At 45.7% G+C, this 71,926-nt stretch overlaps 3 long non-coding RNA genes across 4 annotated transcripts; all 3 read right to left on the minus strand.

The window, feature by feature from the left end:
• Nucleotides 1-1,534: 1,534 nt before the first annotated feature.
• LOC131835385 (uncharacterized) lies at nt 1,535-30,541 on the minus strand. The gene is made up of 3 exons (XR_009355170.1): nt 30,281-30,541; nt 2,382-2,526; nt 1,535-1,664 (listed from the first exon to the last, which is right to left on the minus strand). It is a non-coding gene; the product is annotated as an uncharacterized LOC131835385 (long non-coding RNA).
• Nucleotides 30,542-52,610: 22,069 nt separating this feature from the next.
• On the minus strand, nt 52,611-58,173 carry LOC131835386 (uncharacterized). Its single transcript, XR_009355171.1, has 2 exons — nt 57,822-58,173; nt 52,611-53,695 (listed from the first exon to the last, which is right to left on the minus strand). It is a non-coding gene; the product is annotated as an uncharacterized LOC131835386 (long non-coding RNA).
• Nucleotides 58,174-60,125: 1,952 nt separating this feature from the next.
• LOC131836914 (uncharacterized) lies at nt 60,126-67,076 on the minus strand. 2 transcript variants are annotated; one of them, XR_009355849.1, is made up of 5 exons: nt 66,938-67,076; nt 65,898-66,121; nt 65,502-65,649; nt 64,775-64,881; nt 60,126-61,125 (listed from the first exon to the last, which is right to left on the minus strand). It is a non-coding gene; the product is annotated as an uncharacterized LOC131836914 (long non-coding RNA). The 2 variants fall into 2 exon arrangements; XR_009355848.1 differs by lacking the exon at nt 60,126-61,125 and adding an exon at nt 62,207-64,658.
• Between the last annotated feature and the right edge of the window lie 4,850 nt (nt 67,077-71,926).

Consider the following 71,926-nt stretch of genomic DNA (forward strand, 5'->3'; position numbering starts at 1 on the left):
TCCCAGAATCAGGTTATGTGCCCATGTCAGACTTCATCGCTGGCAAAGGGAATGAGAACCCTCAATGGTGCAGACCAGTCAGGATCTACACTTGGTTCTATGAATGCGGTCACCATCCCCAGCTCTCATGGGAAAAGGTTGGATAGGATGAGCTCAGGGAAGAGAACTGAGTTCTATTAGTAAAGGGGCGAAGGTCCTGGGTCTTTGGTAGGTAGCAGTGCCCACTCCCCAGGACTGGGGAGATGTTGGATCAGAGGTGTTTGCACAGTGCATGGTGGCAGTTTGAGGGAGGGACAAATTTCTTTTCTGGGCGAGGAAGGGGAGGGAACAGTAGGGAGGTTTCAAAAAGGAAATGGTTTGGGACCTGGATCAGAAAGACTGAGGCTGAGTGCCCTGCCAGACCCAGATGGGGAGGGTCTTGTAAACCCTTCTCAGGGGATTTGGCTTAATCCTACAGAAAGCGTGGAATCACTCTGCATATTTTTAATATTTTAAAATCCTATATTGTGTTGAACAACAGGAAAGGGGAAGAAAAACTACCACCTGCTGAAGGTCTGCTATGTTTTCAAGTCTGTACAGATTCTCTATATGGAGTCCCTCCTCTAATCCCCACAGCACACTGTGAGAAGCCTTGGAGAGGCCCACATCCGCCAATGAATGAGTGGCTCGGGAATTAGGGGTCACAGCCTCACTGGCTGTCATCTGCTTCAGGACACGACTGCAGACGTGGCATCTCCCAGGCCCCTGACGGCAGGGGTAGAACGAGGAAGAGTGAGACGTGGCGGTTGCAGTGTCACAGAAGGGAGGTAACGAGCCTCTAGCAGGGATGGAGAAGACACAGATGTGGGCAGGAGCAGAATTCATGGGAATTCATGACCAAGTGCTTGTGAGTGTAACAAGATAGAGTTTTCCAAGATACAGTCAGTTCAACTACAATCTGTGCTTTGAACATTCAAAGGCGTCCCCATCCTATTGATATATTAGGAAAAATTTAAAGCACGATACACATTTCAGGATCAGTTTTGCACGTACGTGTTTCTTGAGAAATACCAGGTGAATGCAGAAAGCTGCATCCAATTTAGGAATACCCAAAACACATGTGCACGTATGTGTCCATACACACACACGCACACACACACTGCTCAAACATCTGCCGGCTGTCTCGGTTCACCACGTGCGTGACGAGCCACGCTTACCCACATCTCGTGCTTCCATTTTGTGCCCAATTCTTCCTCTCGCCACTTTGCAATAACCCCCAAAGCACAGCCCTTCCAGCGCCACCCCCGCCCGCAAATTGTCCATCTCTCGAAGTGCCACACTTACTGTATTCTTTATGGACTTCCTGACCACTGAACATAGGTAAGACCATCCTACCATTTTAGGCTCCTTTTTTTTTTTTTTTTTCATGCCACTGATGGAGTTTTTGAGTGTTGTGCCCATTTTCCCCACAGTTTTCACTGGTCAATTCTGTATACCACACTGATTCTTAGGAACGCGGATTTGGTAAGAGTAGAACTGATCATACCTTCAAGTCTTCCTGTTCAGATTCCTGGACCCACGGTTGTGCCCTCTATTGGACGGTGACGTGCTGCCGCATGGGTGGGGGCCGGGGATACACGGTGGGTGTGGCTTCAGATACACTGCGACTGAAGATCCAGGAGAAGCTAGAAAAATAGGAATTTGAAGTTCAGGAAACAAAAAACCAGACAAGTAGGGGATATGAAAGTAGTCTTGAAGACAGTTAGCAAATGTCAAGAATTGAGACCACGTGGGTGAGAGAGGCTTCCGGGACAGTTTGGGAGGAAACCCGAGGGCCAGCAGCATCCAAGGACAAGGAGGGTAGGTAGAGAGGGGTCAGAGAAGGAACCTGAGCAGCAGACAGGATCAGCGAGGTGGGGGAGAGTGATGCCAGGAAAGCAAGAGAGGTCAGGGTTCACAATGTCAAAGGTGGACCCACAAGGTCAAACTAGTTACAAATCTGGGCGGAGTGAGTGGCCAGCTATGTTCTTCAGATTTGGGTATATCCAAGTCTGTCTTAGCTGCATTGAGGGCAGGCTTTCGAGTCTCTCCTCCCAAGGTTTTTTTGGGCATGAAGTGGAACAAAAGAATGGTATTTTGTAGGGAAATCCAAACTGAAGGCAAATGTTAAAGATACCTTCGGAGCAAGGAGGGACTAGAAGAGAGAAGGGACTTCAGAAGGAGGTGCAGGGAGACAGTGAGATGGGAGATGGTTACATCTGGAGAGAAGGATGATGCCCTCCTCCCCTGAGACAGGAATGAAGAAGACAAGGTGAATTTAGGTATGGCAGCCTCTCTACGCCTTGGGAAGTGAAGAGGGCATGAAAATAGGATTGCAGAAGCTTAACCAAGAGAGGGCTTACGTTTCTGACATGGCAGGAAGCAACAAGAGGTGGCCTGTCCAAGGTTGACGCAAGGGTCCCGCAGGGTCACGGATGCCCAGACTCCTTCTACAGTCCTACTCTGCCGGTCTCCAGTGTGTGGCCGCTGACAGTCTAGGGGGCGTGTCTTCATTTCAGGTGGAAACACAGAGAAGGGTAACGACATTACGTGTCAGCCCTATCCTTCTCTTTTTTAATCAGAAAAACAATAGCTTTCCTGAGAGCCTATTCCATTTACATCTCCCTGGAGAACTAGGTCTGGCTGCAAGGGAGTCTGGGTAGTTAGCATTTTTAACTCTCAGGAATGGGGAAGAAGGGAGTGGGTGCTGGGTGGGTGTTGGTGAACAACTAGGTGTGCCTGCTGCTTCGAGAATAGTAAGAATGAATTCTCCGACACAGCTGGGCTTCAAAAACACAAACTGACCAGAGCACCAGCTTGCCCTGGGGTTTTGTCAAAGCCAGGCGGGTAAATCGGGGGAGTGATCTCACCTCAGGGGGCCTAAAATATTCTCGTCTATAAGAGAAGATGGTTAAGCCATATTATAGCTAAGATTTTTAACAATTCTGTAATGTGTAATTCGAAGGGTCTATGCCGTATTCATCTCTTAAATAACAGGAAACTATGGCTGACTTTCCTGGAAGTGTGAGAAACCCATTGATGAGTCTTTCATTAAGCTAGCCCCCTCTTAGTACAGAATGACGTGGGGCAGTACCTAAGGAAAAGGCTGTCTACAGTATGTTTTTCTCATTTCTTTGTGTTTTTTCAGAGAGGGAGAGGAGGGGCGAGGACAGAGGGAGAGGGAAAGAGAGAATCTCAAGCAAGCTCCATGCCCCCAGCGTGGCTTGATCTCACAACCCTGAGATCATGACCTGAGCCGTAGTCAAGAGTCAGACGCCTAGCCAACTGAGTCCTCCAGGCACCCCTGTCTATAGATATGTTTGATAAGGCTTATTAGTACACCAAATTCAAGTTTTTTTGCCGAGTTTAAATGCACTTATGATGAGTTCTCTAATTCAGACACCTGCAAGTGCAATTATGAGTGGGAAGCCCATGAGATTTAAAAAATTTAACAGCGATCACCTTCCCGAAAGGCTGTGCTAATTTATATTCCCACAGAAATATACCAGAGTGTCCGTTTCCCCAGCAGAAAATATGTGTAAGCATGAAGAAATAAATAGTATCACAAGTTCTTTTATTCTTAGTCAGACACTCTCATAGGCCCTTTCCCATTGATACTTCTCCTAATTCTCCTGGCCACCCTATGAGGTAGGTAGTAGTATTAGACCCATCCTAGAGATGATGAAACTGAGGCTCAGAAAGATTCCATGGCTGGCCCAAGCCCATACACTTAATCATTGGCGAAACTGAGACTAGAACCTATCTTTATGTGACACTAAGTCTGTCCTCTTAAACTGTGCGTGCACTGTCTCACAATTTATTCCTACGGGGTCTTTAGTCCGCACAAAGTAACACGGGAAGCCTTCCTTATCTCACCTCAAGATTCTACCCATAAGCTCTAATGCAGAAAGGCTAGAATTCGGTAGAGCGCAGTATTGTCCAGAATAAGTTTGAGATATCACAAAACCACAGAGTGGCATTAGTCACTCATAAGACCTTTAAGATGCACGAAGAGGCCTCCTTTTTATGGTTTTCTGCAGAGTAAATAACATAGGAATAAAAGAAACTGATTCGTAACTTTGCTTCCCTTTCCTCAGGGGGAACTGGTTAGATTTGCATTTGTCTTCTGTTGCCTTTAAAGAAAAGCTCAGGTTTTTCCTGTTCTCTGTCATAGACCAAGGTGAGGCTCCCATGGGTCCCAGTCTATACCCATTTATTTGATCCTCCCTGGACAGGTGCCCACTCACACAATCAGGTACCGAACTTCATTTTGCTGTTAGCACGCAATCACCCCGGGAGGGAAAAGAAACCACTGAAGGAGATGACCTATGCTCAGAGTATAGATTTTGTTGTAACAAGGTCAACAAATGAGAGTAGCCATTGACTAGCTCTTAGGATCCTGCTAAGACAGAAATGGCCAGCACAAGTCAATCTTCAGAGTTTCACCTGGGCCTTTTTTTAAGGGAGTGAGGAAAAGAGTAGTGCCAGGGTTGAAATGGTCTTTACAAATTTTGGGAGTACCTCGATGAGAGGGAATAATATGGCCTTTGAAAGATGTCCTCTCAAACATCATGAAGACGTACATGGAGCATGGTTGGAAAGATCCTGAGATCAGCCTGGGAAAAAAAACAAACGATTTCTAGAATCTTCTATCTTGAAGTCTGGAGGATTGACAGCAACTGATACAGTCATGTGGTTTTACTTTATTACTTTATTTTTATATAATAATAATTTATTATTATTTTACTTTATTATTTTATTATTTATTTATTTTATTAATAGAGTAAAATGTAATCAATGGGTTACATTGATTCTTTTACAGCTTTGTAGAGTGGGAACTTGTTTATATTCAAATTCAGTCATTTAGCATGTAGTTTAATGAGTTATGCTACATATGTGTACTCATATGTATACCAGCTCAATGTCTGTAGGACTTGTCCTCCTCTCTTTCATTTTATATGTTAAAAATGTAAATTGGAAATGAAAATATAAAAGAGAAATAATATAAATAAATTTTTATATTCTTTCTCTTTTTCTTTTATCAGTCTTGCTAGGTATTTACCACTTTCATTGGCCATTATAAAGAACCAACTTTTGGCTTCATATTCTCTATCATTCATTTGTTTTCAATTATCATTATTATTATTATCATTATTATTTCTTCATTTTTACTTACTTTGGGCTTTATTTGCTCATTCTCTGACTTCTTATGTTGTAAATTTAGATTTTTTTGGTGACAGCTTTATTGAGATGTAATTCACGTGCTACACAATTCACCCAAAGTATACAACTGAGTGGTTTTAAGAATATTCACAGAGTTGTGCAACCAACATTAAATAAATTTTAGAATATTTCATCACCCACCGAAAGAAATCCTATGCTCTTTATGAGTCACCCCACCCCTTGCTAACCCCTCTTCCCAGCTCTAAACAACCACTAATCTAATTTCTGTCTCTACAGATTTGCCTATTCTGGACATTTCCTATAAATGGAGTCACACAATGAAAGTACTTTTTTTTCACGTAGCATAAATGTCCTCAAGTGTCCTCTATATTGTAGCATGTGTCAACACTTCATTCCTTTTTATTCCCAAATAATATTCCATTGTATGAATTTGCCACTTTTTATGTATTCTTTCTTCAAGAGATGAATAGATAATTTAAGTTTTTCTTCATTTCTTTTCTTTCTTTCTTTTTCTTTCTTTTTTAGATTCTATTTATTTATTTGAGACAGAGACAGAGAGCACTAGCCAGGGCGGGGGGACAAGTGGTGTAGAGGCAGAAGCGGACTCCCTGCTGAGCAGGGAGCCTGATGCAGGGCTCGATCCCAAGACCCTGGGATCATGACCTCAATTGAAGGCAGATATTTAACGGACTGAGCCACCCAGGTGCCCCAGTTTTTCATTTCTAATATGTGAATCTAAATCTGTAAACTTCCCTCTGAGCATTCCCTTCGCTGAATCACATGAATTTTGATATCTTATATTTTCATTATAATCCCATTCAAAATATTTTCAAATTTCCTTTATGATATAAATCATGGATTTTTATAAATGTATTGATTAATTTTCAAATGTTTGGGACTTTTTTCTATATTCTGCAGATTTAAGATTCTCTACTGATTTATCTTGGAGTTCACTGTTTCTTCAGCTGACTCCAAAATGTTGTCTATAGGCATTCCAAAATCTGTTGTGATTCTATACACCAATAACAAACCAACAGAGAAATAATAACAAGTAATCCTAAAACTTGTATGGAACACAACAACTCCCAGATAGCCAAAACAATCTTGAGAAAGAAGAACAAAGCTGGAGGCATCATGTTCCTTGATTTCAAACTATATTACAAAGCTATAGTAATTAAAAAAGGGTGGGGTGCCTGGGTGGCCCAGTGGGGTAAGCCTCTGCCTTCGGCTCAGGTCATGATCTCAGGGTCCTGGAATCGAGCCCCACATCAGGCACTCTGCTTGGCAGGGAGCCTGCTTTCCCCTCTCTCTCTCTCTGCCTAGTTGTGATCTCTCTCTCTTTAAAAAAAAAAAAAATGAAATAAAATAAAACAGGGTGGTACTGGCATAAAAACAGACACATAGATCACTAAAAAATAACAGAGAACTCAGAAATAAACCTACACATGTGTGTTAATTTACAAAACAGGAGCCAAGAATACACAACAGAAAAGAGACAGTCTCCTCAATAAATGGTGTTGGGAAAACTAGACAGCCACATGCAAAAGACTGAAACTGAACCACTATCTAATGCCATACACAAAAACGATCTCGAAATGTTTTAAAAACTTGAATGTTAAGACCTGAAACCTGAAACTTGAATCCCGGCAAACTTGCAAATCTCACAAGATGTACTTTCTGCTTTTTTTAAGACCAGACTTCTCTCCACTTTGCTGACTTTTGGGGGACTCTCATGTATGCAGTTCATTTATCTTAAACATCATTTTAAACAGTTTTATTATTATTTATAATTATTGTTCATGAGAGGGTTAGTCCAATCAAGCTGCTCTGCAAATACCAGAAGTCAAAATTTGTTTCCAAATGATTTTTTAAAAAACACACCACCTGCAAAGATCTCACAGGGAAGTGTCCTAGGTATGACATATTTTAAGAATATGGTTTTGGACAGAATCAAGATTTATTAAGAATATTACAAAAATTAAGAAAATAGAGATTTTTTTAAAAAACAGGGTGTTTTTTTTTTGTTGTTGTTTTAAAGATTTTATTTATTTATTTATTTGACAGAGAGAAATCACAAGTAGATGGAGAGGTAGGCAGAGAGAGAGAGAGAGAGAGGGAAGCAGGCTCCCTGCTGAGCAGAAAGCCTGATGTGGGACTCGATCCCAGGACTCTGAGATTATGACCTGAGCTGAAGGCAGCGGCCCAACCCACTGAGCCACCCAGGCGTCCCAAGAAAATAGAGATTTTTATGGGAAAATCACATTCATCTTTCTGAGGTGCATATATTAATTTATAAAAGGGAAAGATAAATGAAAAAGGGGTAAGTCATCTAACTTGATATCAAATTTTAAAAATCAGTATTTTTTACAAAAGACTTGAACATCGAAGAGACTAATGCATTGCATTACTAATGTAATTCGAGGTCTTGAATTTTAAAACACTGCCAAATTGGAGTCAGTTGCTGTGTTAGATGACTTCTGGTTGATCCAACCTCACTCAAGTGATCTGTAGCTGTAAATGACCACCAACGAGCATTCCTGGGGCCGTGGCTAACACAGCTGCCCCAGAACTAATGAGTCAGTGGGGCACCCAATGACCTCATGAGGTCAAGGTCCTAGCTGCTGGAAGCAGCAGCCCATCAGGGATCAGCCTGTCTGATGAGCAGAGGTCATGATAGATTTTTGTCCCCACAGAAAAACTAAGGTTCACTCTCTGGCAAGAAAATTTTATAGTAAGTAAACATCTCATGAAGATAAAAAATTTTTAAATCCCATAATTGAAGGTAGCCTCACAGCCAGGTAACTGGTTAGTAGAGGAGCAAGATGAGCCAGTTAAAATGTCACTGTTATCATTGCCTGCTTTTGGGTCATGCATATTCTCTGAGATTCCTCTTTTAAAAATGCAGCTCTTCCTACAAAGGTTAAGACCTTAGCACTTAGAAACACACCATTTTAAAGAATCTTTCCTTCCCTAGAACTGTGTTAGAGCAATGTGGGACTCCTGGGGCTTCAAAGTATTATAATTATTTTTTTCCCTGAAATAACCGAGCTAAGGATCCTAATTTAGATTTTTCTTAAAGCGATTTTACGCGATCCAGTGAACCTTCAGGATTTAGAGGGAACCAACAAGAGAAAAACCTGGTTCTCAAAGATAACCTGAGAGCCTGGCTAAAAGACAGATGGATGGGAATCAACTCTGACAACATTCCCAGAGGAGAGCAAGGACGAGTTAGAAAGAGGCAAAGCAAAAATCCAGTGTCATTTTGAAGACCCGCCAATGTTTAAAGTTCAAAGCATCACGCCGTATTGTTCTAACTGGACAGTGTAATGCTGCCGTCTTTTTGAAATGACTTCTTAAGTTTGAATTGTGGTGAGGTACATACAACACGAAACTATTTACTTTCAGTGGCATTAAGGATGTCCACATTATTGGACAACCATTGGCATATTTTTGTGAAGATTTTATTTATTTGACAGACAAAGATCACAAGTAGGCAGAGAGGCAGGCAGAGAGAGAGGGGGAAGCAGGCTCCACGCTGAGCAGAGAGCCCGATGTGGGGCTCGATCCCAGGATCCTGGGATCATGACCTGAGCCGAAGGCAGAGGCTTAATCCACTGAGCCACCCAGGCGCCCCACTGACATATTTTAAACATGATAACTTTCATGATGGCCCTGTGATGGCACATCCTAATGCTTACTCTCTCTAAGGCTAATGGTTTTTCCTTGAGAAAAGACAACTCAGGGAAAGGACATTGCAGATGGATGGCTGAAGTTACAGGGAGGAAGAACTTGGCTCCACATGAGAGAGAATTTTCTATGTTTAGATCTGACCAGCCGAGGAACAGGAGGCCCGGGAGCTCCCTTTGAAGGTGAAGAGTGTCCACACAAGGGGCCCGTAGGCCATCTGTTGGGTGTGTTCTGGAAGAGATTCCCGTAATGGGTGGGAGAGGGGCCTCTGGGCTTCCCTCCAAGTATGAGATCCTATGGTTGAACTGACAGAAATTGCTGTACACTCGGGTTTCAGAAGACCTTGTCAGACTTGAAGGACCTCAGATGTGGGCTTTAAAAGAGTCGCACTTAAAACTACTTACTAGCAAGTTTTATCCTTCCTTGGCACATTGTCTGCTCTTTTTGTCTAAACGATAGAGGAATAATTAAAAGCAGGTTTCAGGCCCTATCCAAGCACTTATTAACCAAGGGATGTGGGACAGGTGACCTGCACGAAAAGCCAGCTTTCACTTACATGGGACTGGCTGGGTTCAGATCTGCCCATTCCAAACCATTTTCCACATTGTTGTCAGGATAATCTTTCTAAGATGGGAATCTGAGCATATTACCTTCTCCTACTTTAAAAAAAGTCTTCAGCTTTACTCCTTCATTTTCAAAATATAGGTTTAAATTTCCAAGCCTTCGGGTGCCCTGCTCAGCAGGCAGCCTGCTTCCCCCCTTCCCCGTGCTCCTCCCCCCTGCTCACGCCCTCACTCTCTGTCAGATAAATAAATAAAATTTTGATTTTTTTAAATTTTAAAAAATTTTTTATTTATTTACTTGGTAGAGAGAGAGAGCACAAGTAGGAGGAGAGGTAGGCCGAGCGAGAGGAAGAAGAGGGCCCCCCTCGGGGCAGGGAGCCTGATGGCAGGGCTGGATCTGAAGACACTGGGATCATGATCTGAGCCAAAGGCAGATGATTAACCAACTGAACCACCCAGGTGCCCCAAATAAATTCTTTAAAAACATTAAATAAAATTCTAATCTTTAGCTGGAATAAAGGATTTCAATACTCTCTTCCTTATTTGCCTGGCTAATTCCTACATACCCTTTAAGACTCAGCTCAGGTATGGTCTTTCATAGGAAAAATATTCCTGTTTTCCCTTAAGGCTTAGCCTAGGCTCTTTATAACATACATGTTATCTGTGGCCGTGACCATGAACATGACCACATGAAAAGAAAGTTTTCTTTCTTTTTCTACTCTCTGAAAAAAATTTTAAATATAGGAATTATCTGTCCTTTGAAAGTCTAAAATTTTCATGTAACACATTTGGCACTTTTAGAGTGGTAGGTATGCTTACGCTTTAAATTATTGATTCAGTTTCTCTAATGGGTTAGTTGATACAGATTTTCTACTTTTTCTTAGGTTAATTTTGGTAATTGCTTCTTAATTTCAGCAGTTCATTTTTTTAGAAAAAATACATATATCATCTAAGTTTTTAAGCTTAATAAAAACATTTATTGTATTATTCTTCATGTATCTACTATGATTGTTAATAGATCTACTATGATTGTTACTATATCTACTCTGCTTGTTATTATGGGTTTTGAGGGTTTTTCGGTTAATTTTGCTTATTTGAATTTTTTTGGTTTTCTTTCAGACTTTCTAGGTATTGTATTCTTTAATTTTCCACAGTACAAGTCCTTGGTTTATTGAATCTCTCTATTGTTTGTTTTCAATTTCTATCAACATTTGCTCACATCTTAATTATTTTCCTCACTTTATTTTGGGGGAATTACTCAGTTATTTAGCTTTTTAGCTATTTGAGCATAACAATTTATTTTAAATCTTTCTTGTTTTATTAATTTACTTAAGGCTATGAATTTCCCTTTATATACTGCCTTTGTTGTTTTCCACAGGTTTTAATATGTAACGCTTTTGCTTTTCATTTTAAATATTTTAGTTTCTTCTGATTTTCTCTTTAGCTCATGAATTATTCAAGTAAATTTCTCCCAACTTTTTACTTTGTAAAATTGTATTTTATTTTGAAAAATTTCAAAACTATAGAAAAACAGAAACAGTTATGAAATGAGTAGAATAATAAAATGAACACACACATCTATTCCACTCACTTAGATTTATAAGTTTTTAACATTTGCCATTTATCCCCATTAAAATTTTTTTTAAGTAATTGCTACACCCATTGTGGTACTCAAACTCATGACCCTAAGATCAATAGTCATACACTGACTGAGCCAGCCAGGTGCCACTCTATTTTGTGTATGTGTGTGTGAACCATTTGAATTTAAGTTCCGATATCATGACATTTTGCTCTTAATTATTAATTATTACTATTGGTAGACTTTTCTTTCCTTACATAGTATTGTTCTTATAGCTTATAAACACTTTCCCTTAAATTCTATTTTGTCTCTATTACTGTAGGTATATGGTCTTTCTTTCGGTTAGTATTTGCATGGTAATCTTTTTTCACTTTGTTATTTCAAAAAATTTTGGTAGGTTGAGGTTGTTTATTTAGGCATGTTTCTTACAAGTGATGTTTACTTGGATTTTACACTAATAATAAACTGAGAAGGAAATTAGGAAAACAATCTTGTTTACAATAGCACCAGAAGGAATCAACCACTGAGGAGTAAACTTAACTAAGGGGGTGAAAGACTTGTACACAGAAAATGAGAAAACATTGCTGGAAGAAATATAAGAAGGCACAAACATATGGGAGAGACATCTCATGCGTATGAATTGGGAGACAATACTGTTAGAATGTCCGTACTATCCAAACCAATCTCAGACTCAGTGCAACCCCTATCAAAATTCCAAGGGCACTTTTTACAGAAATAGAAGAGAGTTCTAAAATTCATATGGAACCACAAAGGACTCTGCATAGCCCCATCAGCCTTGAGAAAGAAGAACAGAACTAAAAGCATCACATTCCCTGATTTCAGCACAGTTTACAAAGCTACACTGGTCAGAACAGTACGATACCACCATAAAGGCAGACATAAAAACCAATAGGACAGAATAGAAAGCAAGAAATAAATCCACACATGCATGGTCGGCTGACCTTTGACAAGGATGCCCAGAATACATGCTAAGAAAATGATAGTTTCTTCAACAAACTGTTGGGAAAACTAGACATCCATATACAAAAGAAAGAAATTAGACCCTGGTCTTACACCGTACACAAAAAATCAGATAAAAATGCACCATGTATATTCAGATGTTACCATTCAATGCCTCCAAATAATTGGTTTCTAACTCCAAGCAAGAGAAAACATAGAGGTTCTGCTGTGTGGTAGATTTTGTTCCTTGTGAAGTCACTATGTGTTCTTTTGTTTTTTATTACTTTCTCAAAAAAAAAAGCTCTTGTTTTGAGGACAGACATCATTTTTTACATATCTTTACAACTGTATCTGTTTATGATTTCTTTTTTCCCCTTGATAAACAATCTATGAGTTTTAACAAACATATGTGTCCATATAATCTCAATTTCTACCAAGATAATGAATATTTCTACCACTCTAGGTAGAACTCTAGGAGGAATATTTCTACCACCCTAGATAGAACTCTAGGAGGTTCACTTGTTTTTTCAGCATAGGTAAGTCCTACCTGTTCTAAAACGCCATATAGAAGGACTCACACAGTATGTGCTCCCTGATCTCTGGTTTCTTTGTTTAGCATAATGTGAAATTTATCCGTGTTGTTGCGTATATCAGCAGTTTTTTTAATTTTTTATTTTTTGTTGAATAGTATTCCACTGTATCCATGTATACAATTTTCTCTTCTCCAGTTGATGAATATATGATTTGTTCCCAAATTTAAGCTATTGTGAATAAAATTACTATATACATTCTTGTACAAGTCTTTTTTGTAGACCTATGTTTTCATTGTCATGGTTAATGACCTATAAATTGCTGGCCCATAGGTAAGTATATGTTTAATTTTCTGAGAATTATTTACAATGGTTATGTCTTCCTCATGAATTGAAAATTATTATTATTATTATTATTATTATTACATGTATCTTTTTATTTCTGGTAGTACTCCTTGTCTTGAAATCTATTTGTCTGATAGTAATTTAGCCACTCCAATTTTCTTATGCTTATCATCTGCAAGATATATCTTTATCCATCTTGTTACTTTCAGTCCAAGTCTTTACATTTATAGTGTGTCTCTTATAGACAGAATATGTGGGGGGTCTTCATTTTTTTTTATTCAGTCTGACCATCCCTGTCTTTTAGTTGGAATGTTTAGTCTCTTCACTCTGAATGTAATTATAAATATGATTAGATTTAGGTGTGTCAATTGCTATTTGTTATTTTTTACTTATCCATCTATTTTTTTTAAGATTTTATTTATTTATTTTATATATAGGGAGAGCACATGTGGGAATGGACAGAGGGGGAGGGACAAGTAGACTGCACTGAGCACAAAGCCCTACGTGGGGCTCGATCTGAGGACCCTGAGATCATAACCTGAGCTGAAACCAAGAGTCAGATGCTTAAGCAACTGAGCCACCCAGGCACCCCTTGTCCATCTCTTCCTCATGTTTTTTTTTGTTCCTCATGACTTCCTTCTTGCCTTTGGCTTAATTGTGTGTGTGTGTGTGTGTGTGTGTGTGTGTGTGTGTGTGTGTGCTGCTTCAGTTTAATTCCTTTACTGGCTTTGTAGCTGTACTACGTCTTATTTTTTGTGGTTGCTCTACTACAAATATACATCTTAGACTCACCACAACTATTTAGAGTTATATCGTACTACTTCATATATAAAGTAGAATTCTTCTGCGACAGTATAGTTCCACTTACCTCCTCCTCCTTTGTGTGATCATTGTCATTTACATTTCATCGACTTACATGATAAACCCCACATTATAGTGTTTTCATTCCTACTTTAAAGAGTCATATGACTTTTTAAAAAGAGAAAAAAAATAAATACATAAAGGTGTGCTGCCTGGATCTCCCTTCAAGAAACCCGCTGGGAGCAGAGGAACTGATGGACAGCTTCCCAGGGCTGCCCATGAAGGTCTGCCGCAGCTTTCATGCTGAGACTGCGGGCCCCAGACTGCTTTCAGCCCGTGACTGAGCACAGCAGAGGTACTAGAGCTAGGCCATTCTTGCCTGACCTGGGACTCCTCTCATGGGCAGTCTCTGCTCTGGAGATTCTAATTGGCCTGGTCAAGGTTTTTTCAGAGCTGCACATTAGTGAAAACTTCTCGGGCCTTGGTGGTGCAGTCAGTTAAGGCAAGGACTTCTGGTTTTGGCTCAGGTCATGATCTCATGGTTGCCTGTATGAGTTCTACGTCTGGCTCTATGCTCAGTGCTGAGTCTGCTTGGGATTCTCTCTCCCTCTACCCCTCCCCCGCTCACACTTGCTCATGCTTTTCCTCTCTCTCTCTTAAATAAAATAAATAAAATCTTAAAAGAAAGTCTTCTCCCACACTGCCCCCAACTTTCGCCCTCTCCTCTTGCCCAGGTGTCAGACCTACATTGTTCTCTGAAGCGCTCCCAACTCCTCCCTTGGCTTTGCCTCCCCTTCGCAAGCATTTCCCCAAGAAATCTTAGGTATGTCTAATTCCATCTTGGCATCTGTCACTGAGCTGACATTGGCCTTTCATATGTACCATGTATTGATTATTTCTGGTGTTCATTCCTTCCTACAGATTTGAGTTTCCAGCTTATGTTATTCTCTTCCAATCTAAAGAAATACTTTTAGATATTCCTTTATCTATGGTTAATGATCTTCTTATTAAAAAAAAATCTAAATGTCATTGGGGAGGGTATGTGCTATGGTGAGTGCTGTGAAGTGTGTAAACCTAGCAATTCACAGACCTGTACCTTGGGGATAAAAATACATTATATGTTAAAAAAATTAAAAAAAAAAATCTAAATGTCTTTTGAATTCACCTCAGTGTTTGAATATTTTGCTAGATAAAAAATTGGGGGTTGACAGTTTTTTGCTTTCAGTCCTTGAAAAGTTCCTCCATTGTCTTCTGATTATGTTTTTTTTTTTTTTAATTAGAAGACTGACATCATTAGTACCATTGTTTCCTTGCATATAATGTGCCTTCTTTTCTATACTTGCCTTCACAATTCTTTTTTAATCTTTGGTTTTCATTAGTTTGACTTAATGGACCTATATGTGTTTCTTTTGCTGTTATCCTGCTTAGGATTTGCTGAGCATCTTGGATTTTTAAATTTACATTTATCATGTAAATGAAAAACTTTGGCCATGATTTCTTCAGATAGGCTCCCCCCCCCCCCCATTCTCTTTCTCCTTTCTGTCTGGGATCCAATTACATTTATGATAAACCATTGAATATTATTCTACATGCTATCAAGATTGTGGTATTTTTTAACAATCTCTTTTTCTCAGATTGGATAATTACTGTTTATGAGTTTTCAAATTTCCTGAGCTGTTCTTCTGCAAACTCATTTGTTGGTAAGTCCTGCCAATAAATTTTCTTAAGATCAGATATTGTACTTTGCATTTCTTTAAGTTCCATTCAGTTCATTTTTATGGTTTCCATTTTGCTGCAACTCCCCATTGTTGATTCTTTATGATATTATCTTTCAAGGCCTTGAACATATTTATAATAGCTGCTTTAAAGTCTTATTTACTAATTGCAACATCTGGTTCATTGATGATATTTGTCACTTGACTTTTCTCTTGACTATGGGTGACATTTTCCTATTTCTTCAAATGTATCATAAGTTTTCTTATATCCTAAATACTATGGATGATATGTGTGAGGAATCTGATAATGAAGTCTTCCCTTAGATGCGGTTGAATTGTTCTAACAAGTAGTACATTTTTAACTCTTTTTAACCTTCATATTTAAATATAACTTTTCCAACAAGTCAAATACTTGTCAGTATTTATATCCTTCCAAATTCAATCAGAACCTTAACTTACTTCATTCTTTGCATATATCTTCTCCATCTTCTTATTGTTGCTTAGATTTTTAGTTTTAACCTTTTTTTAAAGCCATAAAAATTGTTCATTATTTTTACAGTCAGAAATTGCCAACTGATTTTTATAATTTTTTTAAGGTTTACCATTGTTTCTGTTTTTCCAAGCCTCTTCATGGTTTCATTTTTCTTTTTCCTTTCCTTTCCTTTTCTTTCTTTCTTTTCTTATTTAAATTCAATTAGCAAAGATATACTAATCGTTAGTTTTTGATAAAATGTTAATGTTTCTTTTTTCTGAAATAACTCTTTTTATTTGAGAGAGTTCACATTAAAAAAAAAACTCATTGGTGGCTTTGCTCCAATGTCCCTGGGAACTTCTCTAGATTTTTGCTTCTCCAGATGTGGTCCAGAACCAATAGAATAGGCATCATTGGGGTGCCGCATGTTAGGAATGCAGACTAACCCAACCCCAGACCTACTGAATGAAAATGTACTTTTAGCAAGATCCTTGGGTGATTTGTTATACATAATAAATTTGGAAAGCACAGTTCTGTATTACTTATTACATTGCTATATTTTCTTTTTTTTTTTTCCCTTCAGGATGTGAGCTATGTAGAAACACTGTCTTTTTAACCTACACAGTAATTGCTACAGAGTAGATGCTCAATGAATGCTTGCAGAATAAATAAAGTAGGGATAATGACTTGCCTACTAAAACCTTGTTTGCTTTTGGTGAGGGCTGTACCTGAGGCTGCCTGGCTATGTTTTATTTTTAGAGTTGCATTTACTATCACCCTCCAGCAAATTATGAGAACCCCTCTACTTTGGGGCACACCAACGTTATCTGTCATCTCATAACCACAGAGCAAAAGCCTTTTCATCTCTTGATGGAGATGTTAACCTGGTGACTTGAGAAACAGAAAAAAAACAAAAAAACAAAACAAAAAAAAAAAAAACAAACAAACGTCAGAGAGCTATTTATTTAGTGGCTTATGTTAGGTCATGCAGTCCAGAAAAAAATCCTTACAAATAGGATTTTTAATGGAATGAAATTAATTTAGGCCACAGATATTGCTCCCTGCTAAAGGGAGGGGAGTAGGCAGGAAGATCTGAAATTCCTCAGGAACAGAGTGAGGAAGGAGAGGAGGAAGATGGCATAGGGGAGAACAAGAGAAGAAATGTAGATATATATGGGAAGAAAGCAAATTTTCCATCAACATCAGGCCCAAGGACAGAGAAAAGGACAATTTTAGAATTCTGTCCAGCGCTTAATGCTTGATAAATGCCTACTGAATTAAGTGCAAATGCTTTAGTCTGACATTCAGGATTCTCCACATAATGTTCAAATCTTGCCCTTCAGCCACACTTTCCATTATCACTCTGTTTATGCCCCAACTCCAGCCAAATTGCATCACTTAACATTTGTCCTTCTTGACCTGGTTGATTGCTCACAACGCTCTCTTGACTTGGACTGTCACCTGGTCTGATCGCCTGTAAAAATTCTACGAATTCTTCAAGACCCTTCCAAAATGTCCCTCTCCCAAAAGCTTCCATTTATTTCCTCCCCAGTCTCCCTCTTTTTAGAGAATCCTCTTCTGTACCTGTTATCAAATCTAGTTATTGGTGTACTTGTCTTCTCTTACTCGCCTGCAAATGTCATTGGCCATTTTGTCTCCTTCAATCTCTAGAGCACAGTCCAAAGGACATCCATGCAGGAGGCATCTACTGGACATAGAAAGTGAGATGATTTTAGTTTATTTGCAGTGAACTGATCTAGATTTTACTTGGAGATAGAGTGGTCGACATCTTAAAAATTGCCCCTCATTCTATTTTAAAACTTTGTAACTTTTGTTTGTTTCTGCCAGGCAAATCTATCTTCTTTTTCTGACCGACTCACAGCTTCGTCCCATAGAGAGTTCCTCTTCCCTGTCCCACTGCTAGCACATCTTCAAACATGCATTTAATTTGGAGTACTAACATAGCAGGCTATGCTCATCCATATTTTTGATCACTTGTGGTTTTTGAAGCCACTTTGGATTTTAGCCATTCTAATCGGTATGTAGTGGTATTTCATGGTTGTTCCAACATAAAGTTCTCTAACGACATGTAATGTGGAGGATCTTTTCATTTACATATTTCATATGTATATGTTTCATATTCATATTCCTACTAAACAAATACTAAATATTTGTTATCCAAACATCTTTGGTGAAGTGTTTTTTGGATCTTTTGTCCATTTTTAACTGAGTTGTTTGTTTTCTTACTGAGTTTGAAGAGTTCTTTGTGTATTTTAGATATAAGTTCCACAAACACATGTTTGGCAAAGATTTTTCCAAGTCTGTGGACTGTCTTTTCATTCTCCTAATGGGGTCTTTCATAGAGCAGAAGTTTTAAACTGTATGAAATCTGTGATCAATTTTTTCTTTTCCCATGGGTCATGTTTTTTCAATGTTCTGTCAAAAAAGTCATCACCAAACTCAAGCACACTTGAATTTTCTCCTATGGTATCTTCCAGAAGTACTGTTTTTTACATTTAGGTCCATGATCCATTTTGAGTTACTTTTGTGAAAGGTCTGGATCCACATTGAATTTTTGCATGCGATGTGTATCATTTATTGAAAAGAATATCCTATCTCTACTGAATTGCCTTAATTCCTTTGTTAAAGATCAGTTGACTGAATTTGTGTGGGTATATTTCTAGGCCATTTTGTCCTATTGATCTATCGATTTGTTCTTTTGGCAATAGCAAACTGTCTTGATTAGCGTCTCTCCATAGTAAGTCTCGAAGTTGTGTTGTTTCACTCCTCTGAGCTTGCTCTTCTTCTTTAGTATTGTGTTGGTTATTCTTTTTTTTTTTTTTTTTGTCTTTTCATGTAAACTTTAAATTCGGTTTATTGACATCCACAAAATAATTTACTGGAATTATGACTGGGATTATGTTGAATCTACAGATAAAGTTGAGAAGTACATCTTAATAATGTCAGGTCCTCCTATCCATGAACATAGAATACCTCTCCCTTCAGATCTTCTTTGATTTCTTTCATCAAGGTTTTCCAGTTTTCCTCATATAGATATTTTACATATTTTGTTCAATTTGTACATAAATATTTAAAATTTATTGCCACTAGTAGAAATGGTGGTATTTTTCTAATTTCAAATCCCAATTTTTCATTTTTTTTAAAAGATTTTTTATTTATTTATCAGAGAGAGAGAGGGGGAGAGAGCGAGCATAGGCAGACAGAATGGCAGGCAGAGGTAGAGGGAGGAGCAGGCTCCCTGCTGAGCAAGGAGCCCGATGTGGGACTCGATCCCAGGACGCTGGGATCATGACCTGAGCTGAAGGCAGCTGCTTAACCAACTGAGCCACCCAGTTGTTCCTCATTTTTTTATATAAGAAAGCTACTGACTTTTGTATATTAACCTTGTACTCTGCAATCTTGCCATAATTGTTTATTAGTTCCAATCCTTTGTGGTTTTCTGCATAGATAATTACATCTTCTGTGAACAAAGATAATTTTATTTCTTCCTTCTTAAATCTATATACCTTACATTTCCTTTTCTTGTCTTATTACATTAACTACTACTTCCAGGATAAAGTCAGGATAGTCTATGTAAATACCTTATTTCTTGAACAAAAATAGAGAACTGGCAAGCAGCACATCCTGGAAGTCTTTGGTTGGAGGTGAGATGGAGCATCTGCTTTTAGTTCATTGCAGTCTCCACCACTTCCTGGTAACACTTTATTTCTTTGTGAAAAAATGGCAAGAGAGAATTCAATTTCTATTAAATTGAAAACATGACCAAAGGTACCAAGATATTCATAAAAATCAGAGAAAATTCCTATGGGCATGTAATTTGGAAGAAACCCACAGCCTCCATAAAGAGTTCCCTGTTTACATAGTCAGGAATTTTTAAGATTGTGAATGTCAATGACCTACTAAATAGGCAAACCCCCGTTATACCACCTCACTTACATCTACCTCAGCCTACCCCTTAGATCTTAAAACTCAGTGCTCATGTTCATTCTTTTCTTGGTCTCCAAAGCCTGCTCTCACCCTTGAGTTTGACTCATTTCTCTCTTCTTTTTTTGTATCATTGCTGTTCTATGTTACTCTTCCTGCCTGTGCCCTTATTCTTTCAAGGAACACGTTGGTGTATTAGTAATCCAGCAGGGTGGACACATGTTGTTAGTGCTTTAAATCCATAGTGATTGCCCTAGAATTTTTTGTGTGCTGGTTTAGATGTATTATGGGTTAACAGGCTATACTGAGGTGACTTTGGAAATTTATCACCATATTCACACTGTTTCTATGGGAACCTGTGTTGGAATTGCAAACAAACAACTTGAGATGGAAAACAATTTGACCCTAAGAAGGCCATCTGCACCCCAGTAAGGGCAGGAAGACCATTTTGACAAATAGAAATTAACTGCTTCAGTGCTTTGTGCCAGGTGGGCCAAAAGTGGTGTGCATTTGTAGAACCACGGTATGTCATTGTATGTGTATGTATGTATGTATGTAGGCACACACAAGCAAGCATATATATGGTGGTGGGGTGGGGAAGGAGGGAAGGAAGCATCCTCACAGTTTGACCAGTATTCCAATACTCAGATTCAAATATTTGACTTTTCAGAACTCTGGCCCTCGTAGGCTTCAGGCGTTACACCCCTTTCTCCTTTAGGGTTGGACATCACTGGACTGTAGATAGGCAAACAATTTCAAGCATCTCCTTTTGAATTTCAGAAGAAAGCTACCTAGTCAATAAGGTAACAAAGCCAGTCATGGGCAGACTTCTGAAAGCTCTAAGGCAGTAATTCTCAACCTGGGTGCACATTAGAACCACTAAGGAACTTTTAAAACCTATGGATATCTGGTCGTCAGACAATTAAATCAGATTCTCCAGGGTGAGGCCCAGGTAATCAGTGTGTATAGATACACCACCCCTTTCCACACTCCCCCAGGTGATCTTAATGTGCAAATTGGGTTGAGAAACACTGCTCTAAGGGTGTGACTGACACTCGAGCTTAATCTTATCCCAGCGAGGATCCTACACCCACTCCAGCAAAGGAGGCTCTTTATAGACACTTTTCTTCTGTGACAGGATAGGCACCTGATACAGGAGAAGGGAACTGGATCGCCTTTTTAATAAACAATGGTCTCCTCTCAAGGGAAGAGGAGGAGGTAAATTGAAATCCACTGAGATAATTGAAGCAAACAGCTCTAGGCACGGATGACAAAAAGTTCTTGTGCATGTCCATTACATAAAGACAACTGCTGCTTTTAGAAGAAACATGCTTCCTACAAAAACTTTCCCTCTTTGGAATTACCCATATATTTCTAAATTAAGTTATAGTTGCTGAGACATTTCTTATTGTTGAGAGAACACCTCCTTCCCCTGTCTTGTTCCTCTCAATGTATGTGGTATTTTTTTCATTCCTTTTGCTACAAGTTGGAAAAGCAGGAGGAGAGGAAGTCCTTTATGTGTTTATTTTAAAGGCAACAGGTAAAATCTTATCAAAACAGGAATCCAATTAGAAATACTTTCTCTCTGGCTCATTCAGCAGTTGAGTAAGGGGTGGGCATGGGAAGGATTCAAATATCAGTTCCTGAGGGAACAGAATTGGTCAGTATCTGGCATAACTGTGATGAGCAGAGCCACCAGAAGAAGGTAATTTGTGGACTAAGTAACCAAGAGCCTACATCCAAGGTCTTAGGTCATCAAAACTGGAGGCTATATCAGTTACTGTCTCAAGGAGAAACACTGATCTGCTCTAGAATCTAGCCTGGTTCTCTTCTGGTCTCAGGAAATGTGCTCCACCCCTCAAAGGTTGGGCTCTTTGCTTGGATGTGCTGATTCAATCTACCTGGATCCACGGGTGGGGATCACAAAATAATGACTCTATGGAAAGAAAATGGGTGAGGAAGGCAAAAATCTGAGGCAGTGGGGAGAAATGGAGAACAGAGAAAGAGTGAGAACAGGAGGCAGGAGAGGGCTGTGCATGCAAATGTCTACACTCATCGGATCCCATGTGTAATTCACTTACGCTTATTGCACAGTGACTCATCTCTGAGCTAGGAGAAATCTGCATTGACTACACAAGTCTGGCTCTCGAGTTTAGAATGGAATAGTGACCTGTCATCACATGCTGGTCTTTGATGAGTACAGGGCAGAGAGTGTGGCTGTATCAAATGGTCCACTGGTATCATCACTTCAGGAAAAACTACTCAAGGTGCACGCACTGGTGATGCAGTCATCATAGCAGAAGATAGATGGCTTTCCATGTTGTCATTACCACAGCTTCTGTCAGACTTGTTTACCCAGCGTCTGGCTACACTGACAGGTCGGTTTAGTTGAAGTGGAGGAACTTGTTTGACACACAGAGACAGTCTGGGGTGGGGGGCATATTGTATTTACACGAGCAGGAAGATAACAAAACTATTCCAACTACGCTTCTCACAAACTTTCCTCAAATAGTTGAATTTCAGTATGTAACTAATTCTCCTTTAGCATGCTCTCCTCTGTGGATGAGAGAAGAGAGCAACAGGAAGACCAGGGACTGTGGTCTCTAACACGTGGTCTGGTTTTCTTATATATGGGAAGTCTGACCTTTCCTTTTTTGAAAAAATGGACTTTAGGATTCTGAAACTTAAAAAATAACAAAAATAATATCCATTTCTATCCATCCATAGGGCACCTACGACACCTGTATTAGATATTTGTATAGACTGCCCCTCTCCCCAACCTTTCTTTTTCCTTCCTTGTCCCTCGGCTTCTTGTTGGGTTTGGCCAAGGCAGTGAGTAGTAATGGGGATGGAAGGGTGAGAGAAGAGAAAAATGAGGACGTTTGTTTCCCCCGCCCCCTTGTTCTCAGCCCCTCAGCCGGCCCTGTGTTTGTGCACCTGTAGAATGCCACACTCATTGCCATGGTAGCCCTCATGAAAGCCCTCGTCGTAGCGTCCCATGAAAGAAGCCACATGCCGAAGAAATTGTGGTGCTGGAGGTAGGTCTAAGGACATCAAGTAACTGCTCAGTGCCTCGCAAGTAGAAAATAGAGTCAAGAATAAAACCAAGTCGCTCTGTCTCCGATCTCAGCTGTTCCCTCAAAATGGCCACATCTCATTATTGCCACATTAGATATGTCACCCAATTTCATGGCCAAACAAGTTTCCCCTGACCTGAATAACAATATAGACTAAATAGAACTGACAGACATAAACAGGACATTCTATCCAGCAGATGTTGGATATACATCTTTCTCAAGTGCACTTGGATAGACTGTATTTTGGGTCACCAGGCAAGTCTTAACAAATTTAAGAGGACTGGAATCATATCTTTTTTAAATCACAATGGTATGAAACCAGAAATCAATAACAGGAGGAAAACTGAAAAACTCACAAAAGTGGGGGAATTAAGCAACACATTCCTGAACAACCAGTGGGTCAATAAATATAAAGGGAAATCAGAAAGTATCTTGAGGGGCGCTTGGGTGGCTCAGTGGGTTAAGGCCTCTGCCTTCATCTCAGGTCATGATATCAGGGTCCTGGGATTGAGCCCCACATCAGGGTCTCTCCTCAGTAGGGAGCCTGCTTCCTCCTCTCTCTGTCTGCCTCTCTGACTACTTGTGATTTCTGTCTGTCAAATAAATAAATAAATAAAATCTTAAAAAAAAAAAAGTATCTTGAGACAAATGAAAATAAAAATATAACATATAAAAACTTATGCCATGAAGCAAAAGCAGTTCTAAGAGGTTATAGCAATAAATGCATATGTTAAAAAAAAAAGGACGATCTCAAATAAACAACCTAACTTTATATCTCAAGTCATTAGAAAAAAGAACAAACTAAGCTCAAAGTTAGCAGTAAGAAGGAAAACAAAAAACAGAGAAGAAATTTTTTAAAAATCAGTAAAACTGAGAGTTGGGTTTTTTAAAGATAAAGTTGACAGCTAGATTAACCAAGGAGAGAAGAAAGGGGACTCAAATAGCAAAGTTATAAATGAAAAAAAAAAAGACATTATAATGAATACCACAAAATAGGAAGGACCACAGAGGCTACTAAGAAAAATTATACACCAAGAAATCAGATAACCTAGAATAAATAAATTCCTAGGAATAGACAACTTACCAAGACTGTAAGAAGAGATAGAAAACCTGAACAGACCAATAATGACCATGGACAGTAGAAGAATCAAAACCCTCCCACAAAGTAGCCCAAGACCAAATGGTTTCATTGATGAATTCTACCAAATATTTAAAGAAGTAATGCCAATTCTTCTCGACCTCTTCCAAAAGACATTGGAGAGGAGGGAACACTCCCAAACTCATTTTACAAGGCCAGCATTACCCTGATGTCAAAGCCAGACAAGGACACTATGTGAAAAGAAAACCAAAGGTCAATATCCTTGATGAATATACATGCGAAAATTCTCAACAAAATTCTAGCAAATTGAATTCAACATATGAACAGGATCATACATCATGAACAAGTGGGATTTCTGTCTGGGATGCAGGCTTAATATCCAGAAATCAATAAACACTATAGACTACATTAACACAATGAAGAATAAAAATCATACCATCTTTAAAAAAATTACACAATCCCTCCAAGGCAGAAAAGCATTTAACAAAATTCAACACCCTTCACGATAAAAGCTTTCAACAAATAAAGTATACAAGTAGCATCTCTCAACATCTGAAGGCCATATATGAAAAAAGCTGTGAAAAACTAAGAGCTCTTTCTTAAAATAAGAAAAAAGTAGGTCATAAAATAAAATTAGGAACAAGATAAGGATGACCATTCTTACTACTACTGTTCAACATAGCACTAGAAATCCCAGCCCCAGCAGTGAGATGAGAGAGACAGATCATCCAAATTGGAAAGGAAGGAGTAAAATTATCTTTTTTTGCAGATGACATGATCTTATATATAGAAAACCTTAAAGAAACCACCAAAACACTGTTAGAACTAAAACATAAATTTCATAATCTTGCAGGACACAAAATCAACCTACAAAAATCAGGTGCATTTCTATGCATTAACATTAAGTATCTGAAGGACAAGTAAAGAAAACAATCCTATTCACAATAACTTCAAAAACAATAAAAAAATACTTAAAAATAAATGTAACCAAAGAAGTGAACAATCTATACACTGAAAACTATGAGACACAGCTAAAAGAAACTGAAAAAGACACAAATTAATGGAAAACTATCTTGTGTGTGTAGGCTGGAAGAATGAATATTGCAAAAATGTCCATACTTCCCAAAGTCATCTATAGAGTCAATGCAATTCCTATCAAAATTTTAATGGCATTTTTTTCATGGAAATAGGAAAAAATGATTGTAAAATTGGTATGAAACCGTAAGATACCTTGAATAGCCAAAGTAATCTTGAGAAAACAGAAAACCAATGTCAAAGCCAGACATTCCCTGATTTTTAACTGTCACTTCAGAGCTGTAGTAATCAAAACTGGATGGCAAAACATGCTGATAAATGGAATAGAATCAAGAACCCAGAAACAAACTCATGTATATACAGCCAGCTTATATTTGACAAGGGAGGCAGGAAGACTCGAAGGAAGAAAAGATAATCTTCTCAAGAAGTGGTTCTGGGGAAACTGAGTATCCACACACAAAAGCTTAAAACTGGATCCTTGTCTTACACTACTTGCAGAATGGACTTAAAATCGGGGCACCTCGGTGGCTCAGTGGGTTAAGCCTCTGCCTTCAGCTCAGGTCATGATCTCAGGGTCCTGGGATTGAGCCCCACATCGGGCTCTCTGCTCAGTGGGGAGCCTGCTTCCCCCTCTCTCTCTGCCTGACTCTCTGCCTACTTGTGATCTCTGTCTGTCAAATAAATACATAAAATCTTTTTAAAAATGAACTTTAAATCGATGAAAGACTTAAATATAAGACATGAAACCATAAAACTCCTAGAAGAAAACATCAGGGAAAACTCCTTGACACTTGGTTTGAGAACCAGTTTTCTTTTGTGGGGGAGGGTTGGAGACTGAAGACACAAGCAACGGAAGCAAAAATACATAAGTAGGGCTATCTAACTGAAAACTTTCTACACAGCAAAGGAAACAGCAAAATGATGACACAACTTATGAAATGGCAGAAAATATTTAGAAACCATATTTCAGGTAAGGGGGTAAGAGGTGGATATCCCAAGTATGTGATATCATACAACTCAACAGCAAAAAACCCAAATAATCTGATTTAAAAATTGGCAGAGGAATGGAATAAATATTTTTTTCAAAATAAAAAAAAAAAAAGACAGGTGGCCAACAGATTCATGAAAAGATGTTTCGTATCACAAATCATCAAGAAAATGCAAATTAGAACCACAATGAGATACCACTTCACACCTGTTTGAGTGGCTATTATCAAAAAGATGAGGAGTAAGAAGTGTTGGCGAGGATGTGGAAAAAAGAGGACCCTCATGCCCTGTCGGTGGGAATATATTTAGTGCAGCCACTGTGGAAAACGGTATGGAGGGTCCTCAGAAGATGAAGAACGGAGCTGGCCTATGATCCAAGAATGCCAGTCCTGGGTATGTGCCTGAAGGAGACACCTGCACTCCCGTGTTCACAAGAGCCAAGACATGGAAACCACTTCTGAATCTATTGATGAATGGATAAAGAAAATGTTATATATATATAAATAACATATAGTATATATATACATGTTCTATACATAAAATAGGTATTATAGATATAACTATATAACAAGTATATGTAATTATATATAGCTGTATATAAACTTCAGCCTTCAAAAAGAAAGAAATCCTGCCATGTGTGACAACTTGGGTGGACCTTGAGGACACTGTGCTCACTGAAGTCAAAGACACAGAGATACTATATAAATGTATTGATATGTGAAATCTAACGCAAGACCAACTTCTAAAAACAGGGTCTGGGAGGAGGGAAAATGTAGGAGGTGCTGATCAAAGGGTCCAGACTTCCGGTTTTAAGACCAACAAGTCCTGGGGCCGCGACGTGCGCGTGGTGACCCCAGTTAACATCGCTGGGTTGTACACTCGCAAGTATTCACGATCGACTCCCAGTAGATCTAAAATGTTCTTGGGATACACACAAAAGATGATGACGCGAGGTGACAGATGTGCTAACTGACCTACGGTGGTGATCATTTCGCAAAGTACAGGTGTATTGAATCATCACGTTTTACACCGTAAAGTTACACAATGTTATATGTCAATTATGTCTCAATAAAGTTGGAGACAAATACGTTTTCCCTGCAATAAGCCTTAACGAAGGTGGTTTAAAATGTCCCAGGGAAAGAGCTGTCGTGGTGGTAAAAAGGGCTGAGTTGGGGGGTGCGGCAGGGGGAGGGGTAGTTCGAGAGCTGTCCCCTCCCTACCTGAGAAACGCTGCTCTATCATTTCACTTCTCCTTGACCTCAATCACTCCTCTGTCACAGTTGTCCCCGAAGTGCAGAGGGTCAGTGGAGGGGCTTAGCAGGCCTGGGTTGGGGACGCCCTCTCCAGTCCCCTCACCATGACCCAGAACAACTAATCGCATGTGCACGTTGGATCCTCAATCCTTCCCACGCGGACTCCCAGTTCTGTCCACCTCTGCCCGGACAGCCACCTGCTTCCGGGGAAGCCTCCCACCCCCCCCAGGATGAACCTTCAACAGCCTCAGCCAGTCTGTTGGTCTAGCATGCTCTGCGGAAAGATGGCCATGGACAAGGCCTGGGGCCGTAATGAGGTCACCCCGTGACTGAGAAGATGGGAGGGGATGTTGTAAGAGGCCCTTCTGGAAAGGGATTCTTTGCTCTTAAGAAATGACATACACGGCGCCTGGGTGGCTCAGTGTGTTAAGCCGCTGCCTTCGGCTCAGGTCATGATCTCAGGGTCCTGGGATCGAGTCCCGCAGCGGGATCTCTGCTCAGCAGGGAGCCTGCTTCCTCCTCTCTCTCTCTGCCTGCCTCTCTGCCTACTTGTAATCTCTCTCTGTCAAATAAATAAATAAAAATCTTAAAAAAAAAAAAAAAAGAAATGACATACACACATGTGTGCACGCGTGCATACACACACACAAAGATGTGACACAAGTGAGGACTTCGGTCTTTCTTCTGCCTTGACTGTTGTTGTCTGCATGGATGCCTGAAACTGCCAACGCCACGAGGAGAGCCATCCTGAGCGGGCATCAGCCTGCGGACCAATGGGGAAAAAAGATGGGCAGACAGAGGATCCTTGCTGCAGACAGGGGGGCCCCTTTCCTGGAAAACCCTGGCACCGCCCTCTGTCACCTTCTTGTTTTATGAGATGCTAAATATCCCTCCGGGTTCCAGCTCCTTTCCGCTGGGCTTCCTGTTACTTGCAGCCAAAAGTACAATGGAGATTTTACAATACAGATTGTGGCCCCATTATTAACTTCCAGTATCCAAGGACACTGTCTAAAGGACAGGATTCTGTTCTGATCCTGTCCAAATCCCCTCAGTCCATTGTCTTTGTGCGAACCTCGGCAGAGGGCCTTTAAATGGTCGCCCCAGACATGGGTCAAGTGCCACAGAGAAGAACTCCTGAAATGTAAGACTCTGTTCTGAACCTGCTGCCCTCACCTTCCCCTGCCCTCAATTCTCCCAGCTTTGGACTTCGTTTTTCACCTTCCAGTACGCTACTTCCCTCCGTCCACAGCCTTCACTTTGAGGACTGTGTCCTCCATGGGAGCTTACATGTCCCATGGGTTAAGGCATACAGTCCCCCGCAATCACGCTGCCTCCTCAGGACCCATGGCAGCGCCTCTGCACTTTCCACCCTCATCTCCCATCTCACTAGGGGCATCTCGGGATGTTTGCTTCTCTCCTTTTTGGTTTCGTCTCTCCTCTGGGTTCCGCCGCTGCCCTGTCTGCTGACTCTAATCCAAGGTCTGATGGCATCGCTGTGAGTCCTCGGTCTCTCTGTCAGTCTGCATGGGCTCAGCGTTCCCTTGTAAGGTTCCCATGGGTCTTCGGCTATACTTTTAGGGAGGGCGGCTTCTCTTCGGTATACACTTCTTGCAAAAGCCAGCAAAAGGTAGCTCCCGCCTGGCACGAAGCCGCCCTGCACCGCTGCCCCCACCCTGCCTGTGACAAGCAGGAACTGAACTCTGGAGCTGTCTGTTTGGGGTGGGAAGGAACACACTCTCAGACTGGACCCAATTCTGTTGTCTGTTCCCAACCGTCTCATTCTCAGGTTTAGCACCAGGGCTTTTTCGGATCAGATTTTCTAGACCCACAATACGAAAGCCGCATGGAGAGCTGAGAGGCATGCAAAAATGGGCAAAATCTCCCCTGCCCTTGTTTTAGTCAGAGATGCCTGCCTACCTCGAAGGCCCATTCCAGCTCTTAAATTCCATGCTTCCAAATAAGACAGTAAAGTATTCAACTTTATGGATTGCTAACAGATTCTTGGACCGAAGCTCGAGCCACCCCCAACATGCCTGATTGGATAACAATGCCAAGTACAATGGTCTAACATGTGCAACACATCGTCTTTCCTTTTTAAAGACTCATTTTGCGAAACTCCTTAAATGAATCAGGCTTGAACTTCCTGTGCCATAAAACCAAACAGAATTACACGGATGCTAAAAATGTAAATATACCCCAGATACCGCTGGGTGATGTATTCATGGGGACATTTAAGCCCGAAGACCTGCGTGTACACAGTGGGGTAATAAAGGAACCCAAGGATCCAGCATCTGAGATATAAACATTTATGGAAACGTTTTAAATTCCCTGCTTTCTTAGGATTTTAAAACTAGTCTTGACCTGAGAATCCTAGAATGTCCGACCTGGGACGACCTCTAAGAGATCACTGGTAAGTGGTAAAAAGGATGCCTGGAGGGGTAAAGCGATATACTCACAGGCGCTCAAAGTACAAACAGAGCTGGGCCTGGGTTTGGTTTAACACACCTGCAGTAAGCTTCTGTGCTATGCCTACCATTGATCTGGGTGTTGAGGTCCAAAGGCAGAGAAGAAACGAGCACTGCTTCCAATTGATCTGCAAGTGTTTGGATGTCTACACCCGCCCTGGATCTACCTTCTCCATTGTTCGATGAGACTCCTTGAGCCATCAGACACTCTCCCTTTAGCAGCATGTGCTTAAGCGAACTAGGAAAAAAATCAAGGACTACCTCTTTGTTGCCTCATCTTGAGCTCTGCTCCCCAAGCAGAGCCCACCCTGAATCACAGGGGGTCCATGAGCTCTGCCTCTGGCAGCTTTACCTTTGCACCTCCCTTTTCCACTGTATGAGCCCCTTTTGTATTACTCATTCACGACGTATCCATGGATAATGGACAGTTACAGCCTGGTGACATTTCAGTTGACCATAGTCTTCCTGCTTGAGGGCAGGTGATGGTATCTCCTTGGGAGAATGCTTGTTCAGAACACTTCCTTTCCTCCCCTTCCCCACCCCGCAAAGAGTATAGTCAGCTCACCAAAGAGGAAAACTGCTTAGCGTGACGCTCTCCAGCGGCGTGAAGATTTTGGTCCCGATGTTGGGGCCAAGCGTGTCTCTTTCGTAGCACTGTTGCCAGGCAGACTTGTCACTGACACAAATTTCCTCCCTGATAAGTGGAGTTCTTCCCCCTCCCGACTTCATCATGCTTGCAGACGAGCTCGGCTGCAGAGGAAGCCATGCCAGACACTCTGATTCACGCTCCTAAAATATCAGCCGGCCTGGGTATGCGAGTGATGTGATAAATCTGGAAAACATAAATCAGATTGTTGGATCCTGTATCTGTCCACGCACATAGGCTGCGGCAGGCAGGGAGGTAGGGGGGGCTGCACCCAGGAGGAGGTGAAAGGTCGTGGCTTTCAGACCTGGGCAAGTGGACACGGAGGGCAGCAGCCGACACGCAGAAGCAGCCCTCGCACTGTTGACACACACCCCAGACCCCGGATGCGAGGCCAAAGTGTTTAGACTCAGAGATTGTCGGGAGAGGCTGCAGAAGGAGACCGGGGGAGAGGCTCCGATGTTGCAAAGCTTCCAGTGTCGAGAACTTGTAAAGTCCCTGACTTTGGCCATCAGAGGGGAGGTTGGCTTCAGCTCCACGAGGGCCCCAGTCAAGACGGAAAATCCAATATACAGAACCGAGCAGATTGCAAGCTTCCTTAAAGAACACTCCAGAAAAAGCGAACAAGGCCTTTTCTTTGGTGAACAAAGACAAGGGCTTTCCCTGAGCCACAGGAGAGAAGGGCCTCGTCCACATAGCTTCGTTCAGGCCATTTGATCTCTTCATTCAGGCCTGGGGCAGCGGGCTCCTCACAAAGGATGCTACTCCTTGGGGTCGGGCATGCCAGGATCCTTAGTACAAAGTGAGTTTTAAATTTATATGGAAGTAAAGAGGGTTCATCCCTCAGATTCCTAATGCTCAGGCATCGCTGGGGTTTGGTTCTGCTGCATGAGTGTGGCTCTGCCCTAAGATCCAATCAGATCCTCTGGGGCTTTGTGCCCGAGGACACAGGAATGACTAGGAGAAGGACCAGACAGAGGTGGATGGAGTGGGAAGTGCCACCTGGGAGCAACAGGGGTGGGAAGAAAAGGAACGGAAGCAGCAATCAGTGGCCCACTAGAACTGCCTGACAGGCACGTCCTGGGGAGCCAAGAAACCCAGAGCAGACCAACAGGTGTCAGGCCAAGGACTCCACTGATGTCACGGTGTCAGATGCGGAGCCCAGCCCTCCTGTCTCCAGGTGCTCAGGCTAGTGAGCTCATCGACAAGCAACAAGGTGAGATATTGAGAAATTACAGCTTCTCTATAATAGCTTCTCTTTTTTGCTACTCTGACCTGTCAACAAAAACAATGACAAGATAATTTCCCCTCTCCCTTCCAGGAAAAATAGCCAGCACTTTGTGTTCCCAGACCTGGGTGTCCTGACCCCAGGCAGGGAGTTTCCAGCTCTTTGTGCAGTCAAGCCTGCCCGGGGAATTGAAAGAGGCTTCCAAGAAGGTAAGGGGGTAGAGGTTTTTGTGATTTGTGGATAAGAGAGGGGCCCGATCCCCTGAGAGTGGATGGATCTGGATTTGTGGGATTTTCCACATGACCCGTCCCCTGCAGTTTGTGTTGGAGCCATGAAATGATGAGAGCCAGCTGTGGGCACTCACTGCTCTGGTCCCTGGAGCAGCAGGAAGGGTCCTGGGGGGGGGGGGGGGCTGGAGCCTCAGAGAGGAGCCACGAGGGCCATCTAGGCAGTTGCCTGGACTAGACGTGCCCCACAGGAGGGAGGGACCAGCAGATGACAGAGGCTTCAGAGGCCAGAAACAGCCGCAGTGACAGGAGGGACACACGCCAATTGACAATAAGGTAGCAACTGAGTTGACCTTGAAGATCTTCCAGGTCCAATATTACAATATCCCCGCATCACATATCGATCTCCCCCATCCCACAACCCAACTGACGCAGCGCCCACAGATGTCCAGTTCACAAGCATGCTCTGGTCTCCACTCTTCCTGGGCCAAGGTGACAGTTGCCCAGCGGTGCACCATTTGCCTGCCGTCATCCCGAGAGAAGTCCGTGCCTATGGGGCTTGGGGGAAGCCATGGGCCTCAGCTTGGCCAAGTCCAAGATGCCAACAGAACATTACAGAAGCTTTTGGATTGAGTGGAAAAGTTTTCCATTCTTCTTCTTGTCAGACTACAAAAGCAACACCTGCACACGATCAGGCACCAACATGCAGGAAGCCATTCCCTTGTTTTCCGCAAGGAGCTCTGGCGGGCTCCGTCTTTCTCTAGAACCACACTGCTGAGCCAGCCAAGGTCTCCACTCTGGCCCTGACCCATGGCTGGCTTTCACGTGATTTCTGAGTTTAGCCAGCCTCCTGGGTCCTCTCCCCAGTAAAGGCAACGCTGCCACATGCAAGCCTGAGCTTGCCTTCTCCCCAGCCTTTATTTAGCCAGGCACGTTCAAAGTCCCAGGATGTCCTGTGACTGCGCAGAGGCCTCTGGGGATGGTACTTGTGGCTTGACTGGTTTCCTCATGATCCAGTCCTGTCCCTCCATCTCTCTTCCACTTTCCAGTGTGCCCCCATGTTCACGCCTTCATCTCTACGAGCAAACCCCCAAGTGTTTAAACACTTCTTTCTCTGGGAAGCCCCGCTAACCACCCAGGCAGAATTCAGTGCCTCTATCTCTGCACTTGGCCACGGTTTCATTTCCCAGTGGACCATAGTTCATTGTTTACTTGTCCTTCTCACTTACCAGACAGCAAATCTTTAGGGAGGAGAAAGCCATAGCTTATCAAACCCTGTGCCTTCTGTAATTTGGGTGTAATAAGTATTTTTCCTTACATCACTTACACATTCATTTTAAAAGTAATACTCTATAGGGGCACCTGGTGGGCTGAGACAGTCAGGTGTCTGACTCTTGATCTCGGCTCAGGTCTCAATCTCAGGGTTGTGAGTTCAAGCCCTGCATTGAGTTCCACAACTGGGAGTGGAGCCTACTTAAGTTAAAAAAAGAAAAAAAAAAAAAAAAAGAAAGAAAGAAAAAAAGAAAAAAGAAAAAAAAGAGAGAGAGAGAGGGAAACAAGACATAAGTGACTCTTTTTTTTTTTTTTAAAGAATTTATTTATTTATTTGACAGAGAGAGATCACAAGTAGGCAGAGAGGCAGTCAGAGAGAGAGAGGAGGAAGCAGGCTCCCCGCTGAGCAGAGAGCCCGATGTGGGGCTCGATCCCAGGACCCTGGGATCATGACCTGAGCCAAAGGCAGACACTTAAGGACTGAGCCATCCACACGCCCCACCCAGGCGCCCCGACATAAGTGACTCTTAATGACCAAGAACAAACTGAGGGTTGGTAGAGGGTGGTGGGTGGGGGATGGGCTCGCTGGGTGAGGACCCTTGGGATGTGCCCCAGGTGTTGTATGAGGATGATGAATCACTGGATTCTACTCCAGAAACTGATATTGCCTGTACGTTAATTTTAATTAAGAAAATTTAAATTAAAAAAAACAGTAATACTATAGAGATGGGAAGTCTGAACTGTAGCAATATCTGGTTTCAAAAGAGATCACAAGCTATCCAAGTAAAGAATTCTCATAAAGCTGCTTCCGGAAAGCAAATTTCTTTTAAGAAATTATGGTAAAATATACAAAAATTTGCCACTTCAAATAACCATTTGAGTATACGATTCAGTGGTGTGAAGGATATTCACATGACCGTCCGCCTCCAGAACATTCTCATCTTTCCCAGCTGAAACTCTGTAGCCATTCAACACTAACTCCCTGTTCCCCATCTCCACCAGTCTGGCAACCACCGTAATACTTTCAACCTCTATGAACTTGATACTCTAAGTAGCTCGCACAAGTCGATTGTACAGTGTTTGTGTTTTTGTGACTGCCTCATTTCACTTAGCATAATGTCCTCAAGATTCATCATCTGCACATGCCAGAATTTCCCACCTTTGAAGACTGAATAATATCTCATTGTATGTAAATGCCGCATTTTGTTTATCCATTCATCCACCGATAGATACTTGGGCTGCCTCTGTCTCCTCGCTATTGTGAATAAAGCTGCTATAAACATGGGGGTGTAAATACCTTTTTGAGATTCCGCTTTCACTTCTGGATGTCAATCCAGAAGCGGAATTGCTGGATTCTATGGTAAGTCTACGTTTAATGCCTGGAGGCACCTCTATCCTGTCTTCCACAGCGGCTGCCCTGGTTTGCATTCCCTGCGACAACCAAGAATTCTAATTTCTCTGTATCCTTGACAACACTTACTATTTTCTGTTTTTCTTTTTCTCTATTTTTTTTTTTTTATGGTAACCATCCTAATGGGCATGAAGTAGGGTCTCATTGTGGTTTTTGATTTACAGTTTTCTATCGATCACGGAAATTGAGCAAAAATACATTCCTTTAATATGTTTTTTCAGCTTGGGGGACCTGGGTGACTCAGTTGGGTGGGTGTCCAACTCTTGATTTCAGCTCAGGTCATGTCGGGGCCATGGGGTCAAGCTCACCATCAGGCTCTATGCTCAGCAGGGAGTTTGCTTCAGATTCTCTCTCCCTCTCCTTTTGCCCCTCCCCCTACTCTCTAAATAAGTGAGTAAAATCTTGGGAAAAAATATGTCTTTTCAGCTCGTTAAAGAAGTACAGCATGTACTATAGAACATTTTAAAAATACAGAAGCGAAATTTACAGAAAAGTACAGAATTATGCAGGAGGAAAACAATTACATGTAATCCAGTTACCTAGAGATAGACATGGTCAACATTTTGGGACTATCCCTCCAATTTTCTTTGTCTATGGAAGTGAATTTTTATGGCAAAAACTCATCTTATTTAGCAGCTCCCCACCCAGCAGATGTACCCCAAGAAGAAACCTTTCTTTGTTCAGTGAATTATTCGCTAAGTTCTTGGAGGGGTATGCTGGAGGAGAAAAGTATATCATTCGTTTTGAGTTGATTAGCAGGTTTTTGTTTTTCTCAGATGGCATATAACCAAGTGCAGGGGGCAGAGTGGGCTCTGGTCAGGTGGTGATTATGCCGGTCATGGTGGAAGGGAAGCACGTGGATGGTGAAGACGGACCACTGACATGGGGTGAGAATTTTGGAGGAAAGAACAAGTGTCCGTAGAGGAATCTGATTTCATCTTAACCTCCATACAAGATCTACAATGAAATCTGTAATGGTTACCAGAGGGTGGTGGAGTGTATTTGCAAACGCGGTCACCATGAAGGTGCCAGAAGGGGAACATGGTTGCAGGAGATCGAGAACAAATGTTGATAGAGAGGCATAGCTTATACATGTATAGACACGGGCATTTGGAAAGTTGGGCTGATATTATGTGCACTGTTCTTGAGCTTTTTGTCATGTAATTTGATAATCTTATAGAACATTCTTTCTGGGCAAGACTGTGAACTAGTTATCAACAATTTACTTTTTCTTCTTGGCCTTCTTTGCTGGGTGATGTGGCCACATGACTGAGTTTGAGCCAAAAGAGAGTGGGAATAGTTCGTACCATTTCTAGACCCAGGTTTTTAAGAGGCAGAGGTACCCCCTTCATCTTCCTTCCCCTTCTGCCAGCTTGATGAGGATGCTGACAAAGTCCTAAGAGATGGGAAGGCAAAAGGTGGAAGGAAGCTGGTTTCCTGAAAAACTAGTGGAACCAAGGGGAAGAGAGCCAACTGCTGACTTGGAACACTCACTTCAGGCTGTCATGGGAGCGCAAGATACAATTCTAACAGCATCGTCTATCCTACCTCACCTACCATCAGTGGGTGCAACTTCCTTACCCAATACGCTACTGTTAGACAGATGCAATGGATAAACTGCACTGTAAGGTGTAGAACTGTGTTTCAGTTCAACGGCCCAGTTGTTGGGTGTAGCAGGTAAAATGCTTTTGGCGGCAAGTAACAGAAAACTGAATTAAAACTCTTAAACAAAGAGGGACTTATTGGCCAACTGGCCAGAGGTACAGTGAACAGCACTGATTGCTACAATGACAGGAGAATTCTCTTTCTTCCTACCACCCCTCTCTTTCACATCCAATGTGGGTTGCCTCCTAGGGCTAAGTCCCTGATGATTATAGGAGGCCTGGCGGCAGTAAGGTCCACGTGCTGCCTTACTCCCATGAAACAGGAGAGACTGTTTCCCACGATCAACTCGACTGATCAGGGCTAGACGCTGGAGCTGAAGGTAGGCTCGGGCCCAGCCACCCCACAGAGCTGCCACCAACAGTGCTTATCTCTATGCAGGGACAGAGAGCCTGGATTGCTCCCATACAGAGAAGAAAGTCACCTGATTCTAGCTTTCTCAGAAACAAACCAAAGCTCCTTTGCAGATGCTAAATCAAAGTCCGGTAATTTCCCCCTTATATGTATTGAAATATGTCCTTGAAAAAATTCCTTTCTGCAAAAAAGACGAGAAGATTGAAACCGTGAAGGAGTTCGATGATTTACAGACAAGGACACAGAGTCAACAACTAGGGGGAAATTAAATGACTTGGAAACAAAGTCCAGATATCCCAGGAAGAATATTTTATATGAGGCACTTTTATGGTGAGACGACAGAAAGTGGAAGAAAAGAAGACAGGGAGGTATCCCGAGCCGCGTGCAGGATTTAGCAGTTCAAACTCGTTTCTCAGGCTGTTCCCTCTCTCTTATTGGAAAACTTTGCTCACTTATCATGCAAATGCAGCATGACTGTCAAGGACACTGTATCTGTGCTAAGTTCAGGCTACATATGCTGATCTCAGCTCTTCCTCCAGACAGTGTAAATTCATTTTCCCGGACATCATCCCATGTTCTAGAAATAAAAGAGAGGTAGTGAGGTGAATGCTTTTTGCCCTATACAGAATTACTTTTCCTCTAAGATAGGAATTAGAGATGTTTTACTTATTGCTTCAGAGAGGAACTAGGCCAATTATTTTAATGCACACAAAAAATAATTCCTTTCAGCCCAGGCACTCTTTGATTGATTTAAAAGCCCTGCCTGCAAAATCTGCACAAACAAAAGAAATCTGAAGAGATCTGCTATATAATAAGATTAAGTTCAAATGACAAGGAGGGTGTTTATTTTAAAATTAATTGGTAATGCCAACCACAAAGTGCTCTAATTCACCTTTCCCACTGCTCTATAGGGACAACAAAAACAAGAGAGCCTGTTTTTCTGCCCCGACTCCATCCCTGGGCAAACCTTTCCAATCTTTCCAATGCAATCCTTTAAATCCAGCTCCATTTCCACTCCTTCCCTGGACTCTTCCGGGACTAGTCCCACCCTTGTCTTCAGACTGCCTGGCATTCACTGCAATGGTACCAAAGAAATAAGGGTTAATATCCCAGACTGTGATGTCAGATTTGCAATCAGCCTGGATCCTCAGGCCGCTACTGGGACCTGGGGCTCCGCCACTCGGAATAATGACTGCGAGGATAAAATGAAGTCCTGCTTCACGAGAACCAGTCAATAAATGTCAGCTTTTATTAATACATTAATATTTTCTAGAGAGTCTCCTCCCCCGGCCTGGAGTAGCACAACATTGGGCAGATAGTGTCCGCTCTGTCTATCCCTGTTGCATTGGACAGAAGGGGATTGAAAATGTTTCCCGAAGTGGGGGATGGTTGTGGACCCAGATGGACAGAAAGGTCAATGGCTGTGGGGAAAGGGTCGTACCATTGCCAAATGCACCTGCACGAGTACTCTGTAAGGGTAACTTGAAGCGTCTACAAACTCCCACCAACTCCAGTGACTGAAAGAAATCCTGGGGAGCCCTGCTCTCAGAGAGAGACGTTCAGCAGAGGCTGTGAATGTCAGCCTACCATTCCAAAGACCACCGCTGGTCAGAACTCTCTGTTTGATGACTGGCCAAACCGAAACAGGTGTCTTGCTGGAATTTCAGCCTGGGCCAAACTCACAAAAATTTTGTTAGATTGTAATGGGTTTGCAGAGGAAAGGCAATGCTTAACATTTTTAAGGGAAGAGAACAGAAGATTTTCCATCACCTAAGAGTTCATAAATGCACCGCTTATGAAGGATCTTTACGTCTTTGTCAAGGGAAACAAATCTGTCTGGCCCCGAAGTGAACAACACAAGCTCACCAGCCACTGGTACTCAGCATGACCGAAGTTTGTTTCTTTCTCAAACACAAATGCTGATTGCTTATTCATGGTCAGTGCTAAGAGCCCGGACCAGAAAATGATGTGAACCAGCCTCCAAGCTCTGACTCTCTTTTCCACTAGGCAAGATTTTGGGAAAGTTACTAACTCTCTCCAGAGATCCGTTTCCTCATCTGGGAAATGGGCATAATAATTCTCCCTACCTTCAATGGTTGCTATGAACAAGCCGATCCATATAAAGAACTCGGCCCAGTGTCTGCCCAGTAACAAGTGTCCAATAAATGCAAGTAATTACAGTAATAATTATTCCACAATTCAGATTTCTTACTATTTTTATTTAGTGTGGTCTTCAAATGCTATTAACCATATGTTAGCATGAAACTCGGAGACAGCACTTGGCTGTTTTAAGGAACTTGCATCTTTTTAACCCATAAATCTTCTGACTGCTGCTCTGTGGGTATCAGGAATGCTAAGCAGGGTTGTCACTGACATCGTGTAGGAGACAGCAGAATTAGACCCAAAGGTGAGGGAAATTGACATAATTTACAATTGCTTATTCGAGGTATCAGCTCCTCTTCCAAATTGAGTTGTTTTCCTACCCTCAGCAAAACACACTTCAATTTCCTCTCTGACTTGGGAAAACTTCTATAAATCAAATAACTACCAAATCATCGATGCCCTTGAACTAAATCCAGGAAACTGTGACTTATGATGTTATGCACCCAGTACAGCAAGAATGAGCTGAAAGTAATTCTCCTTAGAGACCTTTACGGAATAGGTGCTTTTTGTATGTGCTCTCAGGTGATGTCATCACCTCGCTGTCCCAGGGGAGCGCCAGGAGCTGTGACACGGTCCCCAGCAGCGACGGATCATGCCTCTCACCTGGACCCTTGGTAAACAAGGACCCCTTTGTGAGGCCACTCTCCAGGCATTTCTGCTTGTAAATGGAAGCACAGATACTTGACCTCCACGAGGACTGGAATCCCTATGTCAGCCTCGTAAGAAGAAGGCTCTCACCGCGGAGACTAAAAGCCACAGCCCCCGACAGGCACTAGTGAGCCCCTTCGAATGCAGGGAGTAAGGAAGACGTAGTACACCCCTCTGGGAGCTGACAGTCCAGTGGGAAGGAAAGCAGCTAAATTATCGGGCAAACACGAATTACTTACAACTGTATTGAGTACTATGAAGTAGAGAGCAGTTTCGGATTTTATACTGGGACCTACTGGGAGGGTGAGGCATGAAATTGAACATGCATTTTTTAATATCAAAATAAGCACAGATCCATGATGTGGAACGCGAACTTTGCTTCTGTTTCAAAGATAAAGCTGGGGACAGCTGAGAAGTATCACATTTGCCTAAGGTAGGACGGGCTGTGTCTCTCCAGGCTTTGGAGTGAGGCTTCAAGCAGCTTGGTGTGGCTGAGCAGGAAGTTGAGTAGCCCTGGCGGGGGCACAAGGGCTTGGTCTCAGGGGGTGAAGCCCCCCGAAGAAATGAGGAGGATACCTACCAGGCCGGCTGGGGGCAGCCCATGGTCAGGAGATGCCTGGCCCGGACTGGCAGCCACCAAGAGGCTAATACTTTCTCAAAACTCTTCATGAGGCTTTCAGACTGTCTTCTTAGCCCAGGCTGGCCTTCTTGTTCTAAGATGTCACCTACTTTTCCCTCAGGGTATGTGTGTGTATGTGAGAGAGAGAGAGAGAGAGAGATATGTCAGCCATCATCTGAACACTCCTGTACTCTACTACCCCGACTCTGGCCTCTTCAAACTTCTTGACTAGACCCGCAGGTGGCCTTTCAGAGGTGTGGAGAAGGGGCGCTCAGGTTGCCATGGGATGAGCAGTGACTGGTGGGGAGAGATAGGGATGGAGGTCAAGAGCACAGCCTCCTCTTTCATAAAACAAGTGGGACAGAAACACCTGGAGAAGTCTCACCCCTAACTACGGAGGGTGGAGGTGGGAACAGCTGCAGGACAATCTCCAGGACCCAGAAAGCTCACAGCACAGTAGAACGTGAATGTTTCCAGGGACTCGCCCTAGAGTTACCGAATCCCTGATTTCTTGAACATCATCAGATCTATAAGGATCCTAGGGAAAGTGCATTAAAGGATAACTGAAAAAGTAAAATGACCCCTTAAAAACTTTCATAATCTTATTACAATAGGAACAAAGTTATTTGTAATCAACATTTCACCTAGATCCCTCGACATGCATCACCAGCAGCTGCCTTGATCTCAGAATAGTTTGTCACATAAAATGTTTATCTGTGTGACAATCATTACAATGACAGAGAATGCCCTTGTTGATACATGGATACTGGTCCTTAGCACTATGCTCCCCGAGATTTGCATCCCTGTACACCAGGAGCACTGCAAAATTTGATTCCTGAAGATAGAGAATACATATTTTTAAATGCTGAGAATTTAATTTATGGTATATTTTAAACCAGTTGGAAAAAGGTGTTGGGTTGATATGCTGCCTGCTTTGGGGTCAGAGGAAAGGTAGACTCCACTATCCTATCTCTATCTATCTTACCCAATAATTAATTCCTTGTGATTAAAGAGCCAAACATAAAATTAACAATCTTAAAATATATGTATATGTAGGAATCTTTAAAAAGAACTGGAGATAGGGAAAGTCACTTAAAACAAGACTCTAAATCCTTAAACCTGAAACATGATAATTGACAAATTCGACTGCATGAAAATGACAAATCTTGCAACTAAAAGAGACACCATGAACAAAATTATAAACAACGGTGCCACCACTATGGAAAATAGTACAGAGTTCCCTGAAAAAGTTAAAAATAGAACTACTGTATGATCTAGTGATTCCACTACCGGGAATTTACCCAAAGAATAGAAAAACACTAATTTGAAAAGATATGTGCACCCCTATGTTCACTGCAACATTATTGACAATAACCAAGACATGGAAACAACCTCAATGTCCATCGACAGATGAATGAATAAAAAAGCTATGGTGTACACACTCATACACACTGGAATACTATTTAGCCACAAAAAGTAGAAAAATCTGCCATTCATGACACCATGGCTGGATCCTGAGGGCAGTAGATATACTAAGCGAAGTTCAGTCAGACAAAGAAAGACAAACACTGGATGATCTCACTTGTATGTGGAATCTAAAAAGCCAACCTCACAGAAACAGACAATAGGATGGCGGTTGCTAGGAACAGGGAAGGATATAGGGAGATGTTGGTCGAAGGACATAAACTCCCAGTTACCAGCAGAGTAAGTTCTGAGGATCTAATATACAGCAAGGCGACTATAGTTAATAATACTGTGTTGTATCCTTGACAGTTGCTGAGAGTAGATCTCAAAAGTTCTCACCACATACACACACACACACAAAGAAATTATGTGAAGTGAAAGATGTGTTAGCTTCCCTAACTCTGGTGATTATTATGCAACATATGTATATGCATACGTTGTATATGCATCACATTATACAACTTCAAGTTACATGTCAACTACAACTCAATAAAGCTAGGGGGGAAACCCCAAAAAACAAAATTAAAAAGAGAATCCCCCTACTATCTGTGACACTCAGACATCTCTTTCCAACACAATGTGCTCTGGACCAAGGTTAATACAGAAAATTTTATTTGTACATCCCCTAGATTCAATATAACATTTTAAACAAAGTGGCATGTGTGTGGGGGTGGGGAGGAGTTCTCTAGTTACTTTCCACATATAATTGGAAGAATGTCAGAATCACATGCAGATGTGAAAAGCACTCAGTGTCAGCAAAGGGATTGAGTCTGGCGTTGATGATCCTCTGACCAGGTGAATGCACACATGCAAATATCTATGAAAAGTCATTCACTGTTTGATCATCAGGAAGCAACCTTTGGTGCAACTGACATGCTGATTTGTTACACATAGTTCCTGCAACTGACATGCTAATTTGTTATGCATGGTTCATGCAACTGACATGCTAATTTGTTGCACATATTGACATTGTTCTGTGTTTTAGGAAATTGGTTGGTAGTGAGGAATTGACAGGAGAAAAGCTGCTGTAACATTTTGCTCAGTGTCTGGTTTTCAGGAAAGTTCCTGATGGTAAATGAGAAATGCCTGCATTCACAACCAGTAGTACAGACAAAGGGTTAATATCAAATAGCTCATTCAAATGTGAAGGGAAAAACAACCACTAGAGGACAGGTAGAGAGTGGAAAGGGACAATTCACAACAGAGAAAATATGAAATTAGACAATAAACACAAGCAATGCTCAAGAAGGAAACACATTAAACACAATAAAATAATGAACTACCACTTTTAAAACTCACCATATCAACAAAAACAAAAAAGAAAAAGTTTGATAATATTAAAAGTTGTTGATTATGTAGGAAATGAGACTCTGTTACATTGCTGATGGGTATGTGTGTTGATGAGAGGGAGAGACAGAGATAGTGACAGAGATAGCGAGAGAGAGCACTTGAGCAGGGAGGAGAGGGAAAAGCAGGTTCCCTACTGAGCAGGGACCCCACTGCAGGACTCAGTCCAGATCCCAGGATCATGACCTGAGCTGAAAGCAGACGCTTAATCAACTGAACCACCCAGGTGTCCCAGTGAAGGCATTTTTCAAGGCAAATTGGCAAACCTATTAAAGTGGTCACATACACAGGCTCTACTCTAACAATTTATTTCTAGAAAACCGTTACTCAGAAATACATGTGCGCATAAATATATATGTCTGTATGAGGGTAATTATCATGGCATTATATATAATAGCAAACGATTTTGAAAATACCCAAAAGTACTCCAACAATGTCAAGATATTATGGCATGAAATGCTGTGCATTTGTTAGAAGAGCAGGATAGACTTCTATACCGACGTAGAAAGGTCTCTGAGACAAAGGACGTGATCAGAGAAAGTTGCAGAGCAACATGTATACCGTTCCATGTTTCTGTACATGCCTTTTTCTACAGAAATATAAATAAATAAATGGAGAGAAAGACACACACACACCAATACGTAAGAAAAGGGACTGAACTTTTGAGAGCGGTTACCTCTGGGAAAGAAGTCATCCTAGGAGGAGATGGTAGAGATGTGTTCTCATTCACTAAACATTTCAGTTTCTTTCCTGGCACGTTCCTCTCTGTGGAGGATGTATTCCAATGCCATTGAACTTAGGAATGGCTATATTACTTGTTTTAGTCAAAGAAGTGATGTTGGTCACTTTAGTGCTGAGTTCTGGGAGTCAGGGCACCATTTGCCTTGTCATTTTCTTTCTGTCATGAGAGGGACAATGCTCCAGATGGCTAATTTTTCCATCAGCTTTGGTTCTAGAGGAAGGAAAAAAACACAGCTGTAGTGGACTCATAGAAAACATGCAGTATGAATAAGACATGCACACTATGAATAAGACATACACCGTAGGCCACTGAGATTTGGGGTGTGTGTTACTGTACAATAACATGACCTATTCTGACTGATACAAAAAGAGGAAGACTTCTACAGCTTTTTCTCTGGGTCTGTACTGTGTGAGCATTAAATGTATATATATATATATATATATATATATATATATATATACACACACACACATATTCATATATTACTTGTATAATAAACTAATTTTTTAAAAATTAACATCTTAGCCAAATGACTTACAAATGACTATATGTCAAGGACCTATGAGATTACCAACCAATAAAAATTGCAAAGTTCAATCCTGGGATTCCAAGGCCAGTGTTGAAGTTCCTGCCTGAGACTGGCAGGCCGGTACACCACAGCCACAAGCTGTACTGCTATGAAAGCACTGAAGCTGTGTTATCAAGCCAGGGACCAAGAAGTTATGGTGGTTAACTGGACATGGATGAATTCTTCTTGTGCACACTAGTAGGGGAGATCAGAGCGGTAAACAGCTACCGCTCAACCACAGGGTCAAAGACATCCCAATAAACAGTGAGGCCACAGTGATTGCTTTAAAAAAAAAAAAAAATTTACTTGAGAGAAAGAATGAGAGAGCACATGAGTTGGGGCAGGGGCATAGGGAGAGGGAGAGAATCACAGGCAGACTCTGTGCTGAGCCTGGAGACCCACACAACGTTCAATCCCCCAGGACCCCAAGACCATGACCTGAGCCAAAATCAAGAGTCAGCCCCTTATCCCAGTGAGGCACCCAGATGCCCCACAGTGACTGCTTTCATAGCTTCTGAAAGACACTGTTCTTCAATAGTAAGGAGAGAGTTACAATTATTGCTGACTCACTGGTGTCTGAATATGTCTGTTTCTCTGAATGTGTCCTGAACACAAAGAATTTGAGAACCACTGACCCAGAAAATAGAGTAAGTCATTGCGTGTAGACGCTTATTTCCTTGTGGCCGCTGTCCCTTGCTCAAATTCCAGACTCTCCACACTTACTCAGAGACCAGCGCCTCCTCTCTTTCAGGTACCTGAATTGCAATCCTCAGTGCGGACACCATCTTTGCTCTCAGACTCGCAGCCTAGCTGAGGCAGAGCCATGAAAAACCTACAGCCAGAGGCAGGGCTAACAAGAACTGCAACAGTAACCCTTTCTGGAGGGAGTGGTAGTTTCCAAGTGTGGTGCCAGGAAGACCAAGCCAAGTATAATTACCCCACTCTTTCAGATGAGGAAATGGAAGTTGAGAGAAATTAAGGAACCCCCTTCAGTTCTGACAGGCAGTAGGTAAGGGTCAGTCCCAAGCTGTTTTTATTGTCTACAGCAAGTCACCTCCTCTTAAAGGGGGGGAATAAATAATAGTTCTGGGAAGGGGGTGGTTAAGCTTCAGATCCGAGCTTAAACCTCCAGAGTGCCATGCAGAGATCCAGACTTTTGCTTCTGCCCTCCCCAGAGGGCGAGGCAGAGCTCTGGTTAGTGGCCAGCCCAGCCATCTGACTTAGGTTAGCTCTGGTTAGCATTCTTCCCCTTGCTGCCTGCACCCCCCTCCTCCTTCCAGGGCTGGAGTAAACATCTTGCTTGCTTGGGGCACAAAGGGTGAGGGAAATCTTCATAATAGCTCTACTGTTGGGCAAAGGATTCTGGAAGAGGTAGATCTAGCTTGTGGTGACACCAGGGACCCCAAGGTCCAACCCCTCAAGTCCCTTCTGTGACTGAGGTTAGGGAATTGGTCACAGCTATTTGCCCTCAGCTCGGTACCCTGTGTAACATTCTTCCTGGTTAAGCACTCAGCACAGAGAAATGCCCTAAGAAATCTAACTCAGGTCTGCTCTCAGTTACTTAAGGAAGTTCAACCTGAATGAGGATATAGCAAGGCTCCCAGCCCCAAAACTGCTTTCTTGTGGGGCTCATTTGCCCACTCAGCAGGAGAGTGGAGAACAGTGAATAGACAAGATTTCACCAGAAGAGCCTAAAAGAGCCCAAAAGACCCTGAATAAGAGGCCTTGGGGATGGTCTCCTTCCCTGGGCTCTGCTTTGGGGCTGAGGGTGTCAGGCTCAGTTGGCCTTGCATCCAAGATTGGACAAGGCCTCCCGAGCACCCAGAATAGAACCAGGAGCTTCTTAGCTGAATGAGAGAAATTCTAAACAACCTACAGGATGGCAAGTCCGATTCTGGTGAGTGGTTCAGCTCTATACCGTGGATGGAATTAAGGGGAAAATAGACTCGGCCCTGGGATCAAGCGCCAGGCCAAAAGGAGAATAGGAGCTAAGGGTTGAACAAATAAAAGCTCAAACAAATGAGGTGTACATGGAAGGACATGCTCATGAGAAAACTCTAGATACTGGATGCTTTCCCAGTGTTTGGAGAGCCTGCTTTCTAGAAGGTTCATATTGCGGTAAATTAATGTGGCTTTCAGTATTATAGCTGTCTTAGTCAGTTCAGACTGCTATAAATAAATACCACAGACTGACATCTATTTCTCACAGTTCTGGAGGTTGGAGTCCAAGATCAAGGTGTGGGCTAGTTCAGCTCCTTGTGAAAGCCTTCTTCCTGGCTTAAAGATGGCTGCTTTCTCCTTAGATCTTCAGATGGTGGAGGTAGAGAGCTCTGGGCTCTCCATCTCTTCTTATAAGAATGCCCGTCCCACTGCAGGAGTCTCACCCTCATGACCTTATGTAAACCTAATCACCTTCTGAGAGACCCCCTCTTCCAAATACCATCACAGAGCAGATTAGCAATTCTGGTGGGACATAAACATTCAGGCCATAACAGTAGCGTAATAAGATTACATGTGGGGGGGTTCTGCTTTTGTACACTTTGATCACTGAGGTAGGCAGAATTCCAAGATAGTCCCCATGATTCTTGCCCCCACGAGGGATGGGTGGGCCTTACCTAATCAGCTGATCTCCTTAAAAAATGGTCTAGGGGTCCAAGATGAAAGAAGGTGGAGAGACTGGAAGCATGAGAGAGATTTTCTGGGGCCTTGAAGGAAATAACAGCTATGTTGCGAGAGAGCCTGTGGAGGTGAGGAGGTGGGAGCCATCTAGGAGGTGAGGGCAGTGCCCAGGGAGAGCTAACAAGAAAATGGGAACCTCAGTCCTACAACCAAAGGCAACTAAATTCTGCACAAAGCTAAGTGAGGTCAGAAGAGGACCCCATGCTTCCGAGGTGGCTCCTCCCAGCCGACACGTTGATTTCAGCCTCCTGAGACCCAGAGCAGAGAACACAGCCACACCATGACAGGAGGTCTGATCCACAGATCTGAGTTTTCATAAATCTGCATGGTCTCAAGTGCATAAAATGTATGGTAATTTGCTACACAGCATAGAAAATTAATACAGTCTCCTTTCTGAAACAGATGGGGCCACACCTCTGGGTCCCTTTGTCTTCTTAAAAACAGCTTCTGTTTGGTTCTTGATTACATTTCCCCCTTATATGAATAAAACACCTTCTTTCCATTTTCTTTTTTGCTACCGGTTCCTTCGGGAATTTACATAGTAATTAAGATCTGCGCACACACGCTGTTATTTTTAACACTATTTAACACAGAAAGCTCTATTACCTTCTTCCCAACCTCTACAAAGCATTTCCAGGGCACGCATCACTGTGAGGCTGCTGTATGCCTCCCTCTCAACCTGTAGTGGGGGCTCCCAAAGCTTAACATTATGTTTATTACATAACAGCAAGACAGAAGCCCAAACAACCTGCTGCTGGGCTTTTAAATAGAGCAGCAGAAGAGAAATCTCTTCTGGGCTTGTTGAAGAGCCACTTCAAATGTCTCCTAATTTCAGCAATTTTCTGGTCTATAGAATAAAAAGTCTAAAAATGGCTCTGAACGTATTTAAGTGCACTCACAGGAAACCCTCCCCTCCCCCCACCAGTAGGCTGACACACGAGGGTGGGACACCAGGGGGGAAGCCAGGGCCCTTGGGTGCGTTGGGCTTTGCAGGCAGCCTCTCAAGGACTGTTGCCCGGGGTATGAGATGCTGTCAGGGGAGAATATGGGAAAGGCACGGAAGTGGAGCCCTTCCAGGTTGGCACCAGAGTAGCGTGACTCAGTGGCAGAGTCCTCTCTCCCTTGGTTCCCTGTTCTCATGGGCAGGACCCTTAGCTGCACTGAGAACCAGACCAAAGCAGTCTGGTTTGAGAGGAGGCAATGTCTCAGCTTGGGCAGTCCACTGAGTAAAGTTTGTGCGGCTTCCTTTGACCAGCCCAGGTCAGTTTCATTTTCATTCATTTCATTCTCAGGCACAACCTCCCTCTTCAGTGTCCCCCACCTTCCCACGTCACCCCGAATCTTTGGGCTTAGCCCGCGGGAAAAGAGTGCCTCTTTCCTCTCTTCCAGCCACCCGCCCTGGGCTGACTGGTTGGGTTCCTCTTAAATCCACACTGTGGCCAGGGAGCTAGAACCCATGTCTGACCAGGACAGGGGTATGTGTCCGCTTCTAGAACAGAAGGATGAGGTCACAGGCGTTGAGAGTGGGGGAAGGATGTGTCCCCAGCAGCAAATCCTGGTGTTGTTACCAGAAGAGGGTGGAATAGATAACCGATGTCCTCTAGCCACCAGCCCTATTGTGAAGCAGGAGAGGGCTGGGAACACTTCAGGCCTGGAAAGGCAATCAGGACCAAAGGATCTCTGCTCCACCCCCCATGCTTCCATTGAGTCCCCCAGAATCCGATGTGTTCATCCATACATGAACCTCAGCCAGCTCACTAGCCCACAAGAAGAATCAAGATATACAAGAATCAAGATATACATCTATAGCACATTTTTTTCTCTGCCTGGACCCTCCAATTTCCTCTCACCCTCAAGGTGGTAGGAATTTCTGTGCCTCTGTGCCTCATGCAAAAGAAAAATACCGACCTGTTTTGCCCAATGTTATTAATATTGGGATCTATTTTAAAACCACTCTAATATAGAACAGTATGCTTTAACATGTTTCTTAGTGGGGTGCCTGGGTGGCTCAGTGGGTTAGGCCTCTGCCTTCGGCTCAGGTCATGATCCTAGGGTCCTGGGATTGAGCCCCGCATTGGGCTCTCTGCTTAGCAGGGAGTCTGCTTCCCCCTCTCTCTCTCTGCCTGCCTCTCTGCCTACTTGTGACCTCTGTCTGTCAAATGAATAAAAATATCAAAAAAATTAAAATAAAATAAAAAAATGTTTTTTAGTGGGATTATCTATTTCATTAATGATACTTAAATCATTAATTTTATATTTAACCTAAGGAATGTGATTGAACGATTCATTGTTGTCTCAAACTTGTATTTATTGAATATGAAGTGTTGGGAGCCAAGGGAAACAAAGACATTCGACACTTCTCCAAAAGTTTACAGTCTAGTAGATAAAATAAGTGCATAGCATAAAAATAGCAAAATATGGTTCTGTGTCAGAATCAGTTTCTTTAAAAAGACAGCTGACTCTGAGTTCACCTAACTCCCAGCTTGAGGGGTTTCACTGAAATTAGGGAAGGTTCGGCTCAGGTAGGTAATATAAAAAGGGCCACTCGGCCGCTCTGAATTCCAGGAGAGATTCTGGAGGTTGGGAGAGAGCTGTGCTGTTGAAAGGAAGCATTTCGCTTCAAAATGAAGAATCTTTGGAGCGCTCTGAAAGCCTGTGAAACCCAATGAAGAAAATGACTCAATCCTTCTTGATCTTCTGGCTTTTAACATGAGCAAGTGAGAGACCAGCGCGTCAGACTCTCAATGGCGCATGAACATTTGGAGAACCTGCTCATCAACAGATTGTGCGGGAGAATCTATTAAAGAAAATCCGGGGCGCCTGGGTGGCTCAGTGGGTTAAGCCTCTGCCTTTGACTCAGGTCGTGATCCCAGGGTCCTGGGATCGAGCCCTGCATCGGGAGCTCTCTGCTCAGCAGGGAGCCTGCCTCTCTGTCTACTTGTGATTCCTGTCACATAAATAAATAAATCTTAAAAAAAGAAAAGAAAACCCATCATGCAGAGTCAGAATGGAGAGTGAAGGGACAGGGGTATGTCCTGGGCCTTGACAGGGTCTACCGAAGTCATATCGTGGGTTCTGAGTTTGAACATCTCTAGGAAGGGCTTGGTCAAGAGCCGTCTGTATAAGCCATGCTTGGGTGGGGAAGGCAACCGTGCGAGAGGGTCTACTACTGCAGTGAGGTTGGGAGTAGCTTGGCAGACAAAATTGTGGGTCTGCACTCTTGGAAGTTGGATGGAAACATGTGACGGCTCAGCTTCCATTTTCCTGACACTTAGCTACTCTTGCAGCTTCGAGGGCTCAAGTAGCCTTGGCTCTGAAACACAAGCCCGGGATGAGATAAGGAATCCCTGCCCGGATTGCCGAAGCTGGGTACCGTTCTCAGCCCCGTCCCACGTGAGCCCCCATATGTAGAGCCCACCCCAGTCGCTCAGTCTTTCTCCAACTGGACCCCTTTGGGGCTGGGGTCCTTACCCTGCACCTGGCCTGTGTCCCAAGCTTCACCAGGTGCCGGCGGGCATCTCTGACCCTTCTGGGATCCCCACCGCCCTATGCTCCTAGCCCCATGGTGCCCCTGGCTGCAGCTCACGGAGGCCTGGGGACCGCCCCACAAAGGTGGCCTTCAAGACAGAGCTCCTTGTGGAGGTTGTGCGGAGCTCTGAGGAAGGAGCGAAGTAAGAGACCGAGGGAGTCGGTGTTCCTGGAGGCGGTCAGCACCAAAACTGTGTGGGAGAGTTGGCTGACACCAAAAGACCATCTGGGGAGTTCTGACTTTTTTCCCAACTTCGTTTCCTCTCCATTCTCCTGGCATAGGCAGTTTGAGATGGCTGGAGTGGGTGAAAGTGGTGAAATCAGGAAAAAAAAAAAATCAAGTCAAGACTTGACAGCCTCAAACACCAGAATAACGAAATCTGGCTGTTGATCCAGCTGTAGATCTCTGCTAGTTTAGGAGAACGCTTGAAAGCCATGGGCAATGTACAGATCCCATGGCGAGCAAGAGTCGCTGTCCAAAGCCGTCCCTCTTCCTGGATGTGAACCTTCAGAAACCTCCATGGAGCTCTTTGCCATCTCCTGCCCTTCCGAGGGGACTACAGGGTGAAAAACGGCCATGAGCGAAGCCTGCCAGTGCGCCAGCAGTGCCAACCCCTTCCCAGAGCATCGAAACCCTCTCCGAAGATGTGAAGAGACAGCCCAGCATCTGTGCAGTTTCCAGACCTCCCAGGGATGACCTCTGAGACAGAGGCCACAGCCCATGTGTCAGACCAGACTGCTAACGTGGTTGTGTCAGAAAGGGTTCTCCTACTCTCCAGGGAGTGGAGAAATGATCAAAATATCCAGTTTTTTAAACTCCAGGAATATGAGGAGGTATTGATCTCTAATTCCTGGTCTTTAGGGAAAAAAAATCACTACACTTTTTTTTTTTTAAGCTAACTCTCCAAAGGAAGGGGTGGAGAGAGAGTGCTAAAGCCCTAGACATTTCTTCGTTCTTTTCGTTCTGAGTGTGGACTGGACAGTCAGCGGCCGAGTTTCGGTGGAGGCAGCGAGGCAGGAGAAAATGGATCTTGAGGGCAGGCGACAGGGAGGCATCCCAGGTGGGCATTTCTTCGCTGCGTGACCTTGGACAGTTTCTATACCCTTCGGAGCCTTAATCTCCTTATCTAGAAGACTGACATACTCCTAGAATCTCCTTGGAGTGAAAAATTAAACAAAGGAATGCACACAACTCTCAGCTCGTTGCTTGGTGCACAGGGGCATCGGAGGAAGAACCAGTGTTTGGGGAGAGGGTGGAAGGCGGAACAGGGTGAAACAGGATCTTAGGAAGGGGTCAGGGTTGAGCCACACCCATGTCACAGAAAGCTCCTTGAGGTTCTGCCTTGGTTGGGCTCCTCCTGGTATCTCCAACACCAAGCATGGGCCTTCTGTAGAGCAGGCACCCAGGAAGTATCTGCTAGCTGGGCCCTGGGGTCCTGGTCGGGGAGAGGTTTGCGGGATGGGAAGGTGGGCAGGCAGGAGAGGATGGAGAAGCAGGAATGGGGCAGCCGTGGGGATGAAGGACAATACGGTGACAAAGCCTGAATGGTGGAAAGCGCCCGGTCTTTAGAGCCCACATAAAATTAATGGACTTGTGATGGAATCATTTCCAAAGTGCTTTGGAAGCCAGATGGGAAGCTTATGTCATTGTTTTCACTGCAAGCTAAACTGAAAATAATGAGCCCCGTTCCTGCCTGTGGGGAAGGTTCTGGTTCCACCATTGTCTACCCTTCTCTGTCTGGCTTCGCTGAGGTGGAGCCTTCCCGTGGCTCTCTGCAGGCAGCCTTGTGACTTGCTACCTGCTCTGTGAGGCTGTCCGGGGAGCTGGTGCTTTGAGGTACAGTGGGGCAGAGAGGACCCAACCAAACATTCCACCTCTCCTAGCGGATGAGCGCAAAACCCCAAAAGTGAACCAAATTCTGAGGCTCGACACCTGGAGGGGGTTTGAAGCCTCCCTGAGGAGCGATAGCTAGACATGAGGCTTCTCCAAGCCGTTGGGAGAACCAGACCGCTGCACAGATACGTTAGTGGCTGGTGTGGGAAGCTAACAGCAGACCCAGGGATACGGCAGGGTCCTGCCCGCTACTTTGCAGCTCACCCTCTGTCAGGCCCATTAACCTGTCCGGACCTTCGTTATTCCCCGGCAAGCATCCTTGACCCCACCTGTGGTTAAGATGACCTTTTGCCTCTCTTCCCAAGCCCGAGGGCCCAGATGTTTCCCTGGCAAGGACTTTTCCCTCTCTGGCATGACATTTCTTTATACTTTAGTTGATTGTTTATATACTTCTTGGCACAGCAGACTGTAAGCTCTTCGAGGGCAGGAATGGGTCGGAAACACAGTTCATGATCATCCATTTTTAATCATTCACTTAACAAGTATTGGTCAAGCCCCCTAGGGACTGGGCTAAATGTCTAAAAATAGAGCCGTAGGCAACTCAGGTAAAAAGCCCTGCTCTCAAAGTCTTCCTGCCGGTGCAGAAGACAGATGATAATGACCAAACATAACCTAAGCAAGGACAATAAAAGCAGGGCTCCTGCATCACACAACTCCAGGGGGTGCTCTTCCTAACACGCTACGCTGCTGTTGGTGCTCGCTAGATGATGGGAGAGCGGCTGTGCTGGTGACGGGCTCCCCCCAGGATCCGGGCCAGTGCCTGCTACGCGGTACTGCAAGCAACCTGGCAACATTTATGAAAGAGTAATGGTCTCTCTCCATGCAGTCATGCCTTTTAGTACCTGACTGTATCCATTCTTCTCTCCTTTCTGCATGGGCTTCCTGCGTGCACCTGCTTGAGCTTAGGCAGGGCCTGGCGACTAATGCTGTTCTGTGACCAGAAGTGCCAGGATTCACTCCTGGGCGGGTGCCTGACCCTCTCCAGCTTTTTCCCCGCTGCTGCTGCAGTGACCGAGGCAGCTACAAGATGCGGATTGTCTATCATCGGAGCCCCTGAGTGATTCTGTGGAGCAGAGCAGGTCGTCGCAGGAATCGTCTGCCGGCTAAGCCTTTGTGATGTTCGGTTCAGCCACAGTGATTCTGGGGTTTGCTGCCTGGGCAGAGCCTGATCTCTTCTGACTAATGCTCCCAACTCCCTGCAAGCTCTTTCAAGGTCAGGCCATTTATTGGGCATAGCACGGGGTGATCACAAAACGCTAAAAAAACAAAACAAAAAACCCCAACCTGATAGACAAGAGTAACGCACATTGATGAACAAGCAGTATCAGGGTTTTTGCCTTCGGCCGGAGTCCCTCAGCTCTGCTGCAGCGGACCCCGGCGGGCCCCAGGCCTGGCCACCATGGCTGGGTTGTTCATTGCCAATGGGCGGGTTTCCTTCTACCCCGAGGTCCTCTCAGTGGCGGGGGAGGCAACGCTGCCGTTGACCACATGGGGAAAACGCACCAGTTTCTTTCCATGGGATGCAGACAATCTGGAGGAAGGGCAAGATTTCGGAAAACTCTAGCCCCTCCCCCGAGTCGGAGCAATTGGGGTCTTTGCTCACCCACGCCCCCCAGTGTGGCTTGCACAGAACAGAGAGACCCTCGCAGCTGTGCTCTGAGTATAGACAGAGATACAGACCCAAACGCTCCCTTCCTCCCAGGGGGAGGACGACACTGCTTCAGATCCACTTCCCTAGGCCAGAGATGATCAAACCCGGCCTGTCTCCGCATCACCTGGAGGGCCCGTGCGGAACAGTTGGTCACCCCCTCCCCCACAGAGTCTGAGACACAGTGCATCCGGGGTGGGGTCTGAGAATTTGCATTTCTAATAAGTTCCCTGCACTGCTGCTGCTGCTGCTGCTGCTGCTGGCCCATCCCTTAGGCTGATGCTCTGTCTCTCAAAGTCAAGGTTAAGTATAATGCCTTCAGAATAACACTATAATCTGCTACCACCCATGAATGGTACAGGAGGCACGCCTTCTTTCAGATCACCCAGATCAGGAAGAGGGAAAGGGAAGTTTCAGGGAGGGGAGGGCCTGGGACAGAATCCAGAGTGAGGGCTACTGCCCAGAGGAGAGGGCAGATGTGTGCCACAGAGGAAGGTCCCAGGATGAGAGCCAGAAGGAACCTGGGGCCGATCTGGTGCAGAGCTGGTCACGGGGGATAAAAAGAGCCCTAGACTTCGAGTCCGAAAACTTGCAATCCTCTCCCATAAGACCTTGCAGCTGCTGGCCCCCACCCAGGTGAGCCCCTCCGGAGGCAGCTGAAGCTGGTCTCTAACATCTCCCGCTGGGAGAGCCCGCCTGGTTTCTGGGTGGGTGAGTGGTGCCCAGACCCCTGTGCCCGGCGCACCATCCACACCAGGCCTGCGACCCAGCGCAGGAAACCTTCCGACGGTGCAAAGCGCTCTGCCATCTTCTTGCGGATTTCTCCTCTGAGCTCCCGGCAAGGTTGTACTGTGCCAAGGGTTAGCGTGGGTGGCCGTGACTCACTCAGCCTCGTGGGGAAGCAGAAGCTGCCAGCGCTGCCACGGAAACAGGCTAAATCAATCCCAGTCCCCGCAGGGGGCAGAGAACGAGCTGCCTGCAGCCACTGAGTCGGGGCCACTGTGGCGCTGCTGGGGGTGCGGCCACGGAACCGGCGAGCACGGCCTGTGCTGGGCTGGCCACGGCCCTGCCCTGGGAGCTGGGCTGGTGACAGCAGCCCCAGACGCTGGTGCAGGGACTGCAGCATGTGACTGGGGGCAAAGACTGTGGGAAGTTTGTACTTATGGGGGAAAAGGGAAGAAGAGAGGAGACCCTCACTCTTGACTCTCTTCCTGCACTTTCTGGAAAGGTCTAACTCCGCTGAGGCTGCTCCCTCACTGGATGATGTGGAGCTGCCCTCCCTCCCAGCTGGCCACCCCCATCCCCACTGAGGGGAAGGGGAAACGGAGGCCAGAGGTTGCAGTGACCAAGGCAAAGTCCCATGCCTTTCAGAGGCAGAGTCAGGCTGGGCTCCCGATATCCTGAACACTGGGTCCTCTGGACCAGTGGACACTGCCTCCCTCGGAAACAATTTGCTGGGCCTTGGGCCATTTGCTTTGCCATGAGTATCTGCTTTTCAAGGCAGTGGGACGTGCCATTAATACCACACTCTGCTCTCCCCCAGAGCAGCGGTGAGGCTCCAGCTCCCGTCCCCTCCACCCCACAGCTCCTAAGCCAGGCGAGTGAGTTTACACCAGCTGTACCAGCCAGCCGGTGGAAACCCTAAGAGCTTCCCATCTGCCCAACATCCTACTGTTACAGAGGTAGGGACAGAGCCACAACAGGGTGTCCTGGCTTTTCAGACCAGCTTCCCCCATCCCATACACAGGGCAGGGGCCAGGAGCGGGTTGTCTAAACTCATCAGTTCCACCTGGTGATTCTCGTGCCATTGCCCCAGGTACCCCTTTCTACTCCCAGGTGAGGCTCACAAGTGGGTGTGGTGGCGTCCGCACAAGTCTTTATGCCTGGTGGCCCCTCAGCCCCACCACGGCCACGTCCCCCTTCCCCAAGTCCCTCGTGGCAGAGAGGGCTGGGAGCACCCTTCCCCTTCCATTTCCAGGTGGAGTAAAGGCCAGCATGGGGCCCCTCGCACGTCAAGTCTGTGGGTTCCCCTTTACCTGCCCTCCCGGTGTCTTTGATTCATCATGTCCCTTCTCCTAATTGCTCAACTTCTGCCTTTCTGGGAGCCCCTCCTCAGTCTGTAAACATGTTTCTGTCTCTTTCACAAGAAAAAGCGATGAAACGAACTGGTCACTCTCCGTCCCTAACCGACGAGCTGCTTCTTCAAGTGGCCTGCGCTTGTCCTGGCCCCCTCCTGCCTCTGGAGAGCTCCCGGTGTCTCCTGGTGAAGCCCGGTTCTTCCTCCTCTGCGCTGGCTGCCCCGCGCCCCTGCTGGAGTCGCCCAAGGTCATATCAACACCCTGGCTGGTCTCTGCTGTCCCAAACCTGTCTGGACCTCCGGCACCAGAGGGGACTAGGGCCCTCCCACCCCCGCAGCCAGGCATCTTCTCCCAATCAAGCCATTACACTTGGGCTCAGCCTTCCTGACCCTTCAGTCCAGCTTTTGCCCTCCCTACCCACCCCTGTCCCTAATCTGGGCTCTCCACCGGTCTACAGGACCAGCCTAAAAAAAAAAAAAAAAAAAGTGTCTGTTGTCTCCTTCATCTCTTCTGGCTTTTTCCCGACCAAAAACTACTACGGAGTAGAAGGAGAGGGTCTCATTCTCCGTCTTAGAGCTGAAGGGTAGGCTTTGAAAGAGGGGGGAGAAAAGGTTTCCTTCGATCATACTCTAAGAACCACCTGGAAGGCAGGGCGGGCTCATCTCTTCCCAGCGTGGCCGGGTCAGATGTCCCCTGTGAGGGCACCACACCTCCCGCCTGAGCACCTGCACCGCGACCAGTGGCCTGCCGCAAGGCTGCCCTCCTCCCTGGGCAACTCTGCACAGCCGGAAGGCGGCTCTCCCTGCCCAGACAGAAAGGGCCTGTGGCTTCCATCAATGTGCTTTGCAGACTCAGAAGCTCTCCACTCAAGGTGTCTTGAAAAATGGCAAGGCATTTCTGTGACACCAGAGCCCAGGCAGGCAGCTGGCTGTCCCCTGGCATCCCTAACCCCCTCCTAGGAGAAGGCTTGGCCAGGCTCCTGGGAACGGCCCAGAGAAACCAACGTACTTAACCGCCCCCCCCAGAGATTCTTCCCAAAGCCCTTCCACATCCACCCAAAAGCAGACTGTCACATCTCAGAGGGGACAGCCCTGCTCCCTCCTGCAGGACTGATGTCAGATGAACACCTTGGAGGCTTGACGAGTTCCCCGAGCAGAAGGCTCTCTGGGTGACAAGGAATCTACAGGAAGGACTCTGGGAAATGGAAATGTCTTCCTGATTCGGATCTCAAATCTGCCTCCTTGGAACTTCCGCCCACCTGATTCCGCTCGCTGGTCCTTGGAGGGAAATTTCTCATCATGCATCTAATTGGTCTTATGGTAGCTGGAGGAGGCGAGGACGCAAGTGTTTGCCTCTTTTCTAGAATGAGGATGCCTCGGGAGGTCAAGGGGGTTGCCAAAAAGCTGCAGGGGGAGGTGGGGAGAGAATGCAAGTGTCTCCACTTTTCAGGCCAGTCCTTCTTCCATGAGCTCATTCTTGCCCAGGGCTTCTGAGTGCCTACGGCAGGCACCTGGGAGCGCACCTGGGATACTGGAGGCCTGGGACACCTTGCCCCTTTCCAGAGAGTTCTCAGTTCCAGCTTAGAAAACACACACACACACACACACACACACACACACACACACACACACGTGATTCACAGCCTAAACACAGCCAGCAGCCTGGGTGGCTCAACATCACCCAGGAAGGTCAGCCTAGAAAACCAGGTTTCTTATTTTCAGCTGCCCCCCCCCCCACCGCCCCCCTCCCCACCACCAGCACAGGCCAACAGGCAAGAAAGGGACCATGTGGAGAAGCTTCTCTTCACCAAAGAGAAGGGCCTGAACTTGAAGAAGAAAGGCCTGGAGAAGAGTTTGGAAATGACAGCCGTCAGCGCTGGGCTTGGAAAGACGGCGGAGAGCTCGTGGGTGTGTGGGTGGGAGGGTGCTCACCGGTGCCAAGGCTGAGTCGTGTGGCAGCAGGGAAGTAGGGGAGCAGGGCCCTGAGTGGTGCCAGAGCTGCAAACCAGACCCACAAGGCCTGCTCTCCTCAAAGGCAGGTCCTAGCAACTTCCAAGCCCTTGGATAATGGGGCCGGGCTCCACCCCCGAAGATGTGCCCTCTTCCTTCTTAAAGACACAGCGCTCCAATTCCCCCCCACGTCTGGCTGCTAGCCAGCCAGCAGCATTCGGGCTCAGTACTGCAGGCTTCGTTTTCTTTCCCTTGGGTGGCAACGCTGACTCTACCAAACACTTTAGGCACAGGGAGACCCAGGCCCTATGCTCTGCAGCTTGTGGAGTCAAGAACTGACGTCTTCCCTCATGGGCCAAATGCCCCCCCACCCCCCCGGCAATTCATCCATTGAGGCCCTACCCCTCGGTGTGGTCGGCATTAGAAGGTGGGGTCTCCGGGGCTTCATCAGGTTTATGATAAGGTTTGGAGGGTGGAGACCCCATCGTGGGATTAGGGTCTGAAGAGGCTGAGCAGAGCTTTCTCTTGACGTCATGTGAGGACACAGCTAGGCAGCCCGGCGCCTGCAAGCCAGGAGCTGGATCTTCCATCAGGAGCCAAATCTGCCATCAACCTGATCTTGGACTTCCCGGCCTCCAGACCTGAGAGAGATAAACACCTATACTTTCTAAGCCACCAAGTCTACGGTATTCTGTTAGAGCAGCCTGAGCTTAGACAGCCTCTCAGACACTCAGAAGGAGAATCTGCAGAGATCTGGTAACCCAAACAGCGCTGCAGAGGGGGTCAGATTTGCCAAGCTCCATTTCTTATGCTGGAAGGGGCCGGGAAAGAGAACCATCATCTCTGTGAAAGCTGCCTTTGGCCCTGGTCTCTAGCTGTCATCGAATTGAAGGGCTAGTGTTGAAATCCAGGGCTCCCGGTTTGGATGAAAGACAGTTCTAAAATAGGTGAATATTCCAATAGTGGGCTGTGGAATTCCAGACAGGTGTGAAACGAAAGTTAGATCCAGGCACCCCTCCTGTCTTTCCCACTAATAGCTGTGCAGCCTTGGGAAATCACCGCACTTCTCTGAAGTTGGGTTATTTCATCTCCCACCTGAGGATGAAACCTGGTCTGCTCCACCTTCTTCAAGGCTGGGCTGTGATCTGACATATAGGAAGGCACTTTGAAAATATGTTAATAGAAGCATACATTTTTTTTTTTCTTTTTGTGTGTGTGAGAGAAAGAAAGTGTCTGGACAAGTGTCCAGTGTCCTTAGTTAGCACTGGAGAAATCAAGGAAGGCTTCAAGGAGGAACCAAGGAGGCGCCAAGTGACCTGGACAGACGCCATTCATAATGACAGTTTCATCTGGGCCAGGGCCAAGGCCAAGGCCAAGGCAGAGAGTTCCTACGTGTGATGCAAGGAGGCGGCGGAGTCAGAGGGGTGGCTCCACAGAGGCACAAAGGACCACAGACGGATCCCTAACCTGTCAAGTCAGTGTCCCTGAGCTCAGAGCCCAGACCAGCTCAGGGTCGAATCCACTTAGAGATAGCTCCAGAGTGACTAAGCCTTCCAGGGGAGCCATGGACCCCCTGCCTGTAGTTTTTGCTCAGTGCCACATGCCATGGGATGTGGGGCAGGCAGGATGGGCCTCCTGACCGAAAGGACCAGGTGACGTGCAGACAGTGGGGCGGAGTTCACGACCTGGAGATCCTGAGTGATGGGCGGGAAGGTTGTGGGCTCAAGTTCCAGCAAGGGTGTGGTGACAGGACAGGCCCGGGCTGGGAAGGCCGAGTCTGGAAATGCGGCCGAGTCCCACGTGGGCAAATGTGGTGGGGGTGGGGTGGGGGGAAAGCCAGCGAAGGCCAGGGCTGAGGCCCACCAAGGAATGTGGACTCTTTCCTGTAGGCAGGGGGGAGCCATTGGCTGGTGGTGTTGAGAGTATCTGGATAAGGTTACCAACAACTGTGTGGGAAACTCATGGTAAAAATGACAATTCGGCAAGAGGTAACAGAGAGAATTACTAGAGCAGAAGTTGTAGAGAATCAAGGACAGCAGGGCGATCGCCTCCACAATCAAACGGTACCAAGTAGTGACACCTCCGAAAGGACCTCTGCTGTTCTGGGAGCTTCTACGGTTTCTGCCCTCTTCCTAACAATACTCAGGTCTCCTTTTGAGCATTAACTCCTCCCAGATACAGTCTGACAGGGCACATCCCAAACTCAGGAGCCCACCAAGCCCTCCCTGGAACCCGAATCTCCAACAGAAGGAAACAAACAAGGCGAAGGGTAGGATTCTGTCCGCCTGGGCACTCCGTCTGTCTGCCTGTGCACTCCGTCCGCCATGAGGCTGTTCTTGTCCATCCTGCTTCTTAGGCCTTGGGGGGCACCCAGATTCCCACCTCTTTCCAGGCCTGACTCTTCAGACTTCCTCAATTCTGTAAAGATCGGGTACCCTTCCAATAAATTCTCTTTGGCTGGGAAAACTAAGCTACTTACAACCAAGACATCCTAATTGAGAGACCAGCCTTAGGCAGACAGCTCTGGCCTCTGTGTTTTGGCTCTTTTCCTTCCATATCCTGATTTCTTCCCCCACTGGGACCTGGCCTCAGCAGCCCAAGACCAGAGAAGGAAAACCCAGGGTTGGTGTTCTAATTGTGCCCATTGCTCAACCATCACTGGGGCAGAAAGTCATGTACAGGCCAGCAGCCCTCACTCCTCGATTTAACAGAGTGGAGGAGGGAGTTGATGGGCAGAAAAAAGAAAGCTTCTCAAAGCCAGGTGTCCTGTCAAGGTGCAGACCACATGGCTGAGTCTAGAGCCGGGCCTGGATTTCTGCATGTCTGACCTGTCCCCCGTGGAGGTGGGTGCTGCTGGGGCCTGGCTACTTGCATTCTTTTCAAGCAAACTCTACACGGTGTACGTGTACACAGGGTCAAGTCACTCTATTTCTCTGCTCAAAACCTTCCAGTGGCTCTCATGTACTCAAGCGCAAGTCCTTACAATGGCTTCCAATGCCTGGTGTGACTTGGCCACCCATTTCTTTCCAACCATGTCTCTTTCCATTATCTGCCTCACACACACTACGCAGGTGACACCTCAGAGCCCCTACATTTGTGCGCCTGGTGAATCTCCGCATCTCCTCTTGTCTTTGCTTGAGTCACCCTCTTCACACAAGACCTCGTACACAAATGTTCGTAGCAGCTCCATTCAAATCGCCAAAAGGTGAAACCAGCCCCGGTGTCCATGAAGAGACGAATGCATCAACAAACCATGGTGCATCATATAGTGGAATGTTCTTTGGCCCTAAAGAGGAATGAGGTATTGATTGACACGTGCGACAGTATGGATGAAACTTGAAAACATTCTGTGACATGAGAGACACAAAAGGCCACATGGTGTGTGACTCTATCTATAGGAAATGTCCAGAATGGGCAAAGTATCGAAACAGAAAAGGAATTGGTTGCCTAGGGCTGCGCGGAGGGAAGAATGGGGAATGACAGCTAATGGGCACAGTTTCTTTTTGGAATGACGAAATGTTCTAAGATCAATTGAGGGAGTGAGGTGCACATGTCGATCTACAACTAGTTTTCACTACATGCACTTTAAAAGGGTGTAGGCAGTGTGGATTGTAGCTCTTACCCAAAACAGTCACCCCCTCCATGGGCCTGGCCCGACCACCAGACGACGAGCCCCCTCCCTCCACTAGCCTCTCCAGTCCCTTGTGTTCTGCTCTACTTTCTCCCAAGGATTAATACCTTCTAACAAACTATGCCTTCTAACTATTAATACCTTCTAACAAAAAAATTTTTTCCTTTCTTTTTTTAACTTATCTTTTGTTTCTTGTCTCTCTCCCCCACTGCAACATAAGCTTCAGGAGGGGAGAAAATATTTCCTTTGTCTTTCATTCCCTGACGGATAGTCCAGAAGAGAGCCAGGACATCCGTGGGTACTCAGTAAGTATCTGCTCAGTGAACAAAGGAACAAGACTTCTGGGGGAGAAGCCCAGGGCCGAAGACGCAGCAGGTGCCCCATTCCGGGCCGCTGCTGGATCAGAGCACAGCGGTCGAGAGGAAGTCGGAGGGCAGGCTCTGTCTCACAGATGTCGCACCCACCACCTCTCCTCGCTCTGCTGGTTTCCACAGCTGCAGGTGGGAGCAGCTTCCAGCAGGAGGCCACTGAGTGGCAGTGGCCACGGACTCCCACAAGGCGGGGCCGTGGGACAGCTGGGAGCAGCCCCCACCTGGAGACCTGCCTGCACCAGGAATGTGCAGCTCGGCACTTTAAAAAAAAAAAAGAAGAAGAAGAAGAAAGAAAGAAAGAAAAAACTGTAGTAAAATATAACATCAAATTTGCCATTTTAAGCATTTTAAAGTGTCGTGGCATTTGAAGTTCAGTGGCATTAAGTACATTCACTGTTACGTAACCGTCACCGCCATCCGCCTCCAGAACATTTTCATCATCCCAAACTAAGGCTGTACATGTTAAACACGAACGCCCCATTCCCTTCTCCCCCAGTCCCAGGCAACCAGCATCCTACTTTCTGTCTCTAAAAATTTGGCTACACCAGGCACCTGCTCTCCACGGAATCATCTAAGTGAAATCAGCCTTTTGTGTCTGGCTTATTTCACTGGGCATGAGGTCTCCAAGGTTCATCCACACATGACAGCACACATCCGAATTCCCTTCCTTCTTAAGGCTGGATAGTATTCCATCGCATGTGTAGACCACGCTTTGTTTATCCACTCACATGTCGATGCACACCTCGCTCGTTTCCCCTGGTGACTATGGTCAGGGATGCAGCTGTGGACAAGGGGATATGGGTGTCTGCGCAAGAGCCAGCTTTCAGCTCTTCTGGGTACACACCCACAAGTGGGATTGCTCGGTCACAGGGCGGTTCTATATTTAACTTCTGGAGGAACGGCCATGCTGTGTCCACATGGCTCTGCTCTTTGCAGTCAATGAACTCAAGGGCTCCTCTCCAGCCTTCTGGCCCACGTCCGTACCCCAAAGTCGGCTCGGGGCGGGCGCTGTGCCCAGGGCTCTGTGATCATCCAGGAGGTTGGTATTCTCACCCCTGTCTTACAAGTGTGAGGAGACTGCGGCCCAGGAGGTCCATGCACCTGGTCCGGTTGCAAAGTGAGTCAGGCAGCTGCGCTGGACTTGAGTGTACTTCTCCGACTCCAAGTCCGTCTTCCACACCAGCAGCACCTGGTGGCCTCCCGAGGCTCTAATCTGGCCCCGAGATGCTTGTATTTGATTGTCAGGTCTTTCCAAAGTAATAGTATATTAGCCTCTGTGTGGAGTGATATGATTCCCAACTCCTCAGTGCTCCTGCCCTTGGAAGTGTGCCCTCTTCGCCATTGATCTTGGACTTGGCTATGGGCTTTGCTTTGGCCAATCCAGGGTGAAGAAGTCAGAGGCGCTCATCATCTCAGATACAAGGTTTAGTCACTGTTCCTTTTCCTTTGCTCTAAGAATGGCAGGTCCCAGATGAAAGCGGCCTCTTCAGCCTGGATCCCAGAGTAAAGAAGTCATGTGGACAGAGGCTCAGCTAACCTGAGCAGGGAGCCCAGGAGCCCCAGACCCGCAGTCCACGTGGACCACGAACAATGCAGGAATCAGTGTTGCTGTGGGTCACTGAGAGTTTGGGGTTCTTCCTTAGCCAGCATAAACTAGCAAAAGCTGCTTGATAACAGCGTCTGCTATTTAACACTTTGGAAGGTTCTCATGCAATTTGACTTATATGGCTGCAACTTAAGATTGGCCACCTCTGGGCTCACAGTGTCACTTGGCAGCCGATGGGCAGACCTGCAGAGTACCTGCGGCTTTTCCAGGGAGCCTGTGTCTCCCCATGAGCCACCGTCCTCAGCACCCTTCCCTGTCCCAGCCAGGGTCTCTGGACAAGCCCCCAGGTTCTGCTAAGACCTGATGGTGCCACTCCCTGGGACTGTGCCCTTTGTGAATCTCCAAAGAGACAGGAAGCCATGTGACTCCAGAAATGCAAGTTCTAATATTAGTGACAGTCCGGCTGTGTGGCAGGGGGACATTGTCACGCCCCCTCCTTGGGCCTGTGTTTTCTTCCATGAATGGGAGGGGATTCAAGCAGGAGATCTCGGGGCACCTCTGAGGCAGCATTGTGGCCCAAGAACACCAGACTTTGCTGCCACAGAGACTATACTGGCCACTCTGGGGTAGGGGGAGCTGCGGGGGGACAGCTGATGGTGATGTCAGCAGTCTCCCCACCCCACCTCACAACTCAGAGTGGGGGAGCATCAGGGTCAAGCCCCAACAGGAACTCTGGGATGGGAACTTGGCCTTGCACTGAAAGAGCATGCCCTGGACACCTGGAGTGGGTCTCCCAGCCCCTTGCCCAGGCCTAGAGCATGCCGCTCAATTTCTACCTGACAGCAGGCCGGATGTGGAGCATTTCAGAGACCTCCCTTACATTTCCAGGTGGGCAAACCTTTCTGCAAGTCACAATTGTTGCTTGATGAAAGCCCCAGGAGGCACGGTGCTTGGGCGTCAACCTCACAGGATGGAGGAGACGGAGAGGACATTTTCAGAGACTGCTGGCTGGTGGATTCACTGTCCCCTAGTCTGCCCCCAAAAGCTCAGCTCCAGGTTCCCAGAGGCATACAGGCCTAAGCCCCAGGAAGTACACCCAAGCCAGGGAAGAAGAATGGCGGCTTTAGGAACCCATGAAGGGTTTATGAAGCTTCGTGGCCTTCTGAACCCTCTGCCTCCAACCCATTAAATGTTTCCGAGGAGAGGGAAGGTTTCTGTGTCCACATGTCCTGCAGTCCAGTTTGTTGAATCTTCAGCAAAGGAATGTGCCTCTGTACCCCGAACCGAGAGAGAGAACGCCGTCACCACCCAAGAAGTCACCCCCTTCTTCACTCTTTTTTGGCCCCCAGCCCAAGAGCAACCAAGCAACCAGTGGAGTGAGCCCTACCTGCTTTTGAACTTCACCTAAATGGAATCGCACAGCATTACTCCTTTGTGTCCGGCTTTGGTGGGGCCACATTACTGTGTGAGATTCGTCCTCACTGCTCTTTGGCTCTGCAGAAACAGGAGCAAGGGGTGAAAGGAAGGGGAGGGGGTGAGCAGAAGGGGGAGGCTGGGCTGGAATCCAGCCGGGGACCCTGTGATTCCAAAGGAGCACTGGGCCTCCATTTGGACATGGGCTTGACCTATGGAAGGGTCAGACCTTGAGTGAGGAGGTCTCGCCAGCATGTGATGGGAGTGGGAAGTGGGACACTTGGACCCACTTTTCCAGTTCTGCTTCCTACAACTTTCCTTTGAATTGGTTAGGCCCTGGATAAGGGAGGTGTTTCCAGAAGTGGTGTGAGGCTTCCCTGGGGGACTCTTCCGGAATGTTCACCTTGGGCAGCTGGGGGCTGGAAGAGGGGTGGGAAGGGTTACAGGGCATCCGAGGATGAAGAGCCAGATTCGATGCACCGTTGGCTATAAAGAAGAGTTTATCTGGAAAGAAGGCCCGCGAGGGGCTACCCTAGCAGACTGTCCGCCCCAGGGAGACCTGGGTTCTCATCATGCAACTGTTGTAAGTCACTCCACCATCTGGTCCCAAGCAGCCTAGATGAAGCTAAGGCCTTCTACACTTATATTTTTGTTCATTTTTAAAAAAAATTATGGTAAAATATACAAAACATAAAATTTACCATTCTGACCCACTTTACGCATACAGTTGGGCAGCATGAAGCGCAGTCACCCTGTCGTGCAACCGTCACCACCACCCAACTCGAGAGCATTCTCTTCTTTCCCAGCTGAAACTCTGCACCCACGAAGCAACTTCCGGTTTTCCGAAAGCTTCAAGACAAGGAGTGAATATCTAATGGTGGAGTTTCTGAAAGTTATTTTTTGGGGGAGAGGGTCCAGCATCTAAGACGGGTGCAAATCCCGGCCTTTTTGGAAAGGAAATAGTCCAAGTTTATCCAGGCTCCTCCCCTGCCCGCCTCCCTGAAGACTGGGGCTGTGCTTTCCCTGTCCTTGTTCCTCTACTGGCCTTTGGACTCTGTGCGCATTTGGTCCTGGACCACCCAGGGATAGTTCCTTACCCCATCTGGTTTCTTTAAGCTCAGCCGGGCTGCTGAGCAGGACTCTGCCCTCCAGGGCACGGGCCGGGGTGCATCTTGGAAGAATAACTGCTATCTGATGTCACGGATGCTGGGGGACCCCTGCCATGGCTCTTTCTCACACTCATTTACCAGAGATCTGGTCCTCTCAGCAAACTGAGCTTTTCCTGTCCTCGATGGAAAACGCAGAATCCCTGGCAGGGGTTCTAAAAAAAAAAAAAAAGCCGGGCTGAGCCTGGAAGGAATTCGACTCTGGGACATCAGGATCCGCTTCGGAAAAAGAAACGTGTCAGAAGTCCATAAACTATGTTCTTAGATCCAGCACCTGGAGGGAGAGCCTGACAGGTCCCTAAAGATGATTCAGGGCTGTGCTGGACCGGCTAGCCCCACCAGAGACACCTGCAAAGGCTCAGCTGCGCTCTCCAAAGGCACAACCGTGTTAATTCCTGACCGCCACCTGCGGGAGGTGTCTCAGAGGCGCCCGTGCAGGGTCCGCAGAGCGAGGCCCGGCCTCCTTGGAGCAGGTGCATCCCCAGGAAGGGGGACTGTGTCAGAGCCGAGCCCACACCTACCACAGGGAGTGGTGGCACAGGGGCAGCTCCCCAGCCCCGTGTGCCTGCCTGAAGAGTGAGCTGAGCTTACCTTGGGGGCCTGAAGCAGGCAAGGGGACGAGACCCTATGTTCCCACCCCGCATTCTGTGCCCAATCCTAGTGAAGATCATTCCAGGCTTGTTTAAAGTTGCATATCTTTTTTTTTTTTTTTTTAATGACGAGATTCTTTCTTTTCTATTACATGAGACTTTAACTTGTACATTTCAGAAACTTTAAACTTGTTTGCTTTATCCAAGAAAGTGCTGCTTGGTGAGGAACAAAGGCATCCACTTTCCCGGGTTGCAAGATGAGCTCTTCTGGGACCCGAGAACAGGGGGTGGGACAGGGCGCGGTGCATCAGGGTTGGCATCCTAGCCCAGCCCCTGCTGGCCTCCTTGGCCCTGCAAGTGTTGTGTTTGCCCTCCCCTTACCTGCCGCTCCTAGCTCCCTGAACAGATCTGGGGTCTCCTTCCCTCTTCGGTCCCTGGAGCCAGGTGACACTCCACAACGCATTCTACCCGGGTTAACGTGCCCGGTGACGACCCGCCCCGGCGGTCATGCAGCATTCCAGACTCACCCAGCTCCAAGGACCAGCTCCGCCCAGTGCAGGCCTTCTGTTCCCACGGTCCCCATGTATCTTTTCCTTAGGCCAGCCCCTTCCACATGCAATGGCTTCCTGGAGCCTCCTCCAGGAAGTCCTTCAGGGACCGTCAGCTGAAGAGATTTTATGATCCTTGCTGTTCCCTCTGAAATTCCTTGGTGCCGCCCTCACCGCACTTTGCAGCAACGTCTGCTTGGCTGGCGTCATTGTCACCCACGCCTCCCCAGGAGACCGTGTGTTCCTCCACGCAGGACTTCCTTCATTCATCTTTAGAATCCCAAAACCTAGCACACAGTAGGCACTCAACAAGAGGACTTAGAGTGTTCTGACTCTGAACTTCTCATCACCAGCCAACAATTCTGGCCACCAATTTCCAACCTGTGTGTGCGCACACACACGCGCGCGCGCGTGCAAGTGTTCCCCTCACACACCCAAGCAAGTCTCCCACACCAGCTGTTGTCCTACAATTCGACTCAATTCTGACACTGTCTACCCAGAGACAGCGTAGGAAGCCCCAGGTGAAGGATTCAGTCCTACAAGACTGTCCACGCCTCCCACGGACGCCTGGGCAAGGGCAGCCCGTATTTCCGACCAATCAGCTATACACTGGGAGTTCCCATGACCCTCTCCTTGGGTTTGGTTATTTTGCTAGAGTGGCCACAGAAACAGTTTACTTACTAGATTGCAGGTTCATAAACAGACCTAACTCAGGAACAGCCAAAGAGAAGAGAGGCACAGGGCTTCCAGGCTCTCTGGGACGTGCCACTCTCCCCAAACCTTCACGTGATCAGCAACCCCCATCCTTTTGGGGGTTTTGTGGAGGCTTCACCACAGAGGCATGATTGATTAAATCACTACCTATTGGCGATTCAGTTAACTTCTGCTCCCTTCTGCCTCCCCTCCCCAGGTCAAGGGGCCGGGACTGAAAGTTCTAACCTTCCAAACCCACAGTTAGTTCTTCCGGCGCCCAGCCCCCAAGCCGGGGTGCAGGCCAAAAGTCGCCTCACAAGAGGAATCTTTATCACTCTCCTTACAGGAAATTCCAAGGCTTAGAGGCTCTGCCAGAAACGAAGATGAAAACCAAATAAATATTTCTTATTATAAATCACAATATCACAGAATTAAATAAATGGCCTTTTAGGTCGTTGTCCAAATCCTCTCCTGCTCCCACTCCACTTGGCAGGAAGGGCCACCCCGGGGACCTGTTCACTGACTTTGCGGCTGGCTGTGCCCCACAGCGCCCAGTGGCTCCGGGGAGAAGAACTTATTTGCTGGTAACCAGGTGCTGCTGGCCGGCACGAGGGCCGAGCAGTCTCCCTGCGTGCAGCTGCCTGCCCCCTCCGGGACGCAGGTGTGGATGGGCTCCCCCGGGCACCTGCCCAAATGACAGGCCGGTGACTACAGAGGCAGCCTTGGGAGCTGCAGCTCTAAGTCACCCCGACCTATCCTAAACCCTGGGTCCCTACCCAGCCCGGGGGAGCAAGAGCCTGCCCTTCCTTCCTGTCCCCTTCCCCACCTTCCCATCTTGGGAAGAGCTGAGAGAAGTATACAGGTTCTGTTTCTCTAAGTGTGAGGGGGTGGGGCGTGACAGGAGTTCCCTCATGACTGTCCGCAGCATCAAGCTATGGTCAGGTGGCAGAAGGCCACACCACGGCACTTGCCCAGGGAAACCCCCCTGCTTCCTCTAGGGGTCTGGTGGGGGAGCGGGGGAGAGTTGCTGGAAGCCCCCTTTCTTTCCAGACTCCAAGTAGAGGGATTAGGCTTTCCGAGGGGTTGGGGCTAATAGCTGGAGCCAGATTCACTTTTCCTTAAGCCTTGGGGCTGCAGACGGGCTCTGCATGGCTCATACCTTCTGCCTTCTTGTCCCCCTTCCCAGTTAAGTCGTGCGACCTTCCTACCATTGGTGAGACGAAGCAAGTCGCCTGTCTTCTGCTTAGCATGGAGCAGGTGCCTAGGAAATGGCTATTTCGTTCCTTTTGGTGCATCTGCCCTTCAGGAAGAACTCTGATGGGTGTGCGAGTAACAGAAGATCCAACCAACAGGCTTAACACACAGGACTCGTAGGCTCACAGAACAAGGTCTGGAAATGCACAGTTCTAGGGTGATTTCAGTAAGTCAAGAAGGTGATGAAGTTCCCAGGTTCATTTATTCTTTCCTCTCAACCACCCTTGACATACGGCTTGTCACCCTCATGCTGTGACCTAACAGTCACAAGAGGAAAGCCACAGCTCCTGCTACGGTGCCTGTTTTCAAGGCAGGGAGAGTGAAGGAAAAAGTAGAACCAGCCATGTTTTTCTTTGCATCAGAAAAGGGAAAGAAAGAAAGAAAGAAGCAAAGCAAAAGGTTTTGCAAAACCTGCTCACCTAGTGTCCCTTATGTGCCTGTACCAGGTTCCTGTTGCTGCTGTAACACTGACCCCAAGCTTAGTGGCTGAAAAGGACCCATGTATTGTCTTCCAGTTCTGGAAGTCAGAAGTCTGAAATGGGTCTCAGCAGGCTAAAATCAAGGTGCCAGCAGGACAGGTTCCTTCTGGAGGCTTGAGGAGAGGATCCATTTCCTTGCCTTTTCCAGCTTCCCCATTCCTTGGCTCTCGGCCCCCTACCAGGTCCAAATCCAGCAGCCCCTGGCGAAGGCTTTCTCATGGTGCATCACACTGACGCTGACTCTCTCTTCCACATGTATGTACCCTTCTGATTTCACTGGGCTCACGTGGATGACCCCAGCTCCACTCTCTATAGGTCCGCTGATTAGCAGCCTTACTTCCATCTACAAACTGAACTCCCCTTTGCCATGTGCTCTAACATAGTCTCGGGTTCCAAACATTAGGATGTGGACACGTTTGGGAGATCTTTATTCTGCCTCCCGCTAGATCTCACTGATCACCAGCCATTGCAAGGGAGATGAGGAAGTCAGTGAGCCTGGAGAAGGGAGCAGGAGAGTCATGGCTGGCTTAGACTAATCATGTTTCATCGCCGGCATCTGCTCACTTTGTTAAACCAAATCAGGGTTGTATTAGCAGGGAAAGGAGGCAAAGGAGTGGGTATTGGCTTGGCTAACTGCCTGCCACCGCAAGGTGCAGCTGATTTTGTGCAGATTTCCCCGGTTGCACATCATGTTTGAGCTCTGTAATGAGATGGGATGGAAATCAGTAATGCGCAGGTTCCTAGCAGGTGTCTAGCCCTGCACATTCGAGAGGGCTCTAGACTGCCAGCCAGGGTTTTCATTCCCTCTCCTTCTCCTGCCCCTGACCAAAGTGGTTTTCTCGGAGAAGGAAAATGGTTTTCTCGGGCAAGGAAAACCACTTGTAATGGGCAAAGGCGAGTGAATTACAGAGATGGGGAGAGGTAGGGAAAAAACTTATTGGGAAAGTGTGTCCATGCACATCATAAACATCTGACAGAATGAGGAGTGAAAGGAACAGGAGTAGAATTAGGAAGGTTGGAGGTAGTCGGAGAGTTTCCCAACAGTTTTAAAGAGAAAACACAGGAGCTGGGAACCATAGCTTCTACTGGGTTAGGAAAATACAAGTAATACACCAGTATTTTGGGAATTACGTTGGGTTGCACAGTTGACTGTGACTCCACTCTGGAACTCAACCAAATGGTAGATTTAACATAAATTGTTACACGTGACTGCCCCATCCCTTTCCAGGATGGTGCTGACTTGCTAGTCAGTAAAAGAGTGAACGCCAGCAAACAGTCATCACCGGCTTCAGAGACTCGTCTGTAGAATCGGTATTTGGCCGGGATGCCGGAGTCCAGATCCGATGCTGACAACAGACAATCCTGTGGTCATTACATACTGTCCAAGTCGAGCTCCTTTCTGTACCCTCAGCTGTTAGGTCATCACTCTCTCACATTCTAAGCAATGGGCTCAGAATGCAGCTGTAACTTGGAAGGTTGCTGCTCCTAAACCCATTCCATTTCTCTTCACTTCAGTCCTGAAATGCAATCGCTCCATCATACCCGACTTGTGTTGTTCATGTGAGGATTGAATATCCCCTATGTAAGGCACATAGTAGGCACTCAAAGAGTTTTTACTCCTAAAAAAAAAAAAGAAATACAAAATAAAACGATGGTCTATGATCAAAAGGGAAATAAAAGGTTGCCTTTTGGATGGTGATCAAAAAAAAAATGACCAAGAGCAAACGTCTTGAAATTTTCATTCCTGGTCTCAGGAGTATTCTTCCCCCAACCCCCAATCCTGTTAAACACTTTCCACACTCAGACTGGCTGGTCACCCCAGCATCTGTGTTGGGGACTGTCATTGAAAGGACGTGACCAGCCGTTGACCTGTGAGCCAAACTGGGACGCTTCAGAGTCTCCTCACCCCCACCCCTGTCCTTAGAAGTGAGTTCCACGTGCCTTCCTGCTCCCAGCAACTGCTCTAAGGACATGGCCTTGAGATGGCGATGCGTGGAGGACACTTGCACAGTCGGCATGACTGAGCCCAGTGCAGGTCTCTATGTAAACTCAGATTTGGTGAGTGCAGGGGTCCACTCACCTGCTGCAGCCCAGGACAAGCCTCATATGTACGTTCCCTTTGCCTATTAAAACGGCCACGTACTCCCCAGGAATGGCCTGCATCTTCCTTCTGTCTCTCCCTGCCCTTGGAGTACAGGGTCAAGATCACATCACATCCAGGAGGCTCCTGAGGGGGACAGCAAACCAACATTCTGATACCCGACAGGGTTTGCAGAACACCTCACCTATTAGCTGGAGAGGGAAATAGTTGTTTGCTCGCCCGCCCCCTTTCAAAACACTGTAGGGTTTCCCTGCTCTCTAGGACCAGGGTCCTTGTCTCAGATGATTTGAAGAAC

Source organism: Mustela lutreola, chromosome 7, assembly GCF_030435805.1.
Source record: "Mustela lutreola isolate mMusLut2 chromosome 7, mMusLut2.pri, whole genome shotgun sequence".
NCBI classification, from domain to species: Eukaryota; Metazoa; Chordata; class Mammalia; order Carnivora; family Mustelidae; genus Mustela; species Mustela lutreola.